General features: G+C 45.7%; 3 protein-coding genes, 1 long non-coding RNA gene and 1 pseudogene across 6 annotated transcripts; 2 read left to right on the forward strand and 3 right to left on the reverse strand.

The window, feature by feature from the left end:
* Positions 1-7,278: 7,278 nt before the first annotated feature.
* LOC136464826 (AP-1 complex subunit gamma-2-like) lies at positions 7,279-16,922 on the forward strand (annotated as a pseudogene).
* A 615-nt stretch (positions 16,923-17,537) lies between these two features.
* Positions 17,538-22,278, forward strand: LOC136464827 (ATP-dependent Clp protease proteolytic subunit 6, chloroplastic-like). Of its 2 annotated transcripts, XM_066463774.1 has the most exons (9): positions 17,538-17,782; positions 18,577-18,646; positions 18,804-19,008; positions 19,113-19,178; positions 20,119-20,259; positions 20,400-20,453; positions 20,610-20,702; positions 20,796-20,844; positions 21,889-22,278. In XM_066463774.1, exons 1-8 carry the CDS (start codon positions 17,611-17,613, stop codon positions 20,841-20,843), a joined length of 849 nt encoding a protein of 282 aa, XP_066319871.1. In that variant the 5' UTR covers positions 17,538-17,610; the 3' UTR covers position 20,844; positions 21,889-22,278. The 2 variants fall into 2 exon arrangements, with proteins under 2 accessions (XP_066319871.1, XP_066319870.1); XM_066463773.1 differs by lacking the exon at positions 21,889-22,278 and having other exon boundaries at positions 17,539-17,782; positions 20,796-21,035.
* A 3,418-nt stretch (positions 22,279-25,696) lies between these two features.
* LOC136468005 (ribonucleoside-diphosphate reductase large subunit-like) lies at positions 25,697-26,527 on the reverse strand. The gene is made up of 3 exons (XM_066466856.1): positions 26,389-26,527; positions 26,173-26,256; positions 25,697-26,061 (listed from the first exon to the last, which is right to left on the reverse strand). The coding sequence occupies exons 1-3, from the start codon at positions 26,497-26,499 to the stop codon at positions 25,957-25,959; spliced, it is 300 nt and encodes a 99-aa protein (XP_066322953.1). The 5' UTR covers positions 26,500-26,527; the 3' UTR covers positions 25,697-25,956.
* On the reverse strand, positions 26,510-52,892 carry LOC136468004 (ribonucleoside-diphosphate reductase large subunit-like). Its single transcript, XM_066466855.1, has 17 exons — positions 52,084-52,892; positions 51,740-51,996; positions 50,643-51,309; positions 49,813-50,399; positions 49,495-49,629; positions 48,645-48,897; positions 48,311-48,551; positions 48,157-48,233; positions 47,806-47,976; positions 47,580-47,672; positions 47,297-47,446; positions 47,136-47,222; positions 46,889-47,053; positions 46,672-46,791; positions 46,148-46,350; positions 45,927-46,076; positions 26,510-26,649 (listed from the first exon to the last, which is right to left on the reverse strand). The coding sequence occupies exons 10-17, from the start codon at positions 47,589-47,591 to the stop codon at positions 26,610-26,612; spliced, it is 927 nt and encodes a 308-aa protein (XP_066322952.1). The 5' UTR covers positions 47,592-47,672; positions 47,806-47,976; positions 48,157-48,233; positions 48,311-48,551; positions 48,645-48,897; positions 49,495-49,629; positions 49,813-50,399; positions 50,643-51,309; positions 51,740-51,996; positions 52,084-52,892; the 3' UTR covers positions 26,510-26,609.
* Positions 52,893-54,023: 1,131 nt separating this feature from the next.
* LOC136464829 (uncharacterized) lies at positions 54,024-56,557 on the reverse strand. Of its 2 annotated transcripts, none has more exons than XR_010761281.1 (3): positions 56,373-56,557; positions 55,228-55,319; positions 54,024-54,562 (listed from the first exon to the last, which is right to left on the reverse strand). It is a non-coding gene; the product is annotated as an uncharacterized lncRNA (long non-coding RNA). The 2 variants fall into 2 exon arrangements; XR_010761280.1 differs by having other exon boundaries at positions 55,039-55,319.
* Between the last annotated feature and the right edge of the window lie 4,828 nt (positions 56,558-61,385).

Here is a 61,385-nt window from a genome sequence, read left to right on the forward strand (position 1 = left end):
TTCAGCGCCACTACTTCAACTTTTTCAGGTCCTCCATGCCACTTCCGTCAGTTCAGGCTCTAACGCCGTCAAACTACAGGTGTGAAAAGACGAAAATGCCCTTAAGTTCAAATATGTTATTAATTTTTTTTGAGCATCTTAACGACTTCAAATGAAAAAACTCAAAACTAGAAAGTTGTAGATCTCGTCGAGATCTATAATTTTCATATAAAAATTATTTTCATTTAATTCCGCAAAAAAATATGATTTGATATGATTAATATATCTTAGAAAAATCATCATAGTTTTTTTGTGAAATTAAATGAAAATAATTTTTATATGAAAATTATAGATCTCGACGAGATCTACAACTTTCTAGTTTTGAGTTTTTCATTTGAAGTCGTTAAGATGCTCAAAAAAAATTAATAACATATTTGAACTTAAGGGCATTTTCGTCTTTTCACATCTGCAGTTTGACGGCGTTAGAGCCTGAACTGACGGAAGTGGCATGGAGGACCCGAAAAAGTTGGAGTAGTGGCACTGAAGACCGCTGAATTTTTCCAGGGGCACACAGGGCATTGCGATCTTTTATAATGGCACACAGGGAAAAGTCTCTAGTTTTTAATCGATGTTCAATCTCCCTGCTTTCAGCTTGTTCGTTTGGTCGTAAACGATAGTAAATTTCCAGCCAGAACAGTCGACCCGTTCGGCTAGTACGGTTTTGGCTGGTTTTGGCTGATTTTGGATGGTTAAATAGTATTCTGTGAGAGAGAATAAGCTGAAACAAGCTGAAACAAGCGGAAACGAGCTGGGACCCTACCAGCCGAACGGGTCGAGTATTTTTCTCATACACCAAACCAGCCAGCAGTAATAATCCACGATCGTATACGATCGTTTCAGCCCCAGCCGAACAGGCTGTTTAAATTAGAACGCAGACAAATCATAGTAGGCCTCAGAATAAGATAAGAAAATGGTTGCTTTGTGCTATTATGATCCTTTTTTATCAAATCTTAGGGACGGTAATGTAACATTTTACTTGTTAGTCTATTGTATAGGAGTATAGTAAAACTGTAAAAGCATCTCGGTCTATTGGAAAACAATAACTCTATTTGATACAACTTATCTGAAAAGCGCTTTCCAGATAAGCTACATAAATAAAGTAAAAGCGACGGTTAAAATAAGCTGGTCTGATCCAGCCTCTGTTTTTTAGTACAAATGGGAGCTGTGGGAATAAGCGTGACCAAAATAAGCTGCTGAAAAACATGATGTTTGGCTATTGATTTCAGCTTATTTTTGTCATAAGCAGCTTATAGGCTGTACCAAACAGGCCTAGATATGTTAAGACTTAGATCTGAGCAATTTGTGATATTGTTTGCATTTTAGTTAGCAAACCAAATGCATAACTGAGGTCACAAGTCTTGATGCATTGCAACACATGCTATTGCTACCTCTTCCCAACATTCGTCATCCGTGAATGCACGACTGGATTGAGGGATTCAATACGTTGCACTGTAGTGCGTGTCACCGTCGTCCGTCGACGACGCGTCCCTCAGCCGCCTCGTGTTCGCTGAGGGCAACGGCATGTCTCGCTCGCCGTCACCGTGCGTATTCGCAACTCTTTGATCGGCTGGGGCACGGGCGCACGGCACCGCTGGACGCCGAGGTCCACTTCCGTTCCGCGGCAACAAGTTCTCGCCCGTGCCCGGCTGGCGAGGTGCGCAGCCACATCGGTCAGGCAGAGGAAGGATCGTCGGGACTGTGCGATGATTTACAGCAACATTGTAGTAAGTTGGATTGGATGTGTTGGATCGACATGGATTTAAGCGGTGTTGGATTGGACTGGATTAGATGTCTCTACTGATCATTAGGATTGAACTGGATAAGGATACAGTTTTTAACTAGACTTTGGTTGGATTTTTTTTTATTGAACTAAGATCATGCCCGTACGTTGCAACGAAAACAAAATAATATCACAGTAATTTTAAGTTTAATCATGCATATTAGCCTGTGAGTGTTATTTCTTTATGTGATTGCAGCATTTCATCAGGTTTCTCGGCTTTTCTTCAACAGTCTCCATAAGGGAACCATCAATCACCTTAAGAATGTACTCATCTCTTCTATACCATAACCAGTAAAAAAAAAATCAATAAGTCAATACCCAATAAAAGGGCAGCACTCTCAATGCAGCTTTGCTATATTATATTTCAGTAAAGTTAGAGAAGATGGTATTACAAGAAATTCATCTCATACAAAGGACAATATTGATCTATCCTTTACATTATTTTATTCATCTTCCACTTCGTGTTGGTGCGGCGATGCCCTACCAATATGTAATGACAGGAGTGGTAACATCCAGTGATTGTGGTGAGTGGTAACATCCTGAAAACTCTTTCTGATCCAATTGACAAACATGTTTTACTTCTATTTTATGATCTCAGCTGCAAAATTGCAGCCACAGCTAGCAAGAAAGCCACCACTGATAAGGAACATGTTGCAGAAGTGACGTACAAAGAGCTACTCAACCCATCAAAGTAATCTACAACGGCCAACCAACAAAGTCAGGATCTTGTAGTCAAATCTCGTGAAAATGACTTGAATGCATGTTAACAAAACCACTGGCAAAGAACGAAATAGTTAGGCCTTGCAACATGACAAAGTGCCAAAGAAGCCATGCAACAAAAAAATGCATAGAAATTCTCTGCATCCACAATTTTTTGTCGACCCATGATATAGCTAAAATGATTTAGTCGCATCAGGCAGGTATTCTAGTTTCATAAACATCCTCAGAAAATTGGCGGCGTGGGGTGATCGTGGAATTGATTACGATTGTTACGGGAATTGATTTTTGCCTTCTTGATTTGCTGGAAATTGATCACGATTGTTGTGGTAATTGATTTTTGCTTTTCTGATTTGCTGCGGCTGTTATGGGGATTGATCTGATCGCATGGAGCGAGTGCGCGTTGTCTTCCTGATCTGATCGCATGGAGCGGCTTTGGTGTCGCCTCTTTTGATGGAATAGTTATGAATATTTTAGTTGTAGAGATTTGACGTCCATCCAATACCAAGTCTAGCGTTGTCCACCATGAGCAGCGTAGCCTGGCACAGAAAAAGGCACGCGGGAGGCGATCGGAGACCTGCAGATTCGGTGCTGGTAGCGCGTGGCTTGGGGGAGAAGGTTCGAATGCGGGAGCGGAGGAAAGGAAACTCCGGGTCTCTCGCGTGTCCCCCGGCCACGCCGGGTCTCTCGGACACCCTTGTCCCGTGCCACTCCGCCTTGTCGGCGTGCGTCCCCGCGCTCCTCCAGACGTCACGCGCTGCGCAGCACGGGATCTCAGGGCTCGCCCGATTCGCCTCGCCCGGAGGCCGGGGCCGGACCGCAGCTTTCTCTCTCTCTGCGGTCTGCGCTGCAGACATGCGCTCCTCTGCCGGGTAGTACGGGGTATCGATATATCTGGCCAGATTCTGTCGTCCTACGAGGCTACGAGAGATTCACATGATCCTTCCTGTCGTCTCCAGCGGTTGGTCGTCGATGTCTCCGAATCATCAACACAGGATGCTGGTCTGCTTGAGCATGCCAGAGCGAAGCCTCACCGTCCCAGCTCTGTGATCTTGCCCTTGGATTCTTGCTACACATAGCGCACTGTCGAGACTCGAGAGTCGAGAGTTCTGCAGGAAACAGCACGGCCATGTACAGTCAAGGTGAAGTAACTAAGGCCCCATTTAGATCCAATTTTTTTTGGATTTTGACTACTGTAGCACTTTCGTTTGTATTTAGCAATTAGTGTCTAATTATGGACTAATTAGGTTCAAAAGTTTCGTCTCGCGATTTCTCACCCAACTATGCAATTAGTTTTTTTTTCGTCTACATTTAGTACTCCATGCATGTGCCGCAAGATTCGATGTGACGGGTACTGCGCAAATTTTTTTGGAATCTAAACAGGCCCTAAATTCAGATGATAATATGGGATCAAGGTAGCAGTTTGGTTCTTTTGGTCACATGCTCACGACGAACTGCGACTGTACACTGCATTTAGGGGTCACCCACTAACGCATCCAGGCCACCGCCGGATGAGCACCCCTTTACAACAGTAACTTAGTTTTTTTTAATTCGACATGAAATATATTTGAGAGTGATCTTGCATATGTCAATATACAAGTTTGTATGTGTTCTTATAAACTTTATCAAAGACGATAATTTTGCGAGGTAACAGTAACACAATTTCCATTAGGCTGTGATGAGCTACACTAAGTATACAGTGCACTCTAAGCATATCTATGTTTTTTCGTCGTGCCATCCAAATGCTAACATATGATATTTTTCTTTCTTCTATCTACTTATGTGCCTTTTTGTTTTTATATATCCTTATATGTTTTGAACCTCAACATTTTAAAGGAGGCCTAAAAGCTGCCCTTCCTAATCAGTCCGAGCCATTAGCATCATAACTAAGTCATTACCTTCTAATAAGACATTGCCTTCTGAGTGGGAGCCACCGCAACATAGCATTCTTCTAATCTTTCTTAGAGCAACCACAATGTAGCAATAAGTGTAGTCTATAGGATTAAAATATTCCCTACCAGCTAGCTAAAATACTGTGAAACCTATCTAGTCTATAGTAAAAGATACTCATAAGCTTATGGATCATTCATAGGCAATACAAAATATTATTGTGTCCTACTCTCTCTTGTTGGCTGAGAGGGTGGATGAGAGATTTTTTTGTTTTTAGTGGGATCCTTCTTATAAATAATTTATTGGTTGAACATCGTAAAAAAATAACTAGTCATGCGGGTTCATATACATTGTGATTGCCCTTAGACACAACTATTGGAGTGGAATAGTGGTAAGAGGATTTGAGAACCACAATGGAACTATTTTTTTCCTAGATTTAGCTCAAGACTCTATGCTTGCTACCACATCCGTAAGCCATCTCTAAAAGCAGCCACAATATCGCAGAAAATGGCCCATAAGCCTTTTTAGAGTGGTCTATATGTACCGTGAGACATTGTATAAAGTAGTCCATAAAAGTGTCAAGCATAAGGCCTTGTTTAGTTGGGTGAAATTTGGGAATTTGGTACTGTAACACTTTTGTTTTTATTTGGTAATTAGTGTTCAATCATGAACTAATTAGGGCCTGTTTGGTTCCTTTAGTCCGTGGACTAAAGTTTAGTCCCTGGACTAAAGTTTAGTCCGGACCCTGTTTGGTTTCAGGGACTAAAGTCTATTAATGCAGTTGTATAAAGACAATATTACCCCTGTTGATATGAAGATATTACAGCTGCTGGCCACGGGTGGGATAGGGAGTAACCAGGGGCAGGATTGTCTCCAGAACACTTTAGTCCAGTTTAGTCACCCCCTCATGGACTAGAGGACTAAACCCTTTAGTCCAAATTTTAGTCCATGTGTTTGGCATTTTAGGGACTAAAAGTGAGTATTTTAGTCTACATTTTAGTTTAGTTGGAACCAAACAGGCCCTTAGACTCAAAACGTTCGTCTCGCGATTTTCAATTAAACTGTGCAATTAGTTTTTTTTCGTCTACATTTAATGCTCCATGCACGTATCGTAAGATTCGATGTGATAGCTACTGTAGCACTTTTTGGAAATTTTTTTTGAAACTAAACAAGGCCTAAGGCAAGCGCAATGTGCTATAGCTCAAAAATGTACTGCTAGCATGGGACCCAGATATGCTGTTTTTAGAGCAATGTTTATACTGCCAAAAGAAGTCTTAACAATGGTCCCATGTCACATAAAATTCTATGCTCAGGCAGTCAGGCGTGCGGAAGAGTGAGACATACGAATAAAAAGATTATTTCTTATGTGTAGACCTTAAACATAAGGTGATTTTTTTTATATGCCGGCTCCTTATGGTGTGACTACACAATGTTTGTGGTCAATGACCGTAGCGACACTGAATGCTCAACGTCACATTTTTGGCCCATTGTGGATGTCCTAAACTCTGTTGCTGCTACAGTGATGCTTCATTTGCTTCGATCCTGCATGAGCCATGAAAAAATAATATAATAGGTCCTCGTGGAAAATGAAATGTTAGCGATGATACACGCACATAGGCTCTGATCGGCTGCACTTTTACCATAGTTGTGCCAGCTGATGCTGCTTGGTTTCTGTATATATAGTTTGCTGAGTAGTGTTATCACAACAAAAAAATGTTATCGATGCACAAAAATGGCATCCGAGCAAAGCGAGTTTTTCACTGACCTACCAAATACGTATCCCTGCCAAGTTAGGCAAAACCATCGTCGCCAAGATACCAAACAGGTCATTGCTGTATCTACTCTCTAGCGATGTCGGAAAAATCACAACTCATTTTTTTAATCACGACACTGACACTCGTATATGCACGTATACTTATCTTTATGAACGCATACAAGTACATTGTACCTCATACTCATCTCTATAAGGCTGTGTTTAGTTTGCGAAATGAAAATTTTTGGATGTCACATCGGATGTTTCGGGAATGTCGGAAGGGGTTTTCGGATACTAATAAAAAAACTAATTATATAGCTCGCCTGAAAACTACGAGACGAATTTATTAAGCCTAAGTAATCCATCATTAGCGCATGCTAGTTACTGTAGCACTTATGGCTAATCATGGACTAATTAGTTTTAAAACATTCGTCTCGCGATTCCCAACCAAATTGTGCAATTAGTTTTTTTTTGTCTATATTTAATACTCCATGCATGTGCCGCAAGATTTGATGTGATAGTTTGGGGTGAAAATTTTTGGGAACTAAACCAGGCCTAAACGAGCACATGCACACACGTCTTATCTCTATAAACACATCTAAAAGACTGAGATTAAGTTGATAGATCTCAATATTGATGAAGCCGTCATAAACATCTCGCTATTAATGGCCACATCGTGGTTAGATTCATTTGGATGCTGGAAAATTTCTTGTTCCTGTATTTTTCTATAAAAGTAAACGGGTTCTCAAATGACTCATGTGAAATCCCTATGTTTCAAGAGAAACCTTGCATCTTAAAAATAAATTCATAAATATACAAGTATCCACATCAAATCAATCAAGAACTGAAACGGAATAGCAAATTTCACCGTAAGGAGCCGATTAACTGAGGTACACTTAGTTCACAAGTTACAATTCAGTCGTGGTGGTTGTACAAGTAAGTTTTAATATTTTTTCTCTTTTTAACGAAAAAAAATACGCACCCACGGAAAACAATTTCATTTCAAAGACGGCCGTCAAAATTGGGCGTGTTTCCTTCATTCGCACTTCCTTCATTAGTCCAAACGGGGGCCAAAATAACGATCAAAGGGCGTAATCGCTCCTTCCACCGTCACCTCCAGTTCCAGTGCTCAGATCCGCAGCCCTGTTCGCCACCTCGCTCGACACGCCCCGCCTTCCGCTGCTTCCCGCCCCCAACCACCTCGACGTTCAGATCCCGCGAGCTCTCCCCTCGCGGCGGCGTGCCCTCCCCGAGATCTCAACATGGACACGGTCGAGAAGATCGTCGAGGACTTCGCCTCAGACATCGCCATGAACCCCTTCTCCTCCGGGACGAGCCTCCGGTGAGACCCCCAAATTCCCCAAACCTGCGCCGGATCCGCCGTGCACCCGCGTACGGCGTACCAATGCTGTAATTGCGCTTCGTGAGCTTCTCGCAGGGAGATGATACGCGCGATACGCGCTTGCAAGACAGCGGCGGAGGAGCGCGCGGTGGTGCGGCGGGAATGCGCGGCGATACGCACGGCCATCAGCGAGAATGAGCCGGAGCTCCGGCACAGGAACATGGCCAAGCTCATGTTCATCCACATGCTCGGCTACCCCACCCATTTCGCCCAGATGGAGTGCCTCAAGCTCATCGCGGCCGCGGGGTACCCGGAGAAGCGGGTGGGCTACCTCGGCCTCATGCTGCTCCTCGACGAGCGCCAGGAGGTGCTCATGCTCGTCACCAACTCCCTCAAACAGTAGGCCGCCCATGCTGTCTCTGCAATATCACTCCGCGAGTGTTTGTCTGCTCAAATGCCGTGCTGAGTTTTGAGTAATGTTAGTGCTTAATTTGGTGGCAGAGATCTCAACCACACGAACCAGTTCATCGTGGGCCTTGCACTGTGTGCTCTTGGGAACATCTGTTCTTCTGAAATGGCACGGGATCTTTCACCTGAAGTGGAGAGGTTGATGCGCAGTAGGGACGTGAATACAAAGAAAAAGGTATTTTCCTGTATATTGTAATTCATTCAATCGAGCCCAGTGGAGCATGGCGAATACAAACAACTGATAGCTGAATTATTGATGTGTCATTTCAAGGAATTTGAACAGTCTTGAAACCTAGGTTGATTCAGAAACTGCATAGAATTACCAAATTCAGGCTCGTTGTGAATGGTTTCATCAATTGGTCTATGTAAACTGCTGTACGCGTATTTTTGGATGCAATTTAATTCATGGTATACTTCTACTTGTTTATTAGGCTGCTTTGTGCTCTATAAGGATTGTCAGGAAAGTGCCAGATTTGGCAGAGAACTTCATGGGACTGGCTGCATCATTGTTGAAGGAAAAACACCATGGGGTTCTTATATCTGCAATTCAGCTCTGCACAGAACTATGCAAGGCAAGCAGAGATGCTCTAGAGTACCTGAGAAAGGTAAGGGCATCTATTTCTACATGGAAGCATACAGAGAAAAAAAAACTGGAACCAGGTCATTTATTTGTTTAACATTTTCTCATGACGATTAAATGGTGATCCTATTTGATAATTGATGTATCACTCTCTCTCGCTTCGTATAGGAGATGCACAGTTTTATAATTTTTAACATTTTCTTTGCTGAAAATGGTACTATTCCTGAGTGGCTGAGACGCAATTTCTTCTCATTGCAGAACTGCATTGAAGGTTTGGCGCGCATACTGAGAGATGTGTCCAATAGTTCATATGCTCCTGAGTATGATGTTTCTGGCATTGTTGATCCATTCTTGCATATTCCGAGTCCTTAAACTTTTGCGGATCCTGGGTCAAGGAGATGCAGATTGCAGTGAATATATGAATGATATTCTTGCTCAGGTGATTAATTAATCGTTATCTTTGGTTTCACATTCATTACAGCTGCATTTATTGTTTTATGGTAGAAAGCACCCATATTTCAGCAAGGGCATGTATCTTTTAGTCATAAATTTTTTCTTGGTTTCAATACTTTCATGCCTCTTGGTCTTACATGCCAATCATGGTATAGGCGACAATATTATAGATCTGCTATATAATACCATGGACTAGTTTTGCATTATTTAGCCCGACAGATTCTGATATATGCCATGTTGTGCTAACTAAACTTGCAATTAAGATCTGCTATATAATACCATGGACAAGTTTTGCATTATTTAGCCCATGACAGATGTCTGATATATGCCATGTTGTGCTAACTAAACTTGCAATTATTTATCCAGGTTGCAACAAAAACTGAGTCCAACAAGAATGCTGGAAATGCCATTCTGTATGAATGTGTTCAGACTATAATGGGTATTGAAGCTACTAGTGGTTTGCGTGTGCTGGCAATCAATATTTTGGGTAGATTCTTGTCTAACCGTGACAACAATATAAGGTCGATATGTTCTTCTTCTTGCTCTCACTTGCTTATTGTTTTTCCTTCTTTTTATAAGCACTGTTCGTGATTAGTTTCTTCTACCATGCTTGATGGACCTGCTAGTTGTAGTATGTGCCTATATTAAACTTGCAGTTGCAGTTATTATAGCCTATGAAATTGATTCAGCTGCAACTATTTTTCAAGCAATAATACATGGAACAAATGGTTGCTGTTGGTTATGTTCTTTTGATCAATGAAACATTTATAGGTGGGGTATTTACTGTGCCTGTCCTCTTTCAGATATGTTGCTCTTAACATGCTTATGAAGGCCATTGCAGTTGATGCACTAGCAGTTCAGAGGCACAGAACAACAATATTAGAGTGTGTAAAGGTAAGAATGCATGCAATACTATCCATGTTTAGTGCTTGTCTTACTATATCTTACACTAATTCATGCCGATTTCTGTATTTATTAGATTATTACAAGAACCCTCATATTATACCACATGCCCACACTATCTAACCTTCAGCATGTTAGCATAATACTCTCAAGATTTAGGCATTCACATTTTGCAAACCCAGTGTAGATTGTAGGCCCACCTTATGTTTCCAACTTTGAAAAGTTCTTGAATGGATGTGTGTGACAAAGGGTTGGCTTATCTAGTCCAATATTGTGTTTGGAGCTCTCTGTAGTTTCATCAATCCTGCACTTGGTTTAGAGTGCTTCTTTTACTCCCTCCATTCCAAATTGTAAGTCGTTTTCGCTTTTCTAGATTCTTAGTTTTAACTATGTATCTAGACAGTGTATATCTAGATGCATAACAGAAGATATGTAACTAGAAAAGCCAAAACGATTTACAATTTGGAACGGAGGGAGTACATTCTAAACCTGGATTCATGTTATTCGAGGAAGATTAGTCAGTATATATGTTACTGCTATTGCAAAGTAATATTTAAGTCAACAGTTCACAATATATGATCTATTAGTTTCTAACTGTATATAATCAAGTCTGCTGTTTATCTAGCTACATCAACCTGACATTTACTGTTTCAAGCACTCTATTTCTTTTTTTCTGGCTTTTATCATTTCTAATTGCTGTGTACCTTTCAGGATGCCGATGCCTCCATTCGCAAAAGGGCTCTTGAGCTTGTTTATTTGTTAGTCAATGATACAAACGTAAAGCCTTTGACTAAAGAGCTCATTGATTACTTAAACATAGCGGATCCAGACTTTATAGGAGATCTCACAGTAAAGATATGCTCTATAGTTGAAAAGTTAGTATCTATTTATTTTGTTGGTTCTTATTGACTTGTGGAGTGTTTAACAATGTTGCATCGCCAATAGGTTTTCTCAAGAGAAGTTATGGTACCTTGACCAGATGTTCAAGGTTTTATCTCTGGTAAGTACTTAAGTACTGGGAAGATACTTTTATATCCGAAAAGTCTGCACTCCAGAACACCATTTTTTTGGGTTTCTTGCAATTTTACTTCTAACCTTGCATCTTTGCTGCAACACTGTTGGAAGACTCAATTATTTCATCTTCTGGACAAATCTGTTCAACCTGCATGCTTGTAAATACAGAGCACCCTAAGGGCATGTTTGGTTGCTTCGGAATGACCTCCTGGATAGATTTCCGGCCGGATTGCTTTGTTAATTTGAATAACCATCATCAGCAGGAACAGTTCCTGGGCTCGTTCCGGAACAACCGAACAAGCCCTAAGTAGTTTGTAGTATGTACTGGAAATGTCAAGTGAGGTTATTACCTGCATTGGCAATTATTGATAAGAATTAAAAAACTGTAGGGAAGGAAGTTTCTCAATGTTTCTTCACAGCTATCCTTTCCATAGCGGAATAAACTATAATACTGGCCACAGCCTTGATTTTAGCCTTAGACTTGGGTTTCCTGCATTTCTCCTTGCCCTTTTGTGCCTCATACTTACAACATGCACACAGCAACCTCCAAAGGATGCCAGGCACTTCCACTATCTCCAAAAAACCTGTCATAACTCTTTTGAACTACACAAATATTGCTATCTTTGCACACACATTAGGTGTTGCTGGTAATTGGGAATTGAGACACTGTTCATAGTTATGTTGTGATCCATTGCTTGAAATAGCTTGAGATATCAAACTCAATTCATGTTCCACTCTTATTGTTGAACAGGCTGGAAATCATGTGAAGGATGATATATGTCATGCCCTTATTGTTGTACTAAGTAATACAGCAGAGCTTCAAGGATATTCAGTGAGGTCATTGTATAAGGCCTTACAATCATATGGTAAACAGGTTAGGGGAAAGTTTATACTCTTATTGCATTCCATTCCATTCCATCTCATCCTACCTGATGTCTGTAACGTTGTCAATATTATACTGATTAGGGAAGTTTAGTAAGACTAGCTGTTTGGTGCATTGGTGAATATGGTGAAATGCTGGTGAACAATGTTGGCATGCTGGACGGGGAGGAGCCAATTAAGGTAAGTGGACAATTCTTGAAGGATATGTTCTTTATTGATCCTTTGAAGTCTGAATTCACATATTTAGGTTCTATTGTTGTGTGCTCTATACTTGAAGGAGCTAGGCTGACAGCCATCCTGGCCCCACCCAAACAAGGGCTCAGTAATTATTCCAGAAATCCACTGCACATTATTCATATATATGTATGCATAGCAGATGGCCTTATTTACAATACTAAATATTTAGCTAAGGAAAAATGAACTGAATTGTTAAGGAATCTTTCCCAACCTACACCTACCATGCATTACTACTCTAATTTGTGGCACATGATGAGAAATGCATCAAATTGTTCAGGAACCTTTCCCAACCTACCATGCAGTACTACTCATCTAATTTGTGGTACATCATGAGAAATGCATCAAATTGTTCAGGTAACAGAATCTAATGCTGTGGGTGCCGTAGAGGTCGCTCTTAACCGCTACTCAGCAGATGTGACAACTGGAGCTATGTGTCTGGTTGCTCTTCTGAAGCTCTCCTCACGATTTCCTTCGACGTCAGAGTAAGATATCTTTCAACCTGACCTCATACGGTTGTTCAACTAAATTATTACTTCATGAGATACTGACTCAAAGCTGCGGTTCTCTTAACTGTGAACTTGTATTTGTTTGATGCACTTTTGGTTCTCTTTTATTCATGACGTTCTTGATAAATTTGAGTACATTGCTGGAGATCCAAGTTTGGATCTACAGAACTGGTCAGGACACCCTCTTGCGCCCTAACTGACCTAGTATTCAATGACATATCCAAGTCGGCAAGAGTATGATTTGCTCACCATCATGTATGATTTGCTCATGTTTTTAATAGCACCTTCAATGAATCTTCTTTACAAGATGATCACATTGTTCTGAGTGTTAACTTGACATAATATATCTGCCCTCCGGTATTTTAGACTAATATCTACCTCTTACTAGAACCCTGCTATACATATGACTGGATTGTATGACTAGTTCAAAGCAGATAGTACATTTAGTCATACAACTTGGTTATATGTTCCGGTTGATTTATAGCTATTTCCCTCTAACAGCATCATATCTGTGTCGATTATTCCTGTTATGGTGATCTTTTGTAACCCCAAAATACTTCAAAGCTTACTATGTCTGTAAATAGTGTTTACTCTAGCTAGGTGGTTATTATAGTATAATACTGCTTTGTTTTCACTATGACTTTACTGTCTAAACAGGAGGGTAAAACAAATAGTTGCCCAGAATAAAGAGAATGTTGTGCTTGAACTACAGCAAAGATCAATTGAATTCACTTCCATTATACAAAGACATCAGTCTATCAGGTGGACCACCAAACTTCTATATGTTACCGCAGAAGATTTGCTTATCATTGTATTAGTTATGTCAGATATTAATCGTAGAGAATCTGGTTCAAGTGCAGATCATCCTTGCTTGAACGCATGCCTGTATTGGATGAAGCTAGTTATCTGGTGAAGCGGGCTACTGCTACACAAGCAACTATTGCAGCAGATAAACTTGCCCCAACAGTCACTCCTGGAAGCCTTAAGCTTCCGAATGGTGTAGCAAAACCCACCTCAGCTCCTTTAGCTGATTTGCTTGATTTGAGTTCTGATGGTGCCCCAGCTTCAACCATTGCTTCTACTACAACACCTAATGATTTTTTGCAAGATCTTCTGGGTATTGGAGTGAGTTCATCAACGACAGGTATTCTTTTTCCTGCTATCTCTGTTCTCATGTGCAGTTCCCATGTTAGCTTGCTTATCTTATTACACTGAGAGCTGGAGGACTTCTCTCTCCCGTCTGTCCCCCCACCCCCCCACCCCCCACCACCAACAACAACACACACACACACACACCCCTTCAGAATATGCACTTTTACCTTTTCTGAAGTTTGAGTTCACTGCATCCTCAGTGATTTGCTAATTAGTAATTTACCCTCCTATCCTTAAATTTACTTCTAGTGCTATAATATGGGATCCAAAATTTTGTATGTAACCTCGTTTCTTGTTATTGGTCTTTATTGTGTACTTCAGTTATTATCTTTTGGGGCACTTATGTTATTATCAGAAAATTTCCTTGCTTTAGCAATATCCAATCTTTCTGTTTTGTTCAGGTGTAACTTCGACCGCAAGCACAGATATTCTTATGGATCTTCTGTCCATTGGACCATCTCCATCACAGAATGGCACCCCCGTAACAGACTTCCGTCATCCTGGACAAGGTTAAAGTAATTTTAGCTGTAGCAATTTCCTGTATTTCTATTTATGAGTTATGACTGTTATTGAATTTTGTTATTATACTGATATAGCAGAGTCTAAACCTGTTCCTGCTGTACCTGAAGCTATTGACCTCCTTCGGTAGTTTGTCACCAGGTACATTTCCTTCTGGTTACTTTGGTTTAATGTAGACACCTATTTTCTGATTATAACCACTTGATGAATTGTCTACCACTATTGCAGCAGAGACTAAACCCACACCAGTGGTACCTCAGGACATGGATCTGCTCGATGGTTTGTCCTCAAATACTTCTATTTCTGGTTAGTTTGATTGTTCATATTGGCAAACAAAGTAATTATAATGTCTTCATGGTCACTAAATCCTCCTAATTTGAGCAGGACTTGAGAATACAACCCATCCATCAATAACAGCTTTCCAGAGTGCAACCTTGAAGATCACGTTCGATTTCAAAAGGAAGCCTGGAAACCCACGAGAGACTACAATTCATACCACTTTTACAAATTTGACATCTAGTACTTTTACAGATTTTATTTTTCAGGCTGCTGTTCCAAAGGTAACATCTTATTGCTGTATGCTGTAATCTATTTTTGAGCTCTTCACTGGCACTAGCACCTTGATGTTCCACGGTTTTTATTCTACATATATAGTTTTTACACTTAAAATCGATGATACTTCCATGATAGTTTATAGTGCGAATCTTTTATTCAGCTTACCCATGTCTGAAGCTGTTGAACATTCTTTCGTTTTTTCCATAAATTTATATAGCTTGAGTTTTGTAGTTACTCTGTGCTCTGATCCTTACCATCTTTCTTCACCTTAGACTTAGAGCAGTGGAAAGAGGCTGAACATATCATCATTTCGTGCTTCGTTCTTTGTGTTCTTTAATAAGAAGTTTTATAATTGATATGCTGATAATGTTTCTTATTCTTGCAGTTTCATCCAATTGAGACTGGATCCGGCTAGTGGCAACACTGTTCCAGCTAATGGAAATGGTTCAGTCACACAAGGGCTCAATGTCACCAATAACCAACAGGGACAGGTATATGAAGATCTGCATCCTTCACTTCCAGTTCAGCTTTTGTATATCTTTTCAGTGACTTCATTTTAGTCTTCTTCCATATGATGTGTTTTACAATGGTTGACAATTGACATTATACAGCTGTAGTAGAAGTACTAACAGGAAAAGTCTAGGCCAAAAAGTTTATAACATACTGTTGCAATTCTTTTCAAAAATAAAGCTTAACAAGTTTAATGGATTCATTTGAGAAAAAAATGTGCTTAATGGAATGGATTGTAACTGCTGAAATGCCCTCGTTGTTGGAAAACAGACATGTATTTGTATCGCTGCTCCTGTGTCTTTCATTATTTCTTAGATAAGTTGTTGACTGTTGTTCCATGTACTGTAACTCGACTAAATGTTACCTTTTTGTTTTTTTTAATATAACTACATAAGGAACAACATGAGCCTTTTTTTTCGTGTGCACTTTGCAAAATGATGCATAACACATGTGATCAAGATAGAGGCAGATTAATATATTCTTTTGTCTCTAGTGCGCATAATTGATTAACTGTAACTGTGAGAGTATGTCTCGCTCTGTAATGATTATATATGTATTTGTCTACTCTATAGCCATATGTTGCTATGTAGATTATAGTAAAATTGGCATATGCTCATACAAGCTACTTGCTGCCATTTTTTAATTTACATGTACTTCCATATCCAACACCATTCCCATCAATGTGCCTGTTAGCGTGTATCTGCTATTCTGCTTAGATTCGAATAACCTATATTGTCGTAGTCAAGAGCAATGTTGTTATCAAAAGATTTAAGCATTTTGCGCACATCATTAGAGTCCCTAATTTGTTCTACCACAATTATAACCAGGGTTTTGAATCCTTAATCACTGCCTGTAACAAATTTTCTTGGTGGGTACCATTGGAACAAATCCTGGTCACGGAACCTTTGAAGTTGAAAGTATTTATTTCACTTCAAATTGGTAAACTTTATTTTGATGAGTGACAATCTGCTATAAACGATCATAACGGATGGTAACTGGTCAAATTTAGATGGACTCTTGAATTTGACAAATCAAACGAGCCCTGCGCAGGACAAGAACCAGCCATAGTCAGAGACTTTTGGATTATACACCGATGCTCTGTATATACATAATTTTATAAACCTTGATAATCCTGTAACCACTTTATCCAGCATTGTTTTGGAGTTTATCTTTTCATTAATTCCATATTCCTATACTTATATCTGATGTTTCTTCTCCCTCTATCCTGCTAAGCAGAAACCGCTTGCAATGCGTATCCGGGTGTCTTACAAAGTGAATGGCGAGGACAGATTGGAACAAGGCCAAGTCAGCAATTTTCCTTCTGGACTATAGTGCCGTTTGTGTATATTATATGTCATGTTGTGACAGTTCTCTCGAATTGACGTGTCGGGAACAGGCACAGAGCGAAGCCTTATTTTACCCTGTTCCTCGTTTTCTTTTTAATATTCTTGTTCCCCCATTTGCGGGGGTACTTAGAGAAAATAGTTTCTTCCGGCCATTCGTTTTCCCTTATATATATTGTATGTATAGTATCCAGCAGCGATGTGATCTTCAGATTCATCGTGATGTATTCGACACCACTCTAAAGGATAATCTGAACAAGTTTCTTCAGCTCCTCATCATTACAAATGGCTTCTGTTTTTCTTGTACTGCCTGCCACTACCAGAGAGCCGTGAAAGTTAGGGGACGCCCAACGCGCGGAATTGTACTGTAATTCGCAAACTTTTAATTACTGCCTTCTCATGGTGAATAGAGTTTAAACCGCTGGTATGCGACACGGCTGGTACATACATCTAGCAGGTCGACCAGGTGCAGGCCCCGGCGCTCGGCCAGCACTGCCGAGTGCTGAATTGTTTGGCGGCACTCTCTCAAGAGTTTGTCCTATGATAGGCCAAAATGAGTTATCAGGGGAGGTTTTCAAAATCGTGACTGCGCCATCAGGTATAAGGATCTTGCATTTTTAGACGTCTTGCATCCAAATAATTTTTCATTAATTAATAAATATATAGGTAAAGAAATTGAAGTATACCTGCAATAACAGGATAAAACCCTAATTTTTTGAGCAAGAATAAAACCCTAATAAAATTCGAGTACCGTTGCCACCCCTCGTGTTCATGAACCGAAGCTGTTACGTGTAGCAGCAGGAAGCCCAGCCCAGCAGTGCGCAAGTCCAGAAAGAGAGAGCAGGCCGGCGCGCAAACTTGCAGCCCACATGAATCAGGCTAGCCCGAGTCTAACCTCATCTCCCTCTCCCTCCTGGCAGCTCTTCACTCTCTTCGGCTCCCCACATCTCCGCCTCCAGCCGCGGCCATGGCCAGCCCCAGCATCTCCGCCCCGCTCGCCGTCCGCGCCGCCCCCTCCGCCCCTATGTCGGCCCCATCTCTCCGTTTCTCCGCTCCCTCCACCGCCCAATCTCACGCTCACCTCCTGCCTCGGTTTTCGTGTAGGCCGAATGGAGCCAAACCACGCCTTGGTCTCCGAGGTGAGGTTTCCACGCACTGTTTCCGCATCTCGTTCTAGTATCGCTCGCCTTTTTTCTTCATTATATACGAATAGGATAGAGCCACAGTGCCACACCACCTAGGGGCCACGGAAAGCTGAGTTGACCAGGCGAAACCACTTGGTTCGTTTGGTTTTATCGACTGGACTCTTAGATTAGGGCTGCAGGGTTGTATTGCTGGTGACGTCCTTATGTTACTCAAGGAGCACAATTGTTATCTTACAACAACAATTGTTGTGTACTTTCCAGGTGCCGCAGGGCATTGCATCGATTGGTTGTTTACTCTGGCATCATTTGGTTGTGTGAAGCGTCTAGTTGCTTAGTTCTTTATCCTTTGATGTCGTCTCCATTGGCCCATTGCAGGCCTCTCATGGGCAGAGCATTGAACAGGTGCTGGGATTATATCATAATTCATTCTGTATGAGTAGATTGCACACATTTTGGCACTGTATTTTGCCACTGTACAAGCATTTTGACTAGCACAAAATAGGAACGCGACCATGTAGTTGAAAGGGACTTTCATGTTGAATTTGCACTAATTATGTTAGGCACGACCATGTAGTTCTACACTCTTGCCTGAAGACGCAAAGCTTGACTTTTTAGCAGGATAGTAAACACAGATAATGCTAATATTGCACTGGGCACTGCTTGAACCGATTTTCTGTCTATTCCTTTTAGGCGTTCTATTTTCCCTGTTCACTTAGCATGCTTTTGCACTTATTATTTTGTTATGATATGTTCGAATTCCTATCTCACTCTAATTATATACAGTATAGGATTCCAATCTGTATCACATGGTGTTTCTTCACAGCAGGCTGAGAGGATACACTGCCATTCTTCTCTCAGGTACATATTTGTAACTACCATTACGTATTGGGCTGCTAAGTAGCCTGTCTGTTTTTTATTGAGGCCACGACGCTGTGTATTAAAATTTTTATCTTTCACCCTAATAATATTGCATATACCGGGATTTCTTTGTAACATGATCAATGATTTTGGATAGGCAAAACACAATAGTTGCATCTGAGAACGAAAATCCACCTTTAATGCCGGCAATCATGACTCCTGGTGGCGCTCTTGATCTCGCAACTGTACTACTGGGAAATCGTGTAATCTTCATTGGTCAATATATTAACTCCCAGGTGGCACAACGTGTGATATCACAACTTGTCACACTTGCTGCCGTCGATGAAGAGGCTGATATTCTGGTTAGTATATGCATTCTTATGCTGCTGGAGTTCTAGCAGACCCTCATTTGTTGTTCTTTATGATCTTCTACCATCTTTTGTATAATTCGTATTCTTTTTGTCAGATCTATCTTAACTGCCCTGGTGGAAGTCTCTATTCGATCTTAGCGATTTACGATTGCATGTCCTGGGTAAGTCATCTATGTTCAGTGTCCTTTTCTGATCTAATACTGGGACTGTATTCTTAAGTCATACATTTAGAGCATCAAGACTTACGATTTTGGCACTAGAATCTATTTACATGACAATCCTTCTGTTTCATGCATGCTCCTTACCTTGTGTTAATTGCTGTGTAGTTTTATTATTATTCTAAAAGCTTAATCTGCTTATCATATATTGGTAACACAACATTATACGTTTGCAAGGTTTGTATCCATGTCATCCTGTTTTAGCAGTGGCACATGGACCTTCATGCTACTTTCTTTCATTTTTGCTTTGTTTTGCATTAGTTATTGTCCTTCTGGGGCATGCAATAAAATGCTATATGTTCATTTAGTTCATTCAGCTTTCTAGTTGTTCCCTTGCATGTTGCAAGACAATGAGCTTTGCTAAGTCTAAAATAAGAGAAAACATTCCCAAACAAATATATTCCAAACATGGCAGCAGAGTATGCTTGGCGCCTTGGCCACAGTACGTAATACTGCTCTTACACTACATCCCAAGTGTTACTTAACCTGCTCTCCGTTGCCTAAATATATTTATCTTGCCAGAAGAGTCTACTATAACCAGGTTATGTTCACCATGATGTTGGGACATGCTATTGTCTTAAGACTGAGAGAAATAATTGTTTATGTTAATACTGTTTTGTGTAATCATTCCGTATGTGACTGATATATGCATTTTGCTTTGACAGTGTCATCCACGGATATTTGATTTCCTTGTTTTAAATTTACTTTATAATGTTTTTTATTAAATCTAGCGATATACTTATATAAGATTTGATCCATTAGTTTCCTCTTGCCATTTTTATATTTACCTATACACCAAAGATCTGTGCGTGCAATGATATTTTCCTTCCATTCTAATGTCCTGTGCTGATGCATGAAACATGATTTCTGTTATAACAAGCAGATAAAGCCCAAAGTTGGGACAGTGTGCTTTGGTGTTGTTGCCAGTCAAGCAGCAATCATTCTTGCAGGCGGCGAAAAGGGAATGCGCTATGCAATGCCAAATGCTAGAGTAATGATTCATCAACCTCAAGGTGGATCGGAGGTATGACTGTTGGCTTTCTTATTTGATTGAAGTAGCCAGACAAATTTCTAGTTTGACAATTACCATCTTTGTCACCTCCTCTAGTTGTTGCACACCCATCTTGCATTTATTTTGATACAAGCAATTGAATTACGATGCAGGGCAATGTGGAGGAGGTGAGGCGACAGGTTGGAGAAACCGTCTATGCTCGTGATGTAAGCATTTAGCAATTGTGAATGATTGATGTATTTTCGTCATTACATTTTCTCTCACACTGGCACACTGCCAGTGATGCTAAGAAACAAACTAACTAGACCATATGTTTTGGTTTGTAAGGTCTGATTAAAAGTTCATGGACATTCTGCTTGCAGAAAGTTGATAAAATGTTTGCTGCTTTCACCGGGCAACCACTTGACATGGTGCAACAGTGGACAGAGAGGGATCGGTTCATGTCTTCTTCAGAGGTATTGACTTGTCTTGCCTATATAGAAGGGCAGAAAAGAGCAAAGTAGCAAATTTCTCTTTTTGAGCTATTACTTATGTTTCACCATTTGCAGGCCATGGATTTCGGATTGGTTGATGCCTTACTGGAAACAAGATACTAGAGAAGGGACCATAGTTTTTACGGCGGCGTGGCGAGGCGCGGCGACCCACCACCTTCACACCTTTACAGCGTCTATGGCGCGCGGCGTGGCGACGCCATACACACATCGGCGTGGCGAATACATACATTATAGTCTAGGATATTAGGAAATTATATTGACAAATGGTAATGCAAATGTAGCTTAAAAGGTACATTTCATCTTCCTGGTGAGTTTAATTAAACAAAACAAACACTTCAGCACTTATCACGTTGAGGAACTTCTGATTTCTAGACTAGGCTGGGTTTCGGTTTTAAGGATCCAAACGGGCCGTTATGGAAACAGGAAAGAAATTGCGTATGTTTCCGGCCCAGCAGGCCACAGGATCGAGCCTGCCAGTCTGCCACTCACCTTGGCCCGTTCAAGTCCTAACCCTACCAGGTCACCACACCGCCGCCACGAGGGGAAGGGGGAGCAGGAGCAGGAGCATCCACGAGAGGAGATCGAAGGAGATTCCCATTCGCCCCCATCCGTCTCCCATCTCACCAGAAGCGAAGCCGGAGGAGGGAGGAAGGAGATCGCGAGTAGCCGGAGCCGTTGCCGGAACCCGAGAAGATGAAGACGTTCGACCCGTGGCCGGATCCAGGCGGGGGCTGCCGGCTCGGGCTCGGGCGAGGCCGACGGAGGGCGGGGGAGGCCGACGGAGGGCGAAGCGGACGGATTTCCAGGCGGGGGCGGGCGGAGGGTGACCGTCCCAGCGGCCGACGGCGGCGGCGGCTCGGAGGGCTGCTTGTGGTTGCGTCTCGGGCTCTATCTCGGAGGGCTCCAATCGGCCACTCGGCCTATACAGGTACCCTCATGGCCTCACCCTCACCCTCACCATCTATTGCGCCCGCCACAGCGCACAAAGGCGCCACAGGACGCCAAATCGGTGCCACGGGGACGCCACGGCGCTATGGCGGACGCCATACACGCCGGAGCCGTGGCGTCACCGTGGCGAGAGCCAGAAAAACGCCACGGCGATATGGCGACGATATGGCGTCGGTATAGCGACGCCTTAACAGCTATGGAAGGGACACAAACCCACATTTTATTAGCAGACTTGAATGCTGCAGAACTGGAGCTGAGGTTAGATGTTGGCTGTCCATCTTGTTTAAGGCCCTGGAATTACAGGAGGTGCATACCGAAGAGCAAGATTCTCCGTTGTGCATACATAGAGCAATATATGTTGATCGGTCACTCTTTGGACTACGACTTTCCTTGCAATGCATTTGTAGCTGTAACATTCGCCATATTATGTTGGCACATAGGACGGCCTTGTCATGCACTCACGCTAAAGCTATGAACACTGTTTACCGTAGGCCTAGATAATCTTTGCGGATGGGAGAAAATTGTCTTTTTGATATATAACCAAGCCAGTAGACACATCTGCAAACTTGTACCCCAGGAAATGATTCATGAGTAGTGGTTTGAGAAATCGTCTGGATTGAACATACTGAATTTACCGTGAGATCGTCCCATGATTTTTATGTGAATAACTATGTTTCACAAACATGGTTTTACAAGTGTTAAAATCAGGTGGTCGCTGCACACTTATCGTGGGAACTGGAAGAGAACCATTATACCTCTTTTTTTTTCTGCAGTCTGGTCAGATTTTGGCGTGCCTCTCATTAGTTAATGCAAGTTGTGATTGTGAGTGCTTATAGTATATTAAGGCCTCAGTTTTAGTTCGGCTCTAGGCCTGAGAAAACTTAAGAACTTCTCTCTCGGTTTGTTTCCATATATAGAGGTGAATTTCTAGGTGCTTCATGGGGGGAGAGAGAGATGGACTTGACTTGTACCTTCAAGGTTCATAGCCATGCATCGTAGATAATCAGGACTTTTTTTTAGAAAACAGGAGGGGCAAGCCCCTACTAGATAATCAGGACTGTTATTACCATGGAGGTTCTTCCTTCTCCCGATCAGACTTTGCATGAAAATGACCGTGCTGGGTCTGGATTGTACGTAAACCTCTTACCAATCTCTTGCCGCGCGCCTGAGTTACGAGTTACGATCACCAGCCCTGGCAACTTCCACGACCACCGAGCTCAAGCTGGACACGACGGCGACATCACCGAGGAGGCAGCGATGGCTCAAGATCCCGTGGACATAGTCGCCGATGAGGTCGACACAAGATCAGCGAGCTCCCGGACGATGTCCTGCTTGACATCTTGGGCAGGCTGGCCATGGCCGGCGATGTCCACACCGACCTCCATCCTCTCGCAGCGGTGGAGGTCCCTGACCTGGCCGCAGATCCCGACCGTCTTCCTCGACGTTGAAGAGTTCTTGATTTTTTCTTAAATAATATTTTTAATAAATAATTGCAAATCTAGTAGTTGGTATGCAAAAATTGCAGATGTAGCATCCTGTCGGCCACTTGGATGCCGATAGGGGCCCTGACGGCCGACAGGCCAATACGGTTGGCGTGGCACTTGAGACTTGTAGGCTCACCAGTTGCCGATAGGGTTTCATGGAAAGAGACAGACATGGACTTGACGCTCTGGATCAGGATGTACGTGTAAACCTTACCGATCTCTTGCCGCGCGCCTGAGTTGTTAATTACGACCACCAGCCTGGCAACTTCCACGACCGCCGAGCTCAAGCTGGCGACGACGACGACTAGATCACCGAGGGTGCAGCGATGGCTGACGATCCCGTGGACATAGTCACCGATGAGGTCGACAAGATCAGCAGGCTCCCGGACGATGTCCTGCTTGACATCTTGGGCAGGCTGGCCATGGCCGGCGACGTCCGCACCGTCACGATCGAGGACCTCCATCCTCTCGCGGCGGTGGAGGTCCCTGCCGTGGCCGCAGATTCCCACCGTCTCCCTCGACGTCGGAGAGTTCTTCCGCTCGGACGACGACGAGTGGCGAGTCTGGCGGCGGAGCCGGCGGCAGCACCGCTTCGTGGAGCAGCACCAGGCCACGGCGGGGCTCACCGACGCCCTGGCGCGCTTCCTGGCTGCCCCGCCGAGCGCGCGCGTCATCGAGACACTGAGCCTCAAGCTCATCCTGACCCGGCGCGACTACGTGCGCCGCGTCGGCGAGCTCGTCGGCGCCGCGGCCGACGCCGGCGCGGTAAAGACCGTCGAGCTCGAGCTCGAGCTCGTCACCTAGATGGAGATGGCGATGGCGATGTGGACCCGGATGCGCGGACCAAGCTCGGCTACGGCGAGCGCTTCAGGCACTTCCTGCAGGACTGCCCCAGCGCGTTCCGGTCGCTGACGAAGCTCAACCTCCAGAACCTGTGGTTCGACGACCCGGCCGAGGTGAACAACCTGGTGCGCGGCTGCCACGCTCTCCAGCGCCTCTCCCTGTCGTCCTGCGGCCTGTGTCCTAAGGCCTTGCTGCTGGGTGCTGGCCATGGACGACGACGACGACGACGGGCCGCCCCGGCTCCCCATGCTGACCATCGACGCGCCGCAGTCGCGGCTCCAGACTCTGGTGTGCGACCACTGCATCATGGGCGACGTCGAGCTGGTGCAGGCGTCGGAGCTCGTCACGCTCGAGTACAACGCCGGAGGTCTCTTCCTCCAACTCCAAGATTATCACCCGGCCTCGATTGGTTGTGCCCCGTCGCTCCAACGCTTGGGCCTATATCAGTACCAGCACGAGGACAGCTTTTTTAAGCTCAAGTTGAGTGAGCTTCTGGTCAACAGCAAATTACAGTTGCTCCACTTGGCGTTTCACGATGGAAAGGTACGGTAACAAATTGAAGCACGAATTAAGTTGAACTTGGGTGTGAAATTGACCAAGTTTCTTTTATCGCTTGTTGTTGTTGGCGTCTGCTTCAGATATGGGTTCAACCAGAACGTCCTAGTAAGCAACTCAGAGCTGCACTGGGCGGCCTAAAGGGTCTGCATCTGTCGAATATCTATCCTGAGTACAATTATCTCTCATGGACAACGTCCTGCTGGAAGCTGCACCGCTGCTGGAGGCTCTTGAAATCCATGTGCGTATGCATATGCATGCTAAACTCCTGATTACTAGTTTGCTACTGATGCCTTAGTGGTGTCTATATATATATAGAGAGAGAGAACCCAAATCCTTCTCTGCATGGAAGGCGCGGTGGAAGCGGAGGTGCTTCAGTTCAGGTGATGGTGCCTGAACCCTGGAGATGGCTCCCATGCCAAAGGCCCCGTTCGGCTTTGAATCTTGGCTGAAATTGACTGAAAAATACTGTTCTGGCTAAAATGTTGTGAGAGAAAACACTGTTCCGGCTGAAAAAAGAAGCCGAACAAGCTGAATATGGGGTAAGCCGAACGGGGCCTTTGCGTCATTTCTTCCTGGGCTGACATATGTGGCTACATATCTGCAAGGCGACTCATGTTGCCGACGACGAACCTGCAGGGCGTCACCTTGGGCGTCAGGTCTCTCGAGTGTCCCGCATGCCCGCGCTCTGTTCGTTTGGGCTTGTTCGACTTATAAGCCGTACTTTTTCAGCCAACGAACATTTTTTTCTCTCACACCAAATCAGCTAACAGTACTTTTAGCCACAACTTATCAGTCAAACAAGCCCAAACGAACAGGGCGCTGGCCGCCCAGGGTAAACATGGTGTGGCGGCATCGAGACTGAGGTTCGCGGAAGGCAGCAAGCATTTTGATGCGTTCGTCAGGGCGCTCAAGGATGGCATCCCTACATCAGCCCAGATAACGTTAGTTTTACCTGAACTAGTTTGATGTAATTTAGCTACTGCAAACCGGTTTTATCTTGAAAGATCATCTTTACCGTTTGGGTTCAGGCAGCCATTATCTAGCTGCAATCTGCTTGACATATATATCTAGTTGCAACTCTACTTTCAGGCAGCCACTACCGGCATTTGTTTGGTTTACATATTTAAATTCAATTTATGCATTAATTGTCAACGGAACTTGTACACCACACTTCAATATAGATACATATAATATATATATTTACAATAGCCTAAGCATGAGTACAAGTCTACGGTGCAAACAAGGCTTTGCTTGGTACTTCTCACAAATCCGAATTCATACACAGGCAGGTAACCTTTGTTGGAATCTAATGCTACTATATGGAACTAGTATAATAAGGTTGCCTGATGGCTGGGTTAGCATGATGTGCAATTCAGATGAATCTAACTTCCACATGCTAAGCACTCATCCCGGTTGTTCAAGGAACAGGCCACTTGTGCCATTTTAACCTGGGCATCATCCTCTTCTTCTGAAGTCGGCTGCTTATCCTACAAATGCATTTTTCATGATAAGGATCGTGCTAAGGACAGGTTGACAATTAATCAAAAATATATAATCCATCAGACAAAGGCTAGAGCACAATCTCCAAACGTGATCACCTTGAGAAGAGTAGTATCAACTGTAAACTTGATTGCATCGGCAGCAGCTCGAGTTCTTAAGTAATACATCCCTGTTTTCAGGCCCTGGTATCCAACCACAGAAGAATTAATCATCAGTGTTTTCCTTGGCCACTCACTCTAATAAACTAAAAAAGTTACTTATGTCTCCTCAGAACAAAAAAGACGAAGATCAAATAGTGTTGGATTAAGAGTTACCTTTGACCAAGCATGGAAATGCAGTGAAGTTAGCTTCCCAGAGTTTGGTTGTTCCATGTGGATATTAAGGCTTTGGCTCTGATCGATATAGCGGTTAGCCCACATGATCATCGGTTTAGGTGAGTCGACTATTCACCAGTCTTGCCGACCACGGCCGAGCACGACCGAGGTTTTTCAACCACACACACTATGGCTAGAGGTTGAAGAAGAGGGAGAACAGATCATACACACACAGTACAAGCACCAGCGTTGTCTGGAGCCCTGTATAGGAGATAGCAAATCTGAACTCTCTTTACTGAGTTACCGTGGCAGTCTATTTATACAACTCTATCCATCTAGTCCTAGTACAGCGCACATGCTGCAATAGTAACTATATAACACAGCAGGACTGACTTCTGCGACTGTCCCTACATGTGGCTACAGTGCGGCAGGTGAGCTGTTCGGCGTCTACCTCTGCAGCGGCTACAGTACCACAGCAGGGAACCTTTTCGGCGCCGCCTTCCCTTACTGTGTTCACACAAGGAAGCGGTAGATTATTCTAACAATTCTTCCCCTAATCCTACTGCTATCCTTGTACCCCCTCTATGCCAATCATCTTCTTCAGCTCCGTGAGTCAAAGACGTCCGAGTGGCTTGGTGAGGACGTCCGCGAGTTGCCAACCAGTTTCGACGAACTCGATGACGATCTGCCCTCCATCTACACAGTCCCTGAGGAAGTGGAACTTAACGTCGATGTGTTTGCTCCGGTCGTGCAGAACCGGATCCTTCGCGAGGGTGGGCTGGTTGTCCACCATCAATGCTGGTGGGTGAGCTTCCGCACCAGTCAGCTCACCCAGTAGCCGGCGTAGCCACACAACTTGGCACGCCGCTGTGGTCGCCGCTACGTATTCTGCCTCGCACGTAGATAGCGCCACCACCTTCTGTTTCAGCGACAGCCATGAAATTAGGGCCGACCCGAGGAAGACAATCACGCCAGAGGTGCTCTGTCGTCCGTCGATGTCCCCCGCCATGTCTGCATCGCTGAACACAGTAAGCTGCAGCCTACTCCCGTCGGTCTTTTGGAAGATGATCCCCTGATCTATCGTCCCCTTGACGTAGCGCAGTAGCCGCTTCACCGCAGCCCAGTGATCCTCTCTAGGATCCTCCATGAAGCGACTGACGTAGCCCATGGCGAACGCAATGTCCAGCCTCGTATGGACTAGGTAGCGCAGACCGCCGACGATACTCCGGTAGAGTGTTGCATCCACCTTCGCCACGGTGCTGGCCTTCGTCAGTTTCAGCTGCTCCTCCATCGGAGTCACGCATGGCTTGCACTCAGCCATGCCGCTCCGCTCCAACAGCTTGGAGGCATACGTGCTCTGACCGAGCGTGAGTTCCTCCTTTCCTTTTCTCACCTCGATGCCAAGGTAGTAGGAGAGTGCGCCGAGATCGCTCATTCGAAAACGAGCCGACATCTTGCGTTTGAAGCCGTTGATGTCCTCCGTGCACGCACCGGTGACGATTAAGTCATCCACATACACGCCGACGACGAGCTCCTCCTTCTCCCATCGCCGCGTGTAGAGCACGTGCTCGGTTGCGCACCGCTGAAACCCAAGCTTGCTCAGCGTGGCGTCAAGCTTGACGTTCCATGCTCATGGGGTCTGCCGCAGCCCGTAGAGCGCCTTGCGCAGTCAGAGCACCCTATGCTCCTCTCCCTTGACGGCGAAACCTAGAGGTTGCCTGACGAAGACCGTCTCCGTCAGCTCACCGTTGAGGAAGGCCGATTTAACGTCCAAGTGATGGACGCGCCAGTATTTTACTGCTGCCAAGGCTAGTAGTAAACAGATTGACTCCATGCGCGCTACTGGCGCAAAGACTTCCTCGAAATCTATGCCCTCGCGCTGAACAAAGCCTCGGGTGACGAGGCGCGCCTTGTGCTTGACAATGGCGCCGAGCTCGTCCCGCTTGACTTTATACACCCACTTCAGGCTGATCGGTCGGCATCCTAGAGGTGGATCGACAAGCTGCCATGTCTCGCTTTTCTCGATCGCCTGCATCTCCTCCAGCATCGCCCGTCGCCAGTTTCCGTCGTGCTCAGCTAGCGCGAATGTGGGTGATTCCTCTGCTCTGACGAGCAGCAGCTCTTGATCATTGAGCAGCTGACCAGCCAGGCCTGAGGGCCCTGTGCCGCCGACGATGTCGTCCAGCCTGCGGAACCACACCTCCTCACCTTTGTGGAAGGCATCCACGAACTCAGTGATGTCACTTGGAGGTGAGACGAACTCAATCAGTGTTGATGGAGTTTCCTGTTCCGTCGGAGTGCTCGGCACTACTTCTGGACAGCTCGTCACTACTCCTGTAGTGCTCGGCACCACTGTAGGAGTGCTCAGCCTCAGTCTTGGAGTGGTCGGCACCATTGCAAGACTTCTTGGCTGCGCCACGGGAGTGCTCGGCACCCGTCCTAGAGTGGTCGCCACCACTGCAGAACCTCTTGGCACCACTCCTGGCGTGCTCGGCATCCCTCTAGGAGTGCTCGGCACTCCTCCTGGAGTGCTTGGCATCCCTCCCGAAGTGCTTGGCACTGTCCCAGGAGTGCTCGGCACCTCTTCCCCAGCGTCTCCACCACCGTGGATGACCAAGTGCTTGACGACGAAGGTGCTGGTGAAGCCGCCAGCTTCCCCCGTGCTCGGACTGGTCCAGTCCTAAGCCGCCTTCTCGGCGAACATAACGTCGTGCGAGACAAGCACCTTGTCTCCCTGTGGGTCATAGAGCCTGTACGTCTTGGTACCCTCCACGTAGCCCAGGAACACCATCAGTGTGCTCTTGTCCTCCAGCTTGGTGAGGATCAGCTTCATTTTCCTAACGTGGCCGATGCAGCCGAATGTCCAGAGAAAGGACACGCTCGGCTTGCGCCCATACCAAGCTTCAAACGATGTCTTGCCCATCAGGGCCTTGGTCGGAGCGCGGTTGAGGATGAACACCGTCGTGGTCACTGCATCACCCTAGAATCTTGCCGGCATGCCTTTGGCCTTCATCATGGATCGAGCCATGCTGACCATCATCTGGTTCCGCCTCTCCACCACGCCATTCTGTTGTGGCGAGTACAGCGCGGTGTGGTGTCGCACCACACCCTGATCCGCGTAGTACACAGCGAACTCCACCGAAGTGAATTCGCCGCCACGATCAGTCCTCAGCATGCGGAGCATCTTGCCGCTCTCGGCCTCCGCGCGCATCTTAAACTTCTTGATCGTCGTCGCCGCTTCGACCTTGCTCATTAGGAGTTGCAGCCACATGTAGCGACAACAATTATCCATGAGCAGGAGGAAGTACCGCCGACCACCGTTTGTAGCTGGCGTGATCGGCTCGCAGAGGTCACCGTGGACGAGCTCGAGAGCGTCCTTCTCGCGATACTTGGTCGCCTTTGGGAATGGTAGCCTCCTCTTCTTCTCGGCCAGGCAACTGTCACATAGCTCGCCTCCGTGCTTGATGTGGGGTAGCCCTCGGACCATCTTCTCCAGCCGACCAAGCGTGTCGAAGCTGAGATGTCCGAACCGGGTATGCCACATCCACGGTTCCTCGGTGTGCCTTGTCGCCAGACACACCGGCTGCTCTACCTTCAGGTCAAGCAGGTATAACAGGTTCAGGGACCTCTTCACCTTGGTAAGAAGTCGCTGCTCCCGGTCCCTGATCATAAGGAATCCGTCCTTGATCAGTACCTCGCTACCACGCTCATCCAGCTGACCAATGTTGATGATGCTGGAACGCAGCTACGGGATGTAATATACATCCGTTAGCGCGTGGTGCTCCCTGTTCTAGCACCTAAAGATGATGGTGTCGCGCCCTTGGATAGCCACCCTTGAGCCGTCACCAAACTTCACCGTACCGGTAACATCGTCGTCGAGCTCGGAGAAGGATGCCTTGGAGCCCATCATGTGGTTGCTGGCACCATGAAAGCTCTAGTTTGGTTTTGGATAATTGATGAAACCCTAAGTGCTAACCTAGTTTATCAAGATGATTATGAGATAGGTAGCACTACTCCAAGTGATGAAGCAATGACAAAGATCATGACAATGGTGATGGCATGGTGATGGACAAATGCTTAAACTTGGAAAAGAAGAAAGAGAAAAACAAAAGGCTCAAGGCAAAGGTATAAAATGTAGGAGCCATTTTGTTTTAGTGATCAAGACACTTAGTGAGTGTGATCACATTTTAGATAGATAACCGTACTATTAAGAGGAGTGAAACTCGTATCGAAATACGGTTATCAAAGTGCCACTAGATGCTCTAACTCATTGCATATGCATTTAGGATCTAGTGGAGTGCTAACACCCTTGAAAATGTTTGTGAAAATATGCTAACACATGTGCACAAGTTGATACACTTGGTGGTTGGCATATTGGAGCAAGGGTGAAGAAGTTAGAAGTGAAAACGAGTTGGTCGCAAAGACGCTGGCGTCGGTCAACTGACCGGACGCTGGGTCTGAAAGCACCGGACGCTGGCAGCATGCGTTCGGTCGAACTGGTCGGTTGGCACGGTACCTAGGGTATTGCACCGGACGCTGGTCTGCGTCCGGTCAAGGTGGACCGGACGCGTCCGGTCGAAGAAATACGCCATATCCAACAAATCAAGATAAGATCAACAAGCAAAGCAATACAATGGCTATCAACACCATATACAATGCCATTGATTCCAAGGTGTTTGAGCAAATCAAGGATTGTGGTAGAGCAAATGAGGTGTGGAAGAAATTGGAGAAAACATATGAGGGCACACCGGCGGTGAAGAGTGCCAAGTTGTATATCCTCAAGGACAAGTTGACAAGTTTCAAGATGAAGGATGACTAGAGCATTCTGGAGATGTTCCATCGATTGCAAGTCATTGTCAACGACTTGAAGGTATTGGGAGAGAAGATCAAGGATGATGATGTCTCCCATCGATTCTTGATGTGCTTACCTCTAAGATTTGAGATATTAAGATTGCTCATCATAAGAGGAGGATTGAAGGACATTACCCCCAACCAAGTACTAGGTAATGTCATGACACAAGAGACATACCGTGTGGAAAGGAAGGGGGATGACAAGGAGGACAAGAAGAAAGAAGAGGATAAGAAGAAGAAAAGCATAGCATTCAAGGCTAGTTCATCATCATACAAAAATAAGGGCAAGTCTAAGAAAGAATCAAGTGATAATGAAGATCTAAGTGATATTGATGATGAGGCCATGGCTCTCTTTGTGCGCAAGATGGACAAGTTCATGAAAAAGAAGGGCTATGGTACAAGAAAGAGAAGAGATCACACCAAGAAGAAAGAGTATGTGAGAAGATGCTACAATTGCAAGAGCCCTGATCATGTAGTAGCAAATTGTCCATACAATAGTGACAATGATGAGGATGAGAAGAAGAAGCACAAGGAGGATAAGAAAGAAAAGAAGGAGAAGAAGGAGAAGAGAATGACCTTCCAAAAGAAGAAGAAGGGTGGAGGCTATGTAGTCACTTGGGATAGTGATGGCTCATCGGATAGTGATGACTCTAGTGATGATGGCAAGAAGTCTATCAAGAGAACACTAGCAAGCATCGCCATCAATGACAAGCCCTCCATCTTCGATACTCCATCAACATGCCTCATGGCAAAGCCTACCAAGGTAAAATATAATGAGAGTGATGATGATGAATGTGAAAGTGACTCTTGTAGGAATGAAAATGATGATGATGATGAGGAGGAGGAGTACTCCAAGGAGGAGCTCTTGGACATGTGTGAGCAAGTGCATGCTTGCAATGAGATAAAGAGAAAGGAGTGCAAATAATTACGCAAGAAAGTAAAATTTCTTGAGCAATCCTTTGATGAGCTCAATGCCACTCATGAGGGGCTAGTGGATGCCCATGAGAAGCTTGGCAAAGCTCACTCTAAGCTTGAAAAGGCTCACTCCTCTCTCATTGAGCAAGTCAAGAAGGAGGAAGCCAAGAAGGAGCAAGTGATAATAACATGTGATGTGGGACTAACATGTAATCTTATTAATGAATCTTTTCATGAACCTATTATTGTTGCTCCCACTAACACTTCTTGTAGCACAACCATTACCACTCCACCTATGAATGATACATCACTAATGGTGAAAAATAAAACCCTCAAGAAGGAGGTGAATGAGCTCACTCGTGCCTTAGGCAATGCCTATGGTGGAGAAGCCCACTTGCTAAAGTGCTTGAGTAGCCAAAGATTTTCTCTCAACAAAGAGGGATTATGCTATACCCCCAAGAAAGGCAAGGCGGCCTTTGTCACTCCCAAAGCTAGCTTTGTGAAGGGCATGGTCGATTTTGCAATAGATGCAAACAAGTTGGGCATATAGAGCAAAATTGCAAGACTAACAAGAACAAGCTACCTAATGTATCCTCAATCAAATTTGATTCTTGTTACATGCTTTATAAGGGTGCCAATGGTGTGAAGGCTAAGTTCATTAGCACACCAATTGTGGGCCCAAAGAAGAAGACCATTTGGGTACCAAAGACCTTGGTGACTAACCTACAAGGACCCAAGCAAGTTTGGGTACCTAAAAAGAATTGATCTTCTTTTGTAGGTAAATTATAAAGCCGGAGGAAGGCATTGGGTGCTTGATAGTGGGTGCATACAACACATGACCGGTGATTCAAGAATGTTCAATTCAATCAATGAAAGCAAGAGCAATGGGATTGATAGTATCACATTTGGTGATAATGGCAAAGGCAAGGTCAAAGGGCTTGGTAAGATTGCAATATCCAATGACTTGAGCATTTTCAATGTACTACTAGTAGAGAGCTTGAACTTCAACTTATTGTCGGTAGCTCAATTGTGTGATATTAGATTCAAGTGCATATTTGGTGTGGATGATGTAGAGATCATAAGTGTAGATGGCTCTAACTTGATATTCAAGGGATTTAGATATGAGAATCTATACTTAGTTGATTTCAATGCTAGAGAAGCTCAATTGTCAACATGTTTGATCACTAAGTCTAGCATGGGTTGGTTATGGCATAGAAGGCTTGGTCATGTTGGAATGAAACAATTAAACAAATTGATTAAGCATGACTTAGTTAGAGGCTTGAAAGATGTCACATTTGAGAAGGATAAGCTATGTAGTGCATGTCAAGGCGAAAAGCAAGTTGGTAATACACATCCTAAGAAGAGCATAATGAGCACATCTAAGGCATTTGAGTTGATGCACATAGACTTGTTTGGACCAACCACATACACTAGCATTGGTGGAAATAAATATGGATTTGTGATTGTGGATGATTTCACTAGATACACATGAGTGTTCTTTCTTGTTGATAAGAGTGATGTGTTTGCAACATTCAAATCATTTGTCAAAGGCATTCACAATGAGTTTGAAACCACAATAAAAAAAGTTAGAAGTGACAATGATAGTGAATTCAAGAACACTAGAGTTAATGAGTTGTGTGATGAATTTGGAATAAGACATCAATTCTCGGCCAAGTATACTCCTCAATCAAATAGGCTAGTTGAAAGAAAGAATAGAACCTTGATTGATATGGCAAGATCAATGTTGAGTGAGTACAATGTGAGTCATTTATTTTGAGCCGAAGCAATCAACACGGCTTGCTACTATAGCAACCGACTCTATTGTCATCCCATGATGGAGAAGACACCTTATGAGCTATTGAATGGAAGAAAGCCCAACATAGCATACTTTCGGGTTTTTGGTTGTAAATGCTATATATTGAAGAAAGGCACTAGATTGAGCAAGTTTGAAAAGAAATGTGATGAAGATTTCTTGCTTGGTTACTCCACTACTAGCAAGGCTTATAGAGTTTGGAATTTGGCTAGTGGTACCCTTGAGGAGGTTCATGATGTGGAGTTTGATGAAACAAATGGTTCCCAAAAGGAAGATGAGAATCTAGATGATGTAAGAGGTACTCAATTGGTCAATGCAATGAAGAACATGAACATTGGTGAGTTAAGGCCTAGAGAGGTGATTGATGTTGAAGAAGACAAGAATCAAGTACTCTCTAACTCAAATGTGCAAGCTAGTGGTTCTCATGATCAAATCCAAGCAAGCACTAGTGATGGCAATGTGCAAGATCAACAAAGGGCTAGTTCATCATCTCAACCAAATGATCAATCAAATACTAGCAATCAAGTACAAGTGCTTCAACCAACCAATGTTGCAAGAGATCATCCATTGGACACTATCATTAGTGATATTTCAAGAGGTGTGCAAACAAGATCAAGATTGGCTTTATTTTGTGAGCATTTCTCATTTGTGTCATCCATTGAACCTAAGAAGATAGATGAAGCTTTGAGGGATGTTGATTGGATCAATGCTATGCATGAAGAGCTAAACAACTTCACAAGAAATCATGTATGTGATTTAGTTGAGAGGCCTAAGGGTCATAATGTGATTGGAACTAAGTGGTTCAAGATGGGAAAGGTTGACACCACTCTCTTCACCAAGAAGCTTGAAAATGACTTGTTTGTAATGCAAATCTATGTTGATGATATTATCTTTGGATCAACAAATCAAGAATTTTGTGAGGAGTTTGGCAAGATGATGGCAAGTGAGTTTGAGATGTCTATGATTGGAGAGCTTAGTTACTTCCTTGGTCTTCAAATCAAGCAAATGAAGAATAGCACATTTGTGAGTCAAGGCAAGTATATCAAGGACATGCTCAAGAAGTTTGAAATGGATGAGAGTAAAGCTATTAGTACACCAATGGAGACAAGTGGAAGCTTGGATAGTGATGCCAGTGGCAACATGGTGGATCAAAAGATGTATCAGTCTATGATTGGAAGTCTACTCTATGTGACCGCATTAAGGCCGGATGTGATGTTTAGTGTATGCATGTGTGCTAGATTTCAAGCCTCACCAAGAGAAAGTCATTTGAAGGCAACAAAGAGAATATTGAGATACTTGAAGCATACACAACATGTTGGATTATGGTATCCCAAAGGAGCAAGATTTGAGTTGATTAGATATTCGGACTCCGATTATGCGGGATGCAAAGTTAAGAGAAAGAGCACATCGGGCACATGTTAACTATTGGGAAGATCACTTGTGTCTTGGTCATCAAAGAAGCAAAATAGTGTAGCACTTTCAACCGCCGAAGCGGAGTACATTTCGGCCGGTAGTTGTTGTGCTCAATTACTTTGGATGAAGGCTACCTTGAGTGACTTTGGAATCAAGTTCAAGCAAGTGTCATTGCTATGTGACAATGAAAGTGTCGTGAAGCTCACCAACAACCCGGTTCAACACTCAAGAACAAAGCATATAGATGTCCGTCATCACTTCATAAAAGATCACCAACAAAAAAGGGACATTTACATAGAGAGTGTGGGCACCGAAGATCAACTTGCCGACATATTCACCAAGCCACTTGATGAGAAGAGGTTTTGCAAGCTAAGGAATGAATTGAACATACTTGACTTCTCCAATATGTGTTGATGGACCCCTATTATATGACATACCTCTCATTCGAGCAAAGCAAGGTAAAGTTGATTGACATGTCATCCATCCATTACTAAGGACTTGTTTAGTGCATCTAGTCATTCCTATCATGTCCTAGGCTCATTCATGAAAATTAAATAAATTTAATGCTTATATGGTACCACTATTGCTTGTATGTTTGAAATAATCTAGTGGTAGCATATGACATGTTTGTGGGCTTGTAAACCTAGTGTTTGATTTAGAAAATGGGCTATAAGTGTTTAACTCAACATGGTACAAGATAACCCTTATTTGGATGTATGAAAAAGCTTGTCCTTGGATCAAACCGAGTTAAATATCTTTTGCAAGTAATCTAGATTGAACCAAATTGGGAAAATGATCATTATTTCACATAGTTTCACCCCAACCTATCCATAATTTGAGCTCACCTTTTGTGCTAATTGTTGACAAAGGGGGAGAGAAACAAAGATATGAGTGTTAGGGGAGAGATATAATAAAGGAAAGAAGGGATCAATTAAAATTTTGATCACACAAGTAGGGGGAGCAAGCTCATAAACTTGTATGATGCATGTGAATGAGCATTACATATATTTGCTTGCATGTTACAAGTTCTTAATTTTAATATCCATGCTTGTGTGGTGTATGCTAGTTATAGGTTTAATTGATAAAATGAAAAACTAGCATGCATAGGCTAAAGTAACTAGACTCATGCTCACATTATGAAAACTAGACCCTTGCTTTTAATGTTGATCTCATGGGGTATTCCAGTTTTTGTGTATATCTAGTTACTAATGGTGCTAAGAATGGTATATTGGTGCACTCCGATTGGTATCACGCTTCAAAGGTCCATCTCTTATACTTTAGCATCATTTGGTAGAAATTGACTCCTATATTTCCTATTTAAGCATATGTGCAAGCTTCAATCCAAACTCTTAGCACATATGTAGGGGGAGCAATTACTAACATTTGAAGTTCATGAAACTTGTCCATATCCTTTACACATGGTAAATATGCTTGGACAAGCAACATGGAGTCAAATGAACTTTAATTCATATCTTTGTATAAGGGTTGTCATCAATTACCAAAAAGGGGGAGATTGAAAGCTCTAGTTTGGTTTTGGATAATTGATGAAACCCTAAGTGCTAACCTAGTTTATCAAGATGATTATGAGATAGGTAGCACTACTCCAAGTGATGAAGCAATGACAAAGATCATGATAATGGTGATGGCATGGTGATGGACAAATGCTTAAACTTGAAAAAGAAGAAAGAGAAAAACAAAAGGCTCAAAGCAAAGGTATAAAATGTAGGAGTCATTTTGTTTTAGTGATCAAGACACTTAGTGAGTGTGATCACATTTTGGATAGATAACCGTACTATTAAGAGGAATGAAACTCATATCGAAATGCGGTTATCAAAGTGCCACTAGATGCTCTAACTCATTGCATATGTATTTAGGATCTAGTGGAGTGCTAACACCCTTGAAAATGTTTGTGAAAATATGCTAACACATGTGCACAAGTTGATACACTTGGTGGTTGGCACATTGGAGCAAGGGTGAGAAGTTAGAAGTGAAAACGAGTTGGTCACGAAGACGCTGGCGTCGGTCAACTGACCGGACGCTGGGTCTAAAAGCACCGGACGCTGGCAGCATGCGTCCGGTCGAACTAGTCGGTCAGCACAGTACCTAGGGTATTGCACCGGACGCTGGTCTGCATCCGGTCAAGGTGGACCGGATGATACGAACCTGTACCTTCCCCTTGGTTGATCGGAGATTGTACGTGTGCGGGGTGGCTGGATGCAGGGCACGGCAGCGGGGCGCCGTGATCGCGAGGGAAGGAGAAGAACAGGCGGCGGCTAGGGCAACTCCCGGCTCCCAAAGGAAGCCGAGTAAGTATATTACTCTTGCTTAATTATCCAAGTGTCTCACAATTGATATTTATAGCTAATGAAAATAATAGAAATAATATTATGGGCCTTTAGGCCCCCTAACCTATCCGGCTGCTATCAGCCATTAGCCACTAATGGGCCGGCGCCTTTGATACTGGACGCCGGTCATAACATCTCTCCCCGCGTCGACAAACAGCTCGTCCTCGAGCTGTACATCGGAGTAGAGGGCTTTGAAGTCATCGAGAGCTTCCCATGTCGCAGCAGTAGGCGGAAGGCCGTGCCACTTGACCAACAGCTTCCAATGGCCGCGGCGCAGCTCAGCGCGCACGACCTGCTCCGGGGCCGGAAGCAGACGCCCCTCGGAAACGGGTGGCACCACCGCCGGCGTCGCTGGAGGATCACCCCGCCACTGCTTGAGCAGCCCGACGTGGAAGACATCATGGAGGCGTGCAGTCTCGGGCAGCTGTAGACGATAGGCCACACGCCCAATGCGTTCCAGTACGCGGAACGGGCCAGCATAGCGAGGACGAAGCTTGCCCTTGGCCGGTGTCGCGAGCGTGTGGGTGGGACGGTGAAGAAGTCGAAGCAGCACCCAATCGCCCACAGCGAAGTCCACAGCCCGGTGGTGCTCGTCGTAACGCTCCTTGGCGTGTTGTTGCACCTGGAGGAGGCGCTCCCGGACCTCGACCAGAAACGCGTCGCGGTCCCGGAGCATGGCGTCCGCGTCCTCTGTCTCAGCCGCCCCCTCCCGGTGGGGCATCAGGGAAGGCGGTGGGCGACCGTAGACAATCTCGAACGGAGTCGCACGAAGCGCCGTGTGGTACGATGTGTTGTAACAGTACTCCGCCCATGGTAGCCAGTCGACCCATGAGCGCGGCCTGTCACCGGTCGCACAGCGCAAGTACATGGCGATCACTTTGTTGACGATCTCAGACTGGCCGTCCGTCTGAGGATGAAAGGCCGTGCTGAGCCGCTGCTGCACCCCTGCAAGGCGAAACAAATCCCTCCACAAGTGGCTGGTGAAGACCGGATCGCGGTCGCTGACGATGGAAGTGGGGAAGCCATGAAGCCGCACGATCCCGTCGAAGAAGGCGCGAGCCACCGACGCGGCCGTGTAAGGGTGGCTGAGGGCGATGAAGTGCGCATACTTGGAGAAGCGATCCACCACCGTTAGAATCACAGATTTACCATGGACCTTGGGAAGGGCGTCGATGAAATCCATGGAGATGTCGGCCCACACTTGGGACGGCACATCCAAGGGCTGCAGGAGACCGGCCGGTTGTGTCGTGGGCGTTTTGTTGCGCTGACACACACCACACGTGCGGACGTAGTCATGTACAAGCTTGCGGTCGCTAGGGATGTAGAAGTCGTTGCGCAGACGCACGAGGGTCTTCTGGACGCCCTCATGGCCCGTGGTATGCGCCAAGGTCACCACCTGATGGCGCAAATCCTGCAGGTCAGGAACGTAGACACGTTTGCCATGAAGGAGGAAGCCGTCCGCGGTGGTCCAGGGCGCCTCCAGCGTCCCCGCGTCCTGCTGCTGCAAGAGGCCGCGTGCCACTGGGTCCTCCCGGGTGGCTGCCCTGATGTCGTCGTAGATGGCGAAGGACGGCCCAGACAAGGGAAATGCTGCCACAGCGTCCTCGTCGCGGCGGGACAGTGCATCCGCCACCGAGTTGAGTCGTCCGGGGCGGTATTCCACCGCGAAGTCGAATCCGAGCAGCTTGCTAACCCACTGATGTTGCGGAAGAGTGGAAAGCCGTTGGTCGAGCAGGAACTTCAAACTGTAGTGGTCGGTGCGGACGAGGAAGCGGCGTCCCCACAAGTACGGCCGCCAGTGCCGGACCGCCTGCACCAGTCCGATGAGCTCGCGCTCGTAGGCCACGAGCTTGACATGGCGCGCGACGAAGGGTCTGCTGAAGAACGCCAGGGGGCCCGACCCCTGGTGGAGGACAGCGCCGAAGCCTGCACCTGAGGCGTCACAGTCGACGACGAACTCGCGAGTGAAATCCGGCATCTGCAAAACAGGGGCGGATGACAAGGCCCTCTTGAGGGCGTCGAAGGCCTCCGCCGCCTCCGGTGTCCAGGCGAACGCCTCCTTGCGTAGGAGACGAGTGAGTGGAGCAGCGATGGAGCCGAAGTCGCGGATGAACTTGCGGTAGTAGCCTGCAAGCCCGAGGAAGCCTCGGACGCCCCGGGGTGAACGCGGCGTCGGCCACGAGGAGACCGCAGCCACCTTGTCGCTGTCCATAGCGACGCCGTCGGCGGAGATGACGTGCCCGAGGTAGTTGACGGAGAGCGTCCCAAAGGAGCACTTGGACCTCTTTAGGTAGAGGCCGTGAGCCTTCAAGGCGGAGAAGACGAGGCCGACGTGCTGGAGGTGCTCGGACCATGAAGAGCTGTAGATCAAGATGTCATCGAAGAAGACTAGCACGAACCTGCGAAGAAATGGCCGGAGGACGTCGTTCATCAGGGCTTGGAAAGTTGCCGGGGCGTTGGACAGCCCAAACGGCATCACCAAGAACTCGAAGTGGCCGTGGTGGGTGCGGAAAGCGGTCTTCTCGATGTCCGCCGGGTGCATGCGCACTTGGTGATAGCCCGAGCGGAGGTCGAGCTTGGTGAAGAAGCGTGCCCCGCGTAGCTCGTCGAGGAGCTCGTCGACCACCGGGATCGGGAACTTGTCCTTGGACGTCTTATCGTTGAGCGCGCGGTAGTCGATGTAGAACCGCCACGACCCGTCCGACTTCTTGACGAGCAGCACAGGGGCGGAGAATGGTGACGAGCTCGGCCGAATGATGCCCTGCTCCAACATGGCGGCGCATTGCCGCTCTAGCTCATCCTTCTGGAGCTGCGGGTACCGGTAGGGCCGCACCGCCACTGGCGCGGTCCCCGGTAGGAGGTGGATGCGGTGGTCGTAGGTGCGCCTGGGCGGAAGACCACACGGCTCGTCGAAGATGGCCCCGTGTTGCTGCAGGAGCTGATCCAGCAGTGGCCGCTGCTGGTCAGGCGTGGTCGCGGCCAGGTGCTGCTGGTGTGTCGAAGCACCCGGGGCGCCCATGCACTGCCACGTGACGTGCTGGTCGCCGCGCTGGAAGGAGACGGTGAGGCCCTCGAAGTCCCACAGGAGAGGCCCCAAAGCTCCCAGGAAGTCGACGCCGAGGATGAAGTCAAAGCAGCCGAGGGCGAGCCCCACACACGTGACGGGGAAGGACTCGCCACCGATGAGGATGGGCAGATCACGGGCGATCCCCTCGCACGGCAAACGCTCCCCGTTCGTGACAGTGACACGGAGGTTGTTGCCGCCATGCGGAACAATCCCCAGGCGGCGCATGACCGTAATCTGGAGGAAGGTGTGTGTGGAGCCGGTGTCCAGCAGGGCGAGGAGACGTTCCCCGTTGATGGTGACGGGCAGCAGCATGGTGTGGTAGGTGCGGATCCCTGCAAGAGCGTACACGGAGACCACCAGAGCATTAGCAGTAGCCCCGTCTGGTGGTGCCGTGGGGTCCTCGGCAGCGGCGTCCGCGGTGGCCTCTGCCCCGGTGAAGGCGTCGTCGTCGATGTAGTCGGAGGACTCTAGGTAGAAGACACGCGGGCAGATGTGGCCGCGCACGTACTGCTCATCGCAGTTGTAGCAAAGCCCCTGGTGACGGCGCTCGAGCATCTCTGCCGGTGTCAAGCGACGGAAGGTGCGGGCGGGTGTAGCGGGGCCGGTCGGGGTCGGCGCAGTAGGAGCGGGCGCGTCGGCTGGAGTCCCTCCCCCAGCGGTTGAGCGAGCCGAAGGAGTCTGCCGCTGGGGAGGGCGAGCGCCACGCTGTGCTGGTGCCGCGAGGGCCGTGGCCTTCCGTTCGAAAGTGCGCGCCAGGTACATGGCCATCTGGAGGTCACCGGGTTCGTGCATCTCCACGTCCACGCGGAGGTGATCAGGCAGGCCGCCCACGAAGAGTTCCGCTTTCTAGCGGGTGGAGATGTCCCGGGCGTGAGCCAGGACCGCTTGAAAGCGGCCTGCGAACTCGTCCACCGTGGAGTGGAAGGGCAGCCGGCCCAGCTCTGCCAGGCGAGTGCCACGAATGGGCGGTCCGAAGCGAAGGCGACACAAGTCCTTGAACCGATCCCATGGCGGCTGGCCCTCGTCCTGCTCGAAGGCATAGTACCACGTCTGGGCGTCGCCCGTGAGGTGATAGGACGCCATCCAAGTGCGCTGCGATGCCGGCGTGAGTTGGCCGCGGAAGAATTGCTCACAGTGCGTGAGCCAGTTCAGCGGATCGACGGAGCCATCGTACGTCGTGAACTCGATCTTGTGGAACTTGGGCGGCCCGTTGCCCTGCGCTGATTCCAGGGCACCCCCCCCCCCCCCCGTAGCCAGGTGCGTGGTAGGATGGAGGCGATGGCGCCACGCTGCTGCCAGGGAGGAGGAGGCCGTCCGTGCCGCCATAGAGGGTTCCCGACACTGTGGGTGCGCCATGATCGGGCGCATGTGACCGGGAAGGCACCGACGTGTAGACCGGCCCGGATGAGGACAGCGCCCATGGCGGAATCTGGGACGGCGACGGTGGAAAACGGAGCTGATGGATCGGAACGGACGACGAAGTAGGCGATGGCGCCGTCGAGAGCCCTGCGTCGGAGGGCATCCCGTAGGGGTAGGAGGCCGGCTGCGCGTGCTGAAGGGGGACCGATGGGGACGGCGGAGGCAGGAGCGGCTGATGCGGCGACGCGCCGTACTGCAGCTGTGGTGCGCCATACTGTGGCGGTGAGGTGTTGAAGAGCTGGAGCATGGAGTTCATCGTCAGTCGCATCTCGGCCAAACCATGGCTGAGGTCGACGATCGCGTCGGTCATCTGTTCGAGCGTGAAGACGGCGCGCGGCCCCCTTGGCGCGCCCTGTGCCAGCGGCTGCGAGGAGGTCGGCACCAGGGCCGACGTTGATGCGGCTGCCTGGGGCAGGACGCCGGAGGCAGAAGGCGACGGCGTGGATGAGGGCGGAACGGCGGCGGTGGAGGGTTGGATCGACATGGCTGATACCAGGTTGATACGAACCTGTACCTTCCCCTTGGTTGATCGGAGATTGTACGTGTGCGGGGTGGCTGGATGCAGGGCACGGCGGCGGGGCGCCGTGATCACGAGGGAAGGAGAAGAACAGGCGGCGGCTAGGGCAACTCCCGGCTCCCAAAGGAAGCCGAGTAAGTATATTACTCTTGCTTAATTATCCAAGTGTCTCACAATTGATATTTATAGCTAATGAAAATAATAGAAATAATACTATGGGCCTTTAGGCCCCCTAACCTATCCGGCTGCTATCAGCCATTAGCCACTAATGGGCCGGCGCCTTTGATACTGGACGCCGGTCATAACACCGGACGCGTCCGGTCGAAGAAATACGCCTTGGGGAGCTTACTGGAAACGACCGGACGCTGGGGCTTCAGCGTCCGGTAAATTTTGCCGGTGCGCCCGGACAGTTTCGTAGCCGTTGGAATCTAACGAACAGCGTTTGAAGCAAGTGACGCGTGGCGTCCATTGGGAGACCGGACGCTGAGTCCACGGTCCGGTCAGTATGACCGGAGCATCCGGTCAGAGTATGTTTTGCCTAGTGAAGGGGTATAACGGCTCTATTTGATTGGGGCTCTATTTATAGCCCCATGGCCGGCTCAAGGCTTATCTCTTGCACATTTTCATTGACATAGCAACCTTGTGAGCTTAGCCAAAGACCTTCCACTTATCTCCATCATTGATCCATCATCATTGTGAGATTGGGAGAGAATCCAAGTGCATTGCTTGAGTGATTGCATCTAGAGGCACTTGGTATTCATGTTGCGCTGTGGATTTCGCTTGTTACTCTTGGTGGTTGCCACCACCTAGACGGTTGGAGCAGCGGTGAAGGATCAACACGAGTTGGTGATTGTTCGTGGCCGTATTCGGTGATTGTGAGGGGAGTTGTACCTTCCCCGACGGAGTGCCGAAAGGTAACTCTAGTAAATTGCTCGTGTCATTGAGTTACCTCACTTGTGGGTCGGTTCTTGCGGTGTCCTATCGTGTGGACGAGGTTTGTGAAACACCTCTTAGCCGCCGAACCACCAAGTGTTGGTCGACACAACGGGGACGTAGCGTGTTGGCAAGCATGCGAACCTCGGGAGAAAATCGATTGTCTCTTGTCATTTGCATTCTCCCGGTGATTGGTTTGATCTTCATCTTGTGATTGGTTCATCCCCTACACGGCGATATAATCACCCTACTTACTTGATTACATTCTTGCAAACTAGTTGATACAAGCTCTTTAGAGTAATTAGAATTGAGAGCTTGCTTTGTTGTTTACATTCATCTAGTTGAGCTCTTGAGAGTAGCAAGTTTGTGTGACTAAGTAATCATTGCAACTAGAATTGTTGGATAGGTGGCTTGCAACCCTTGTAGAGCTAGAGCAAGTTTGCATTACGCTATTTGTCATACTAATCAAATTACTCTAGTTGATTTATAGATTTTTAAATAGGCTATTCACCCCCCTCTAGCCATACTAGGACCTTTCACACCAGAGTCTAGATACCACCGCTGCTCCTGGTCGGCGTCCACACGTCCGAGGTGGACTTGGACGCATGGTTCGTCGAGGTTGACAGCCTTCAGGGCCTTCCCATGTCCTACCGTCGTCACCTCTTCCTTCTCCTCGGCCTCGACGTCATGCAGTGCACAGAACGTCGCCATCAGGATAGTGGCCTCATCCTCATTATCAGCTTGCGCCAGATGAGCCTCAGCCTTCTTCTCCTGCTTGCGATTTGGGCACTCCCGTGCCCAATGGCCTATCTTCTCACAGCGCCGGCAGGTGTTGGGGTCGACCTGCTTCTTCTTCTCCAAAGAAGCCTTGCCGCGGCGCTTGCCATCGTCACCGCGGCTGGAGGAGGCTGCCTTCCCGGAGTTCCTCCGAGCAGCCCACTCCTCTGTCAGCAGCAGTTTGCCGCTGTCCTTCGTTGTTGTCGCCTGCTTCAGGCGCTCGTCCACCGCCCGCAGACGACCTATCACATCCTCAATGGTGAGGGTGGACAAGTCCAGCATCGTCTCTATGGAGAGAGCGATCTGGATGTACTTTGCCGGCACGGAGTGGAGGTACTTGGAAACCGCCTTCTCTTCGTCGATGGTGACGCCATGACTCTTCAGCTTGCTGATTAGCGTCTGCAGGCGGAGGGAGAAGTCCTCCACCGTTTCACCATCCTTGAACTTGAGGTTGGCGTACTCCTGCTTCAGAAGCTGGGCCGTCGCCTTCTTTGCGCGGTCAGAACCGACGCGCATCGCCGCAATAGCCTCCCACGCCTCCTTAGCAGAGCTCTTCACCCCCAACGGCCCCCTATACTCCGCCGGTATAGCAGCGATGATAGCCTCCAACACTGACATGTCATCTTTCTCATTGTCGGTGCCCTTGTCAACAGCATTCCAGAGCCATCGGGCTCTGAGCTTGACATTCATGGTCACCGACCACTCTCCATAGTTGGTGCGAGTCAGTGTCGGCCAACTGGTGCCACTGACCTCCCGCACCGTGCGAACAACGACCTCCAGTCGTGGCTGGGTAGCCACAGCAGTGCCACTGCTGTCGGCCATTTCCGAACCGTCCGTCATCGCCGACGGTTAGTCTGGAAACGGCGCTTGTACGACTTTGATACCACTTGTTAGCCCACGGAATCACCGGCTCAGGTGAGTCGACCACTCACCAGTCTTGCCGACCACGGTCGAGCACGACCGAGATTTTCCGACCACACACATACTATGGCTAGAGGTTGAAGAAGAGAGAGAACAGAGCATACACACACAGTACAAGCACCAGCGTTGTCCGGAGCCCTGTATAGGAGATGGCAAATCTAAACTCTCTTTACTGAGTTGCCGTGACAGTATATTTATACAACTCTATCCATCTAGTCCTAGTACAGCGCAAATGCTGCAACAGTAACTAGATAACACAGCAGGACTGACTTCTGCGTCTGTCCCTACATGTGGCTACAGTGCGGCAGGTGAGCCGTTCGGCGTCTGCCCCTGCAGCGGCTACAGTACCACAGCAGGGGGCCTTTTTGGCGCTGCCTTCCCTTGCTGTGTGTTCACACAAGGAAGCAGTAGATTATTCTAACAATAGCAACCACGGTCAATGGCCATGTCAACAATAGTTTTCTGTTTGATCTCCCAAACAGTCCTGTATCAATGATTAATGAACATCTGGAACAAACATGACCGGTAGTTTGAATCTCGTGAAACTTATAGCTAAGATGCACATACTTGTAAATTGCTTTTAGATCATCTGGAACTTCGGTAATTTTTTGGACAGAACCATCCTCGTAGATAATCTTGTTCTTTAGAACAGGAGACCAGACACCCATCTCACTCAAATCATGGAGAAGATGCTTATTTACTACAACAAATTCACCGCTGAGAAAGAAAATTAATTAGGGAACACCACATGTTAGAACATCAAAACTAAAACAAGCAAATATGCTAACCTTAAAACTCGTCGACTGTATATATTTGAGGTGTATGGTTCAAAGCACTCATTGTTGCCAAGAATTTGACTAGTGGAAGCAGTTGGCATAGGAGCGACAAGAAGAGAGTTCCTCAATCCCACCTGAGAAATCATCTCCCTTATTGCTGACCAGTTCCACCTACTAGATGGCACTACATTCCACATATCAGGTTGAATAATGCCCTGCAGAAGTAAAGAGGTCTACTGAGAACAGGCCATTCCTAAAAATATCAACTAGACCATTCAGGTTAATAATTTCTTCCCTAAATGAGAATAGTTTCAAGGAGCATAAGGATGATGATATACAGCCTAATAAGAAAATGACAAACCAAAAAAATGGATATCATGATCATTATTTCCTGACCAATGAGGCAATGAGCACTCATAAATTTTGGAAATTTCTACCAGCAACTGTTTTGTGTGAGAAGGAAATAGCTCAACACAATCGAACATGATATCCAATATAAACATTGGACATTCTCATAAACAATATCATGGACGAACCTTGCTAACAGGGCTCCCGGCATATGTTTCATAAGGACCTTCTTTTGCAGCAAGTTCAGCAGAAGCTTTCAACGAGTGATAATAAATAGTTTCAAAAATATCTTTATTTAACTGCTGGGCCTGGAACAAAATTTCATTATATTACATTACATTACATATCAGTCTATCAGCAAAATACAATGTTGCATAACCACACTTTCCAGCTTGCAAAATTTACCTCTGGTGAATCAAATGGCATTCCTAGTAGAATAAAAGTATCTGCCAAGCCTTGAACGCCTATTCCAATTGGCCTATGCCTCATATTTGACCTCCTTGCATTCTCAATGGGATAATAGCTAATATCAATGATTTTGTTGAGATTACATGTAACAATCGAAGTAATCTGTCATAGCCAACATTATGTAAGTATTATTCAGACTGGTAAGGCAGAGTATGCATGTATATGAAATGTGAGATAGACAAACCTCAGCTAATTTATCAAAGTCAAAGTATCTATTTTTTGATCCACTGCTACCAACAAGCTTAGCTGGATGAGACTCTATAGGAACACCCTGAAATATGTGCAAAGTGTAAGGTACACTAATTACAACTAACCAAATTTATTGGAAAAAAAGTTGGCGTGTACCTTTTCCCTCACAAAACGTGGTAAAGCAATTGACGCAAGATTGCACACAGCAGTTTCAGAAGGACTTGTATACTCAATTATCTCAGTACACAAGTTGGAGGACTTAATTGTGCCAAGATTTTGTTGGTTACTTTTTCTGTTGCAAGCATCCTGCACATCATCACATTTTAGAACCAGACCTTTGGATGTTTAAGTAACAACAGGCACATGTGGTAAAAGAATGGCCTATTTAGAGGAAATCATGCAAAACAATTGCATCCTTACAAAATAGTCAAATAAATACCTTGTAAAGCATATAGGGAGTTCCAGTTTCTATCTGTGCCTTTAAAATATCGAACCAGAGGGCCTGCGCTGCAACCACTTTCTTTGCCTTGCCCTGAAATCACATAGCTGAGTCATCAAACATATCGAGATGAAAAAAAAATGTATATCCAGGTCCAGCATCATATAGCTGAGTCATCAAACATATTGAGACAAAAAAAATGATCCAGGTCCAGCATCCAGCTTACTTCTCTTTCATATTTCTGGTACAGATTCTGAAACTCGTCACCCCATCAATCAGCCAAACCAGGAGCTTCATTGGGGCAAAATAGTGACCACTGTTCATTACGTTGTACCCTTTCCACAAATAGATCAGGAACCCACAGAGCATAGAAAAGATCCCTTGCACGATTCTCTTCCTACAAATTGCACACAAGAAACTTTTCACGGATGGGGTAGTCGAATATAATAGCATGCCAAGCATTCAAAGCGCATTCCACATACAGTACAGTATGAAGATAATAATCAAGTGCCAAAAAGTTTTCAATCACAGCTGATTATTTTTCAAGAATGTGTGTTATTGTTCAAGAAAGCTTTACCTTTCCATGGTTCTTTCTTAGATCAAGGAACTCAAAGATATCAGGATGCCAAGGCTCCAAATAAACAGCAAATGCACCTAAATGTAAGGCACCTGTTAGAAATCCTCGACAAACGTGGAAATAGGGTCCAGTCTAACTTATTGATGTTACTTACCTTTTCTCTTGCCTCCACCTTGATCAACATAACGGGCAGTATCATTGAAAACACGTAGCATAGGAACAATTCCATTAGAAGTTCCATTTGTTCCTCGAATGTAACTCCCAGTGGTTCGAATATTGTGAATTGAGACACCAATTCCTCCAGCAGATTTGCTTATGGCAGCACATTCTGAGAGAGTATCATAAATTCCTTCAATACTATCATCTTTCATGCAGATAAGGAAGCAGCTACTTAGCTGCATAACAATAAATACAAGGATGAGATTGAAGGTACAGTTTAACAACTAATATTGCACAATGAACGCTATTTTCTTAGAAAGTAGCAGTACTTGCGGCCTTGGAGTGCCAGCGTTGAAAAGGGTTGGGGAAGCATGAGTAAACCAGCGTTGAGACATCATGTGGTATGTTTCGATAGCAGATTCAATATCATCCTTATGTATGCCGACAGAAACTCTCATCAACATATGTTGCGACCTTTCCACCAATTTTCAACAGATAGGACCTCTGAAGAGTCTTAAAACCAAAATAATCATAGTCGAACTCTCGGTCATAATTTATCTCACACTCCAAGCGAGCAGTATTCTGAAATGATGCAGAATTCAAAGTTGAGTACTCTGTTTGTGAATTAGTAAGAAATAGAGTATACTAGAAACTAAGCGCGGTGTTGCCGCGCAGCTGCCAGTGTTAGGCTATCCATACCTATCAGTGAAGGCAGTAAATTGCAACATTCAGAATAATGTAAATGAGTGGTATCCATTATTCTCATAACCAAGAAAAAGGCATTTATCATATTTTGAAATACTACACGTCATTGGTTAATATGGAAGTGATGTTTAGCCAAAAAAAAAAAGGTAAACCAAATGAAGCAAATGGTTCCCTTCACTGCAGCTGCATTGTATTAAGGAATGCATATGTCCCTTAAGAACTACACATTTATTTGATATACAATGCATACCCTGGTTTATTGTTTTCAGTTTGGCTATGAGGATGTTAGCACTTTGAGTAGGCAAAATTGAAATCGATTCAGACAACACAACAGCTGAAGAAAGGTGTGCACAACTGGTTGAAAGAGCCTAAAAGTATTATCCATGAAATATGAAATATGTGCTGAATTAGCTGACAAAAGTCATTCAAACTATTATCCATAACTTCGAAAAAACAAAACAACAAAGATTGTACCTTTACGGTGATTGCATGAACATCGTCATACAGGACGGGTGGATTTATAAGTGAACTCATAGGAAGGATGTCACTAGAATGAGGTAGTGTACTCATAGCAAGGGTATTGCAGCACACTATCATTCATAGAAGTTTCTGCAAAGAGCATGACAAAGAAAATGATATGTGAATTAGAAGTCGCAGGAATAAAAGAGATTGCTAATTTTAGGAGGCACCACTAAAACCCAAGTACGAAAAGCAACGCTAACAGAGCAGACCTATGGGAAGCAATGGAGCAATGCTTCCTGCTTTGTGAATCGTGCAACATTTAAGGCTTACGTTTTTATGGGCTTCTCCAGTTGATGCAACATTTATTTACTGGCTTTGAGAGATCTGATAAAAACGCAGACTGACTGCATTAGCAACCATGCAATGGTTAGGAAGCAAATAACAATAAAAATAGGTAGTCCGAAACAATAAGTGATATAGATTAGCATATGGCAAACATCAGTATCATTCCATTTGGTCATAAAAGTATTTATGACAATCTCCTTGTGGCCTCAGAAATGCAATTATGCATTTTGCAGGTCTACTTTCTCTGCACAGGTATAGGCAAGGGCTTACAGCAGTAGGTACAACTAAGATTAGAAGGGAATTATATGTTTTCATATGCTCTATTCCAGGAAAAAGGAATACAATGTGTCTCACCGTTTTCCTGTGAGCAAAGACGTGTATTTGTTCAAAAAAAGTCACAAATCACATTAGATATCCGAACTCCCTAGGTGCATAAGAGAGCAGCAACATGGACCATATCAGAGGCCACAATGCACGAAATATAAATAAAATAAATTATTTCTTGTAATTGAGTGGTGACATAAAAGAGGTTCTGCTTCATTTGCAACAGTTGGTCCAATGCAACGGCCATCCTGGAGGGGAAAAAAGATAGATGTGTTTCATGTCAGAAAAGTATGACAACAATTTTGCCTGCATATGGCTGATTGTGATTGAGCTAAAATAAACACATGGTACCAGGCATATGATCCCACATGTAGATTCATAGACAGGTGCAAAGGCCATTTGACTAAGCATTGTGTGGCATCATTCATGCACTAACCGCCTTAGTAAGGTTAGACTGAAATTAAAATTTTAGAGATAGAGTGAAACACCACCTGATCAACAGGTATCATCATCAGGGACTTCTGTCTGATCAAGGATTCAAATGCTTCATTTTCCCGTCGAATGGTGGACTCAAATTTTTGCACCCCAGTGGAATATTCATAAAAAAGAAGTAAACTTTTAACTTCCTTGATGAGTTGACTGAGGCATGGAAAACAAAATAAATACAAAAGAAAATTTGACGTTGCCTAGAAACTGGCCAACTGCATTTGTATCAACAAATTGGCTTTTACGTACAGAAGTATGAGCATCGCCATGTTGACTATTGCTGCTGTGTTGGTAGGGGTAGGACCATACAACCTACATGATAGGGAACAAATACTGAGCGTGGCTCTGTCAAACCTATAACATAATAGAAGTAAATATATTTATAAGTGAAACCATAGATGATAGCATCTTTCATTGTGTAAAGAAATTGTTGCTCCTATGGTCTGTGGCAGCGGCCATGGTCACCGGCAGGCACATGTACATAGATATTTCATGCCTGAATTAGTATCCACAATTTATACACAATCTCTTTCTGACCATGCAACATTTTTAACAGGCATCTATATGATGAGAGGAAGAGGTGAGTTAGGATATGTTTGCTGACTCAATTTGGGAAACAAAGAAACATGTTTTTACAGAGGTAGTGTGTCGGCAGGGATAGGACCATACAACCTACATGAGAGGGAACAAATATTGAGTGTGGCTCTGTCAAACCTGTAACATAATACAAGTAAATATATTTATAAGCGAAACCATAGATGATAGCATCTTTCATTGTGTAAAGAAATTGTTGCTCCTATGGTCTGTGGCAGCGACCATGGTCACCGGCAGGCACATGTACGTAGATATTTCATGCCTGAATTAGTATCCATAATTTATACATAATCTCTTTTTGACCATGCAACATTTTTAACAGGCATCTATATGATGAGAGGAAGAGGTGACTTAGGATATGTTTGCTGACTCAATTTGGGAAACAGAGAAACATGTTTTTACAGAGGTAGGAAAAAACATAGTTTACATATCAAAACTGAGGATATAAAAGCATATGTTTGGGAGAAAAATAAGGGGAGGTAAGCAACCTGGCATGTTGTGGACTAACCTTACTCCAACTTCAAGTGCAGGAATATTCATAGACCCTTTGAAATTGCAACTGTAAGAGGGGGGCACGTGATCTTGACAGCATCTACTATAATCTGAAACATATATAAACTTTGAAGACCATATTTGGATGACCCGGAAAATTGGGAAGGACATTAAAGAATGAAGATGCAAGTAACAGCAAGAGTGGAAACAAAGTCAATGCGGGACATCCGCTGCTCTCCTTCCCCCGACTGTTCATGTGTGCAGACTGCAGACCTGCAAGCAAAAAAAGGAGGAGATCGTGAAGGCAAGAGACGGTGGGGCAAGAGACTCAAGAATGGGCAACAACACAGGAGATCTAACCTGGTTCGGTCGGTGCACTCGCAGATCGGTCATGGAACCACTGGCCCGGTTGCGGAGGTATCATCGTGGTCAGGCTACACGCGGAAGAAGCACCTGTGATGCAACTCGCCACACATGGTGCTGGGCGACGGCGGCGGAGGAAACCTTGACCGAACGATTGGTGGGCGGCCGTAGGGAACCCCCGCCGCCGGCACAGCCTAGATCGGCGAGGACGGTTCCGTAGCCACCAGGCCTTCCTCCCCACCGGATCGTGCTCCCCACCATGAAAGATGCCTCAACGGGTGCGGAGGTGACGCTCGGCTGGAAACTGCTCTCCGGGCTGGGAGGGGCCGGGGCCGGTGCGGCGCCCCTCGTAGCGAGCGCGGCAGTGGCGCGACCTCGGCGGGGGCCGGGGTGACGGTCGGCAGCGCGGCCTAGGCGGCGGCTGGGACGGGGGCGGTGCTCGGCGGGGTGGCAGTGGCGGCCGTGGCGGAGGCGCGGCCGGGCCCGGGCCTGCTGGAAGAGGACGTCGGGGCCTCCCGCCGAGGTGGCGATCGGCGGCGCGGCCTAGGCGGCCTGGGATGGGGACGGCGCTCGGCAGGGACGGGACCGGTGGCGGCGGCGGAGGTAGGAGCGCCAGCGTCGGCCCGGGTTCACGACGATTCGTGGGTGACCAGGTTTGCGGGTTGATGGGCGAGAGGCCCGATCAGACCCGCATCGGACGGTCAGTATTGCGTAACGGGTCGATCGAACGGCTCACAGGTTAACGGGTGACGTGGCCCTAGCGGGTGCCCGCGGTTTGGGTGCAAGATTCCTATAGGAAGATGTGCCAACGTAAATGATAGCTGCCAATAATTTCAATTTGTATTAAGTCTCTTTCATGGCCTGTTTATAGTATGAAACTACCAAAGAACCATATTGGATGCTAAATACTACACCCTTGTAACAACCAATGACAGAAACCAGAAAGTAGAATCACACAATCTATATAAACGCCAAAAAGCATAACTCATGTTTTCCTAAAATACACTGCTACTTAGGCTGTTAGGCACTTAGCCTGTGCATCACACCTTCATAATGATCGTGAAGACATCAGCAGCAATCAGGGGAGCCATCAAACCAGATTTCTCATCGTAATGGGTACAGAAAGCCTTTACCCTGCCATACAGAGGTCAAGAGAACCAAATTACAGAGCGGATAGTCAAGCTCTCCTCCTGGAGTAGACAAAACAACACACCACGTACGTCGCTGAAAAGGATGTCATGGTGTTCTTGTGCAGATTGGAGACCGCGATCCTGGCCGCTAGCTTCACAGCATGGGAAAAACAGAACGCCAAAATCAGTCAATAACTGTGCAGTCGAGTCGCTCAAGCAGCAGACCAAAACATCCCGCAGACGAATCAATTATTTTGGGGGCCTGCGGGGGTGGGGGTAAGCAGAACAGTCACCGCTGCGTAGTCGGGGTGCGAGGCGGTCAGAGGTTTAAATGCCTCGAGAAATCGGTGATCGCGACGAGATTAGATGACAAGGACGTTTTGATTTTGAAATGTGTATGGGAGAAGGTAGAACCGCCCTGAAGCGCGGGAGAGGGAAAATTTCTCCCGCGCGTTTCCAGCGAAATTGGGCAGCGTTGGCGCCTTGGTGGGTGGGGCCATGACGCGTACATATCGCACGAAGAATAAAGTTCTAATAAAATTTATGTTGCAGTTCGAATTTCATTCTTTTGATGATATATATAGCATCAGTATATCTTTAATTGATCGAAGAATACAGCGTAATTGAATAGAATTAGATACTCAGCTTTGAACCTTCAGCAAAATATAATAGTCTGAGCTGAGATCATAGGACCGAACTGATCCAGAAGAGCTCAAGAGCATTGATACATGATATATATATATATATATATATATATATATATATATATATATATATATATATATATATATATATATATATATATATATATATACATACAGAATACAATACAATCTTACAATTATAGTGAAAAAATTTGGGATACTTCTTTTGAGATCAAAATAGGGAATGATATTAGCTGATGAGTGATGACCAAGCACTCTTACAAATCTCAAACAGGGAAGGCCAGTAGACTGGGTTATAGCCATTGGCCGCACAGGAGGATCATGAGTCATGCCTGCTGTCTGCTGATGTGGGATGAGCTGATGAACCTTTTCTTCTGACTGCTGCCATCTGATAATATGGCGATGCCACAGGCTAGTTATATGATGAGTCACTTGTAGGTCGAGCTTGTCCAGACTCCAGCGTGTTCCTAAAATGGTCCAGGTCTCATGATCCCATCATCAGGGCATCCATTGAATGATACAGTGTCCACTCTGCTGGAGGTATTGATGGAATGTTAGAACTGTATATACAATGCTGGAGCCTCTTGCTGATTGCCTTCCATAAGCTGAGGCTGCTTGCTGACATGTTGCTGAGCTATAACCATTGGATGGTCATGATTAATGCTAGCTCAGCGCTCCACCCTGCATTAAGACAGTATTAAGTTCCTATCTGGGACAACAAGATATAGCTTCAACAGGAATGTGCAGTAACAGGTGCATGCAATGTACTGAGTCTCCGACCAAGAACAAGAAGTATGGTAGGTAATACAAGATTACAGAATGCAAGTGATGATCATCAATAGACATTGCAATCAAATGATGACAAATAGGTATTTCTGACAACTGATTATTGATTAGCCACTGAACTTGAGAATCCAAGCCTATATTTTTCACGGAGTCTATACTATGCTAAGGATTCAGTAGTCCATTGGTTTTTATGTTGCAGCTTTCCTAAATCCCATGTAAGCAGAGAAACAAAACATACTGCAGTGATAAACGGAAAAAAGGGAAATAACATTTCTGCACCACAGTTAAGTATAATTTATTCTTGATAATTATAAAGAAGATGACACTATGACAGAATCAAAGTTCTGCTACTAAAAGGGAATTAAACATACCCTAAAATTAAGCTCTTCCGATTTCCGAAAGTATATGTGATTCACATCACTCCTTGCAACAATTGCACCGCATGAACTTATAGCAAGCACAGTACAGTGAACCAGGACTAGTACTCTAGTGGACCATAATTGAGATCAAGTAAGCAGGGTCAGGCATTATGGTTTCCAGCTTCAAGTATATCTTTGTACCTTGCATCACAACCTGCCCTCCAATGAAAAACTGTAATGCAAAGGACTTCTGCAGTGCATATTTTGCTTTGCTTATCATATCCTGCCCTCATCTGTAATAAAGAAAATGATGGTTTCCCAAATGATGAATTGAAGCTTACAAAATATAAACATGGAAAATAGTACTATGCCGCCAAACTTTTCAACATCTGGTGTTTCTACTGATGTCCTAGAACTACAAGAATAATCCAAATGCGAAATATGCATTCAGTCCTGATTACTGTAATGTTTGAACGATGCACCCAAATAGCAATGCAAAGTTTCAACAGCACCCACATGAAAACCAAAAGGCAATTGTTGTTTCCTGTGAAATTCCTACTGTGCAAACAGGCAGCAATGCTTCAGACCTGTTTGTGCATTGTTTCAAAATAAACAAAACTTCACATGCATAAATAGTTTGAAAGTTAAAACGAAAAAAGAGTTTGATGGAAACTGACAAACAAATGTTTCCACAAAAATATCAATTAAGAAAGACAAACTAGGCTCCTCAGATGTCTCTTCATCTCCACACAATGAACAGCACCTCGCTGCTTTCAGGAATTGGAACGATATAGGAGGTCAATTTCAATCATCACAGGAGTACTCAACCTTAATTAAGCAGAAACAGTGCAGCAAAGAAGCAGCTGATAAACAAGAGTAACCCAAACATTGATCTATTGAAGAAAGGAACTCGGCTCCTCAGATGTCTCTTCATCTCCACATAGTGTTCAGCGTCTCACAGGAGCTGCTTTCAGGAATTGGAACGAAATTGGAAGTAAATTTGGTCATCACTGGAGCATCCAACTTTAAAGAAGCACATCTGGCACGGCCGTTCGGTGTACCACGTCTTTGCATGAACAAGAACCAGATTATACAGCCCGAGCTTCAAACAAAACACTCAGATTCTGAACGCGCAAGTGAGAAGATCCTACTCATTAAGCCACTAACCGCAAAGCATAAATCACCAAAACCAAAATCCTCGACTGGGCGAAATGCCCAGCAAGCTATTAGGTAACGAATCGTTGAAACACTGAAGCCGTTTAGATTCCAGGTAGGAGCTAGGGTTTGGCCGTTTGGGCATGCAACAAGATGGTTACGGAAAGAGAAGGTTGGAGACGACGTGGTACCATTCATATTTCGGGCGAAGGGGTTGCAGCCGAAACAGGACTACAGGAGCCGAAGACGCTGTGGGCGCCTACGCTCACACTCGGGGGCCGCGGCAGCCGGTGCACCGTGCACCACCACAACTGCCGCCGCCCGCCGCCGCAAACGAGAGAGGCGAGGGACTTGTGAGGTGAGGTCTCGAGGGAGAGGCAACGCGGAGACGGGACAAAGGCCGAAGGCGTTGGGCTCTTGGGCTTTAAAGGAGCGAATGGCGACAGATGGGCCTTGCCCCTGGCTATGGCCCATGAGCATGAATAAAAGAGTTCATTTTAATAAACTCCCTAAATAGGAAAAGAATCCATTTGAACTTCGAACTATCGGTCTATCCCTAAGTTTCTTCCTAAAAAATTTGAAACCAGAAATCTTATCCCATAAAATTTCTTCAAATTACCTTCCTGTCCTGACTTAAAGACAGTTTCACCATTTTATATAGTTATTAATATAAAAATCTGGTACATATTTGATAAGATTTTTAAATCGTATAAAGATGTCTTCAAGCTTGTAAAAAATCGAAGAAAAATATGTATCCACTAGTTTGATATTTTTCTCTTGGAAGGCAAGATCGAAGCCCTCGCAAACTCGCAGGTGGTCTTTTGCAAGTTTGGAAGGTCATCGCATGACGCCTAATCGTGTCTTGACCACCGAGAATAACAAATGCTTAACGAGATTCTTGACTTGTCACAAGTGCTCGAGACTTCTCTTTCACTCTTTGACTCGATTTCTCTAAATCAAACACTAGGATTTAACTTGAATCGTACAATCTCACAAAGAGATGTCCTCGGGGAAGGGTTTCACGAGGCTTAGGATATGTCTAATCTCACTAGGATTCACATCCCTCAAAAGGATAGGTCTAGGGGACATAGATACCACCATCACACGAAAACTAGTTATTATACTATGAGAATCAAAAGAGAGTCATTCGATTTTGATACCTACTAGCCGTTGGACCAGGAACAGATTTACATGTTCTAAACTTTCGGAGTACAACAAAGCAGTATGGATCGTTGAAAAACGCTATAATCTTAGTTTGTTTTGATTTTATGAAATTGGACACTTTGGAGATCTGCCAAACTTGGGTGGTCAGGTATGCAATACCGGAACATCGGTATTGCAATAATCAGCTCATGAAGTTAGAAACCCATGGAGGCGACTCTCAAATCTCATTTAGATTTTCTCCAGCAATAGAGACTTGTCAATACACTACATCTCCATCTTGACATGACGTTGAAAGGTCCTAATGGCTAGAGGGGGGTGAATAGCCTATTAAAAATTTATACAACAACACTTAACAAAACGGTTAGACAATTATGAGGCGAAGTAAGTATTGCGCTAGCCTACTAAAAATACAAGCCACCTACCACAATTCTAGTTTCTATAGTTCTAACCACACAATAGCTATATCACTACACTAAGTTAGTGTGCTCTCAAAAGCTAACTAAAGAGCCACACTAACCAAACTAACAAGCTCTCACAACTAGCTACACTAAAGAGCTTGACAACTAGTTTGCGGTAATGTAGAGAGAGTGAGCAAGATGGTTATACCGCCGAGTTGAGGAGTGAACCAATCAATCACAAGAATCAATATCAATAAAGATCAATCACCTCAGAATCAAATGATGACACAATGATTTTTTTTACCGAGGTTCACTTGCTTGCCGGCAAGCTAGTCTTCGTTGTGGCGATTCACTCACTTGGAGGTTCACGCGCTAATTGGCATCACACGCTAAACCCTCAATAGGGTGTTGCACAACCAACACAAGATGAGAATCACATAAGCTACAAGCAATTCACTATAGTACATTTTGGCTCTCCATCAGGGAAAGGTCAAGAACCCCTCACAATCACCACGATCGGAGCCGGAGACAATCACCAACCTCCGCTCAACGATCCTCGCAGCTCCAAGCCGTCTAGGTGGCGGCAACCACCAAGAGTAACAAGCGAATCCCACAGCAAAAACGAACACCAAGTGCCTCTAGATGCAAACACTCAAGCAATGCACTTGGATTCACTCTCAATCTCACAAAGATGATGAATCTATGATGGAGATAAGTGGGAGGCTTTGGTTAAGCTCACAAGCTTGCTATATCAATGCAAATGGCCAAGAGAGTCAACTTGAGCCGGTCATGGGGCTCAAATAGAAGCCCCTACGAAATAGAGCCGTTGGCTCCTCAGTCCACTGAAAATCGAGATGACCAGACGTGCCGATCAGATCGACCGGACGCAGGCATCCGGTCGCCCGATGCTTGCCGCGTGTCATCGGCTTCAAACGCTGATCGCCCGATCTCAACGGTCATCGGAGCACTTAAGTTGTGACCGAACGCTCCAACACCAGCGTCCGGTCGTTTTCAGTAAGGTTCCACTCATGACCGGACGAGTCAGTTAGATCACGACCGGACGCAGGACCCCAGCGTCCGGTCTTCCAGTAAGCATCCACTCACGACTGGATGCGTCCGATCACGCTCGACCGGACTCACCCAGCGTCCGGTCACTCACCGTCTCCTCCGTGCGCTGCCACGTCAGCGGGACCGGATGCAGCCAGCCAGCGTCCTATCACGAAGTGACCCAGCATCCGGTCAAAGACCGACGCTAGCGTCTTCACTGCTTGCACTGACCGGACGCTCTGGTCCAGTTGAGACCAGCGTCCGGTGCACTCTGTGAAACCCTGTCTTTTCTGTATAGAGCGCCGGTGGCACTGTCGGACTGTCCGCACTCTACGGGTGGACACTCCGCCGGTGAAGTTTCTTACCCTTGCTCCCAAGTGCTAAACACAATGTGTATCACCTTTGTGCATGCGTGTTAGCATATTTTCACAAACATTTTCAAGGGTGTTACGTGTTAGCACTCCACTAGATCCTAAATGCATATGCAATGAGTTAGAGCATCTAGTGGCACTTTGATAACCGTATTTCGATACGGGTTTCACCCTCTTAATAGTATGGCTATCGAACCTAAATATGATTACACTCGCTAAGTGTCTTGATCACCGAAATAAAATGGCTCCTACCACTTATACCTTTGCCTTGAGCCTTTTGTTTTTCTCTTTCTTCTTTTCAAGTCCAAGCACTTGATCATCACCATGGCATCACCATCATCATGTCATGATCTTCATTTGCTTCACTACTTGGAATGTGCTACCTATCTCATGATCACTTTGATAAACTAGGTTAGCACTTAGGGGTTCATCAATTCACCAAAACCAAACTAGAGCTTTCAGACGTACCTGCAACCTTAAGGATAAAGAGTGAATCGACATTCAACCACTTGAGTTTTGTGTCTTTGCATATGCCATTTCTTCTCAAGGGTTGCAATCTTGTTGCCTTAACAAAACCATCTTGGCCATGTGACCTGAACCTAACTCAACCTATATGATTTAACTAGTGGCTTCAAGTCACTTCATATGATTCAACGATGATTTTATCGTCTGCAAAATATGACTCCTTGTAACTCAATTTGTTCATCAACTTAATGTAACTACTCTTTTATTCACCTTTGCCATGGTACCTCGATCGCCAAGTAGTCACTTGCCCTTCACTTTCTCTTGGTCCTTTGAAACATTCTCCTTGCTACTTTCACCCTATCGAGCCCTTCTCGTTTTGTTTTCAAATCAATATTACGCATTCTTTGTAAAACATTATCGGTATTGATTCTAACTTGATTTCTATCCATTTGCTTTACAATACTCCATATACACATGTATGCCACATGTTTGCACAAGGTCGTGTCACTTTTCCTTTTTGTTCCTTGGCTTGCCATTTCATCATAATATCAATCATATGGAATATCACATTTGTTCGCCATACAATTGAGTCTTGATTTACTGTGAGCTCAACATTTTAAAAAATCAATATATTACTCAACATTTAGCAAACTTGTTATTGTTATTCAATTCCCCCAAAACCATCAAAGGGCTAGATGCCCGCGCCAACACACGAGCCTGCCACCTCGTAGCGACCTCCATCACCCACTACGAAGACGGGCCTTCGCAGTGGCACGATGCCTCGAGGCAAGCATGCGTGTAGCACGGAGAGGAGCAATACAGCGAGTGTGAGCAACGACAATGATGACCTCCGCGAGATGTAAGATGGGGGATGAGGTGGGGGTTTAGAGAGGAAGGAGTTAGGCAGGAGGGAAAGGGAAAGTGGAATAGGACACGGTCTGACGAGTGATGCCATGGTAAAGCCGACATTTTAACATCTCCCTTATCTTTGGTCAAGCCAAAGAAAACTTGACATTTTAACATTCTCTCATCTTCTCGGCATTATTTCTATGACTGCGATGTTATTCAGTAAATTCACATAATTAAGTACGTAAATTCATATTATGAAATTACACCGACATCGTCATTTTATTTCGTATTCGCTACTCTTTAACAAAAGATTATGCAATTTTAAACACAAACAAGGTAACAATGACCGGTGGGCCCATTATGTTCCATCCAACGTATCTTCTCCCTTCCATCCCTAGAACTAGAGGCTTTTCGCTGTGTGACATTATAAAAGATGCTTTATTCCTACATGTCACTAAAAAGTTCATACGGACCCTGGTGCCATGACGCTAAACTTTCTTGTCCTGCACGCCATTGCCGTCCACCTTCTGTTAGATTTCCACCGTTTACTAGCCCTGACATGTGGGCCAGACCAGGAAAAATGTACAAAATGCCCCCCTCTCTCTCCCAATCCCTCCCATGCACGTCTTCACGCGCATCAATACAGCAAGAAACGACACACACCGCGTTGGGAGCTCGTCGCTGGTTTCCATCCTCTTCTTAACAGATCCGCTGCTCCGTGATGTTGTTGAGCGCCTGCTACGCCAAAATCCTCAGTGCGGCGAACCTCGCCGCTGCGGCCACGCGAGCGACGGCCGCATCGACCAAGCAGGCGGCGGCCTCAGGCGCCATCGTCGTCATCACCGAGCCATCGTTTGTCGGAAAGGTACAGGGGCTCGCGGCCACCCTGTCCCGGCTCGCCGTGCCCGCC

The sequence above is a fragment of the Miscanthus floridulus genome, chromosome 7 (genome assembly GCF_019320115.1).
Source record: "Miscanthus floridulus cultivar M001 chromosome 7, ASM1932011v1, whole genome shotgun sequence".
Classification (NCBI taxonomy): domain Eukaryota; kingdom Viridiplantae; phylum Streptophyta; class Magnoliopsida; order Poales; family Poaceae; genus Miscanthus; species Miscanthus floridulus.

Bases quoted from the DNA above. Each gene is read 5' to 3' on its own strand.
- LOC136464827 (XM_066463774.1), top strand. From the start codon at position 17,611: ATGGCCAGCCCCAGCATCTCCGCCCCGCTCGCCGTCCGCGCCGCCCCC. The intron at 18,647-18,803 runs GTACATATTTGT...GATTTTGGATAG, and splicing joins CACTGCCATTCTTCTCTCAG to GCAAAACACAATAGTTGCAT. The intron at 20,260-20,399 runs GTATGACTGTTG...ATTACGATGCAG, and splicing joins AACCTCAAGGTGGATCGGAG to GGCAATGTGGAGGAGGTGAG.
- LOC136468005 (XM_066466856.1), bottom strand. From the start codon at position 26,499: ATGATCATGTGGGCTAACCGCTATATCGATCAGAGCCAAAGCCTTAAT. The intron at 26,257-26,388 runs GTAACTCTTAAT...GTTGGATACCAG, and splicing joins ATTTCCATGCTTGGTCAAAG to GGCCTGAAAACAGGGATGTA. The intron at 26,062-26,172 runs GTGATCACGTTT...ATGCATTTGTAG, and splicing joins TTGATACTACTCTTCTCAAG to GATAAGCAGCCGACTTCAGA.
- LOC136468004 (XM_066466855.1), bottom strand. The intron at 46,792-46,888 runs GTAAATTTTGCA...ATTTTGTTCCAG, and splicing joins TGCCATTTGATTCACCAGAG to GCCCAGCAGTTAAATAAAGA. The intron at 46,077-46,147 runs GTTAGCATATTT...TTTCTTTCTCAG, and splicing joins TACAGTCGACGAGTTTTAAG to CGGTGAATTTGTTGTAGTAA.